This window comes from Triticum urartu, chromosome 4A, assembly GCF_056163025.1.
Source record: "Triticum urartu cultivar PI428250 chromosome 4A, HENAU_Tu73, whole genome shotgun sequence".
Lineage (NCBI taxonomy): Eukaryota > Viridiplantae > Streptophyta > Magnoliopsida > Poales > Poaceae > Triticum > Triticum urartu.
In genome coordinates, this window is record NC_141876.1 from 589,285,581 (window position 1) to 589,349,355 (window position 63,775).

General features: G+C 44.0%; 1 protein-coding gene, 2 non-coding genes and 1 pseudogene across 3 annotated transcripts; 3 read left to right on the forward strand and 1 right to left on the reverse strand.

Annotated features, from left to right (window-relative positions):
- The first annotated feature begins 33,720 nt into the window (after positions 1–33,720).
- LOC125552321 (cytochrome c oxidase subunit 2) lies at positions 33,721–36,642 on the forward strand. The gene is made up of 2 exons (XM_087519095.1): positions 33,721–34,644; positions 35,870–36,642. Exons 1-2 carry the CDS (start codon positions 34,257–34,259, stop codon positions 36,262–36,264), a joined length of 783 nt encoding a protein of 260 aa, XP_087375221.1. The 5' UTR covers positions 33,721–34,256; the 3' UTR covers positions 36,265–36,642.
- Positions 36,643–37,310: 668 nt separating this feature from the next.
- Positions 37,311–37,384, forward strand: TRNAD-GUC (transfer RNA aspartic acid (anticodon GUC)). The gene has a single exon. It is a non-coding gene; the product is annotated as a tRNA-Asp (tRNA).
- Positions 37,385–43,215: 5,831 nt separating this feature from the next.
- On the reverse strand, positions 43,216–46,716 carry LOC147976903 (small ribosomal subunit protein uS2m pseudogene; annotated as a pseudogene).
- A 1,787-nt stretch (positions 46,717–48,503) lies between these two features.
- On the forward strand, positions 48,504–48,586 carry TRNAY-GUA (transfer RNA tyrosine (anticodon GUA)). Its single transcript has one exon. It is a non-coding gene; the product is annotated as a tRNA-Tyr (tRNA).
- The last annotated feature ends 15,189 nt before the right edge of the window (positions 48,587–63,775 follow it).

Genomic DNA, 63,775 nt, shown 5'->3' on the forward strand with positions numbered 1-63,775 from the left:
CCTCACAGCCCTTTTAAAGACCAAACCATTTGCACCAAATTCTTGCAAATCCGCCAAAGCCTGACGGCGATATTCGACCCGATGATCCCATTCCACCCCTCCATGCACTGCTTCAGAAAGCGCGCTTATATTAGAGGAAAGGTCGGTTAGCCAATACGGATCGATATCGTCCACGATTTTATTAATCTCGACGCGTATCCTGGAAGCAAGGATTACCCCTGCATTCTGTGGATCGTTCGGATCGATAATAATCTCATCAAGGAGCTTGAGCATCCTATCCCTATGCGCTTCATTGGTGAGAGGATTGACTTTTATTTCGTTCTCAAGCCCTTCTAAGCGAAGAATAGCGGAGAGAAATGGTAACGTAATAAGGGAAAGGGAGCTAGCTGCTTCCATATCGCCCCCAAAAAAGAACCAAAAAGTTCCAGAGGCATCTTCCATTCATTTCGATTTAGGTCTTTCTGCACCATATTTAGATCTTCCCTTTCTACGATCCGGAATTCCCAGCAAATCCTTGACTCCTCGAATACGATGGGATTTCACACCTGGCGAATCTTTCACTCTACCTCCTCTGACTAAGACTATAGAATGTTCCTGCGAATTATGACCTTCGCCTGGAATGTGAGCAAATATATCATGTCGATTGCTCAACCGTACTTTTGCTATCTTACGTAGAGCTGAATTAGGTTTTTTCGGTGTTCTCGTCGAAACACGCAGGCATACTCCTTGCTTCTGGGGACATTGATCCGAAGCTCGAGTACGGTCCGTGCGCCGTTTTTCTTCTCTACCATGACGAATCAATTGATTTTTTGTAGGCATCCCTCTTTCCTATGTCCTTCCCCCCTTTGCCCTTTCAAAAGTGGTTACTCCCGATCCGAAGCACCCCTTTTCCATTCATAGAGAGATCCAATCGTCAAAATCAATAAAAAGGCCATCATGGACCAAGATCCAAACAGATCAATCTTGTTAGGAGGTACTGCCCAAGGAAAAGAAAAGGTGACTTCCGGATCAGGGATAATAAATAAAATAGGAACCGGATAAAATCGTATATCGAAACGACTTCTGGCATCACCGGAGGGATCGGAACCACATTCGTAGGCCGACAATTTTTCTGGATAGGTCGAACTATTGGAAGCAAATGGAAAAGGAACACCGAGTGGAATCAAAGAAACTAGCGGACTGATCACTAAATAGATACAAATAGGTGCAAATTCCGACATCACCAAAGCCCACTTCGTTCTCTCGCTCTCCTCGCGGCGCTCCTTGCTCGCGGAGCGGCATACCGAAAAAAAGACGCTCAGATGTGGATTCGAACCACTGAAGGATTTCAAGGGCAATGCCCCTTGCTCTTCCCACTGAAACAAGAAAAAAAGGATTTGCAGTCCAGCAAGAAAACGGATGCGCTAACGCGCAACGGCTTTCGCGCTAGTTGCTCAATCCGTTGCTTGTTTTGCTCTAACCAGCTGAGCTACCAGAACCACTTGCCTAAAGTCTCTTTTCTTCATCTATGAGCATCCTACCTGCAGTGGAGGAGCTTGCTCAAGAACCGAGAGCCGGCCAGGGACTGGACGGCCCTCGTTCGGGAAGGTCTTCTTCGCTATAGACGCCACCAAGAACAAGAAAGGGGCGCTCCGCTCCTAGTCACTAAGCAGCTATTCTGTCCGACGGCGGACTCCATCAATCTGAGGTTCTTTCTCTCACGTAATTTCGCCCGCCCGTTCTACTTCCGTGCCGGAGGAAATGGGATTCGAACCCATGATACAATCTTCTTGTATGTCGATTTAGCAAACCAATGCCTTAAGCCACTCAGCCATACCTCCAAGTTGTTGATCGGAATTGGATGTGCCGGGTTGGTTGCCCGAAGATCCACTGCGTAAGCCGTAGCGCGCGTACTCTTCTTTACTGAGCGAGAAAGACTCTATCCAGATCTATGGATCTCCCCAGCGTCCAAGCGAGACCCCATCCAAACCAAATCCGCCACTCGTTGGGCGAGGCCTTGCTTTCTATGAACACCTCACCACTGAATGAGAAACTTAGCCTCCGACCCGACCAAGAGAGAAGACAGGGTCAAGCCGACGCCGCCCTTCCTCACCTGCCTGAATGGAATGAATATCTCCTTCGTCTAGTCGAGAAGGGAAAAAGCCCGGCGGGGAACAGGACCGTGACTCTTCTAAACCATTACATGACGGAGAAGTCCATTCTCGTCATGATCGATCCACGTCCTACCATAGTGCCCGGAGAACCTGCTTCTAGAAGATTCTATAGTGATCCACTGGAATCGGCCTCGGGTGACGCCTCCCTAGTCGTCGAAAGATTTCATCCCTCGCTCGGTCGTTAAGGTGGGGTGAAAACTGCAATTAATGCTCTATCTCCGTCATAGAATATGGGATACTCACTTTCAATGGCCTCGCATCCCCAGAGCCTCAGACTGGCCTGCCCTTCCAATCGGGGTTATAACGGGTCCGGTATCAGCAACACCAGCCAATCGTGTTGGTACGGTGGGTTCCCCATACCCACTATTCGGAAAAAAAGCTTGCCATAGCAGCTCAAACCTCCGATCGGGAAATGGGAGTTCTAACCGGTCCTAACCCCAATTCCAAACAAATTGATTGGACCGAGGTTCGTGCAGGGAGAGAATAGAAACTAATAACGATGGAGCAAGAAAACGGATGCGCTAACGCGCAACGGCTTTCGCGCTAGTTGCTCAATCCGTTGCTTGTTTGGTTCGAGGTTGAGCTCACCCGCCGCCCTACGTCAGTAGTCTTCCTAACTTCTATTCCCTTTTTTTTGCTCTAAGGTAAGGTCCTTCAAGAACAGCATTGCGGTCGCAACGGGGCTCTGGGTGAATATTGTCCGCCCGTATGAGCCGGGCTGTGAATATTTATAGGTCGGGGTCTTTACTGAAAAACCACAATACTACACTACAACAATTTGAAGAAATCCGCAAGTGACTCTAATTTGAATTCACTAGTCGTGTTGAGTTTTTTTTTATTTCAATATAAAAAATCTGCCAATCCCGATATTCCCACATTTCATTCTGGTCCAGTGTCCATTCCTGAATGAAAGAAATGAGCTTTGCCCCTTCACTCACTTCTGAATGACTCCTTTAGCACTCTCTTTTTTATATCAAAAAATAGAAACAGTTTACCTTTACCATACCTTCCAAGCAAGAGTGTTTTATTGCAAGATTAAGTTATTACTGAACAAAGAGAAATTCTCATTATAAAGGATGAGAGAAATTCGGAAGCACTTTTTTCTTATTCTAGCAGACGGAATTGAATTGGTCTAATTTAGGACTTTCCAATCGATTTTTATCTTACCTAATTCTATCTACGCCCAGGGGGTAGGTACGTCGCAAGCTCTGGGCAGCTATCTTATTCCAAAGAATCTCGCTCCCTAAAAGGTTGCCGATACCATACCTCTATTGAACCCTACTGGATCCAATTGTTTAAGTGTTTAGTCGAGAGGAACCACATTGACACCATGCTTGTGCTAAGCCACAGCTCCATCAAACTAATCTGGATTTCTTCTTGTTTACGAATAATGGGGCATCTGCCTAACCCTATCAAACCTCTCTGCAACTACTTCTCTCTGTTCTCAGCAGCCCGAAGGATTTTTCGAGTCTCAAAGTCCTATTAGAACTCCCGCGCTTGCTCCTTTGGAGCCAAATGGATCCGAATTTCGGTAAGATAATACAAGAATCGTATTTGGTTGGGTTCTCACTCTGTTGTTCAGTCTGGCGCGGGTGTGATACCGGTGAAGAAGCGAGTAGTTGACAGTCAGGGAAGTAGATTCCTTTAAGGAGAGAAATTCATTGGTTTAGCCGTTAGGCGGAGCTTCTTTACACGCCGGTAGCGGAACAGCCCAGGCAGCTTAACGTGCTCTTGGCACAAAGGTAATAGAATGGGAGTCTGACGACACCCGGTACTCGGGATCTCCTGCTTGAAGAAGCAAGGAATTTCAATTACTCAGCCGTTGAATAAAATAAACTAGATACCCATGTTTCCAATATTTACTTCTCTTTACTTGCAGGACCTGGCCTAAGCATAAAGTAGATTTGCTGCACAAGCTCAAGTGGAGGAGGAAGCAGGGGTGGCGAACAAAATGTTGGTATGGAAGATCTCTTGCTCCCCCCCTGAAGGGTTCTTAGATTACCAAGTAAGGGAGGGAGGTAGGTACCATGGTTTCATTCTCCCATCGAGAGGTTATGATACTAGCAAGAGTCCTATTCTTCTCCTCTCGATCCTACCTTGGGTTATGTTTGACAGGGATGGTCAGTGAACTTCTATTGGTTTCAAAGGAGGATAGAGATCCATTGGGGAAGGCTCGAAAGGTTATTCGATATCAAAGGTTGACCCTCGACGCGCCGCAGCCACTATTTTGACTCCTTTTATGCAATTATGAACGAAACTTTCTCGATTCCAATGCAACTTATCCTTTTGGAGTTGACGTAACAAACTACGCGAGCCTCCCGATGAAGCCAACAGAAATCCTATCCGAATACTAAAAATAAAAGGCAATTTCATTATGGTGGTATACCAGCCGCCAGTTCTGGAACTTCCAGTTCCAATCGGAGCATATAGATCCGTAAATGGATTTGTATGTATAGCCACTTCAGTCGTGCTCCTCGTTTCTCGAATGGAAAAAAAGTATCTTCTTTCTGGGAACATGCTAAACCAGAAATTCTTATGTTCGTGATTCTTCATCCACCGATGCAGAAAATCTTCCAGTTTTCCATTCTCATATGAGGCAGGAAAGTTTATGGGCAACAGGTCGGCACGAAGTGATTCATCATGTTCAAACATGAACCTTTCGCTCGTTGGGGACGGTTTATAAATCATCAAATTCCCACAAATGGAATGAGAAGTGGGTCCATGTAAATGATCGAGACCTCGCAAACAACAACGTTCCTTCCCCATATGGAGTTCGGGACCCAAGGGCAATCGTTGAGTGAACTGTATCTTATTCGTATTAGTTGACCTAAGCCGCACCATTATTGCAGGGGTGGGGCTCGGCCTCCGAACCGTACGTGGGACGAGTTTCTGCCTCATACAGCTCGGGCCGAAGACCGGGGAAGTTGAGGAGAGATGGGGAGACCCAACTGCTGCCGGTCGGGACGGACAGGAAAGGGGGCGGGGATAAGCTTGTGAAGAAGCAAGCTTATTGCCCCACCCCCCAAAAACAAACCGACCCAGCAAGAAAACGTATGCGCAGGCGCAACAAAGCGCTCATCCCTTGCTTGCTGCTTCGCGTTCTTTCTATTCCATCCCAGTCCATTCCGGGATAGGCGGCTAATATAATATGTGCAGTAGTCGTCGTCTGACCAATCGGCTCGGACACCAGACCACTTGTGCCCGCCCATTCTGTCTCGCCCTAAATGGAATGGCTCTCTTAGTTACGCTGTGCCCCGACCCGAGTCCCCACGTCCGCTTTTATCCGCCCGCAACCCGGCCAACACAACATTAGGGCCGTCCCCCCCATTCTATGCTGACCCGGGCCGGGGCTCGCTTTTTGGGAAGCCCGTTCCCACCGCGCTCACGGCCCGGCTGGCCTGCCAGCGGTAGTGGGAATTCTCCCGTTCCCTGGTCAAAAAAGGGTTGGTTGGATGCGGGATCTACTCCACGAGGAGCGGTACGGACGTAGATGATATCATCACGACCTCTCTTTGCGTACCGCTAGGGATGCTTAACGCCACTTCGCCAACTGGCATTACCTGCGCTTTCGTGTCTCTCAGTGTGGTCAGCACTGGGTGTTTCCGAGCAGCGAGGCTTACACCCATTCGCATTAATTCATCCAAAGTTCCTTACCCTTATGCACGAATTTTGGAATAAGCCATCTTCCTATCAAGGTTAAGGAGTCAACTGAGCATCTCAGCGGCGGGATTGAATACCCGGATCGAATCAGAGTTCACGCCGCCCGCCCTGAACAAATAGAATAGGAGGCGTGGGCCACAGGTCGCACATAAGCCATCGGGTCGCACGACAGAAGAACACCCAACATAAAGATGCACACTCCTCCATGTGAAATAGAAAGATTCATCTTCACTTTTTTGTAGTAGTCGTGACCAACAGCCATCAGCAGTCGGCTCGTTGGTAAGGCGAGAGCTTCAAGCCCGCTTTCTGGTGGCACACCCCCCAAACAAGCACCACTCGACGAGGGGGGGGGGGCGGGGAAAGCTACAGGCCCAAAACCTTCGACCCTTCTTTCTATATGGGGGTGCCCGGGGCACCTCATCTTGTCATTTTGTTGCTCATTCCCCTTAGGCCGAAGTGTTTGGCCTTTACTTCGGAGCGCCCGCTCACGCTTCGCTGACCTATCGCGTGGTAAAGAGAAGAGAGTACGAAAGAATTGTAAACAGAGCAGACCGCAGAAAGATTCTAAATATGACAAGTCCCCCATGGATTCGATAATAAGGAAATGAAGAACGGGAACGAAACGAAATAAAGCATTTCTAGCGGATGAGCTTCTCTCCATTTTGTCTGGTAATAGAATAGGGCGGCTTGCTTTGACCAACACTCCACTTTTTGCTCTGTCCATGGAGCGTATGAATTTCCTTAAATGTAGATAGACCAAAAAAGGGAATAAAGGGATAGGAATAGGAATTATAGTACCATTGGAAGAAGAGGCACCAGTGGGAACATCTCTACTGACGAACCATTTCAATAGTACGGGTGCTGCCGTGCCACGGGGCACGACCATGGAAGTAATGAAAAAGAAGAAGTTCTGTAGTTGGACCATCTGCTCTATCCGTTCGATTTGAGCTTCTCCAGAGAAGATGAGACGCTAAAAATGAAAGTGTTCGCAACGCATACCGAAAAAGGGTACCTATGTTGCCGACCATTAATGACTAGTTCGAAGACCAGGAGCAGGGGCACGTGCCAAGAAAGATTTGTTACTTTCCCTATGGTTTTCGAACGTTTTCAATAAAACCTTCTCGTAGAAGTATTTTCACAAAGTTTTCGGTAATATTAGTAGATGCTATTCGAACCCTTCCTTTTATTAAGATTCGAATTCTTATTCTTATTATTATCTAATTATTCTTTTTTTTCATGTATATGCGTCAGACACAATCTACTAATTGATCTATATTCTGATACCCTACTATATCATAGTCTCTACTACTAGTATTTTTAATACCTCAGGAGCTCATGAGACTCTTTGAGTGAAATTCATAAGTCTCAATTCCCGAGCGATCGCACCAAAAACTCGAGTTCCTTTTGGATTTCCTTCTTGATCAATGACAACTGTCATCATATCGTATTATCATACCGTTGTCACGTTTGAGTTCTTTACATGTACGTACAATTACAGCTCGTCTTACTTCTGTCTGATCTTTCTAGAGGCATTTTGGGCACTGCTTCTTTGATTACAGCAACAATAACGTCACCAATATGAGCATATCAGTGATTACCAGCTCCTAAGATTCGAATACATATCAATTCGATAGCCCCACTCCGTTGTTATCCGCTACATTCAAAAGGGTCTGAGTGAGATGGATCTTGGAAGTCTGGTTTTTGATTGGATAGTGATCTCGGGCACGAGTGGTTGATCTTCGCGGGCCGTGAATGGCCATGGAAAGGAGTATTGATGTCAATATGTTCGATCGAGAAGATTGGACGATGAAAGACGGATCCTTTGTGGTTTGAATAATAGGCTGTGGTCTCGATATTGGGCTATGGGCTGATTGCTTTCTGTATGAGCCTCTTGTGATTGGGCTCTCGTGGGCGGATTACCCGATGTGTACTCATCTTCCAACAAAGAGGAGAAGACATAACCAGAAGAATTGTGAGAAATAAGTCAATTTATCAAGTTGAGGCATTTCGATTTGGATTTCCAATAAGAAAGACAGAAAAAGACTCCTGCGCCCTCGAGAGCATTCTCTTTCACTTGCATTTCTTCCTGAAGTTGGCTCGAAGACCTGTCCAGCCTTGATTTTCCCAGTTATTACTCGAGCGCGCTGAGGCAACTCTGAACTAAGCTCAGGGGAGGGGTAGTAGGTATGCTTCAAACCCTCCGGCACCTTGAAGAACGATGGCACTAGATCGGGAAAGATGAATGACCAATGAGGACAGGACAATGGGGGAAGTTGGTAATAGAGAATCCTCCCTTCTTCTTTGCTTTCTTGCCTGAAAAAATCCAAAACTAACCATTGGAACCTCATGGGCTACCGAGTTAGGAGATTCATTTTATTTATTACTTTTACTTTTTTTTTACTAAGTTATTCTAAAAGATAAGAGCTAACCGACCATCCTGATTGAATGTTTGAGTACTCGGAGTCTCTCGTAAGTATGGAAAGAAAGTCTCTTCTTTCCACAACTCCTAAATTTCCCATCAGCCTATCCAATCTAATTCCAGACAGAGTCAGTAGACCTTACTTTAGTGTAGGTAGTGTCAGATAATTAGGAAGTCTTGATAGTCTTTCGTATAATCTCTTCTTCAATCCTAGGAGCAAAAAAGGAATGTCCTTTAGGGACCTTTGGATACCAAGATTTCCGACCTCTTACTTTCGTAGTTATGAATTGCGGAATAGAATCAGTTATGAAATTCATAAGTATATATCCCTCATCCCTATTGGTATCGGTTTGGGCCACTACCCAGAACCCTGCCAGAGCCCTATTTTTAAGAAGAAATTGACAGTCTTTTTTAGAACTAGAACTATGGTAAAATCCAGTATCGACAGGCCTAGTTCTTTTCCTTTGCTTATGCAGGGCAAGAATTTGTCGAGTTCAATCAGTACAATAAGAAATCCTAAGTATTTTTTTGGTCAGGCGACACCCAGATTTGAACTGGGGATAAAGGATTTGCAGTCCCCTGCCTTACCGCTTGGCCATGCCGCCAAATCCGATCCAAAATCGAGCAAAATCTTATTCATCCACATTATTTTACTAATTTTTATTCGTAGGAGGGGATTATTAAACCCTTTTTGATTTTTTTTAGATCGTTGAATCCCTTTGTACTTATCCCTTTCCAATCCCTTTTAATAAATTCATTCCTGTTTTTTATTGGACCCAGTTTTATTCTCTTCGATTGATTGTATCTCAAAACACACATTGCTTAAATACCTTCTCTTTCTATTGAAAAGAGAAAGGATTTCCAGTCACAGACTGCCAAATTGAGGAAAAATTGGAACCATTAACTATATTATTAGTTATTATTTGTTATTTTGATATTTTCTATTTGTTAGTAGTGAACGGTTCTAAAATGGGTATTGTATCCCAAATAATGTTTCCTTAATGGCATAACAAAATCAAATTGATTTACGGCTAATCAGTATCAATTAAAAAAAAGAGAATTATGATATTGATATAGTGTGACCTGACCCCTGTTGCTCCAAGTGAAATTCTTTCTAGGGTTCTTAAAGATATTCTCCATTTTTTCCCTTTCCCTACAATAAAGTATAGTCTGAAGGCTAGCACGCACCATTCCTCGCTTATGATAATCTAAGGCCAAAAAGAAAGAAGGCTCACACCATAATAATACATACCCTTTTTCCTCGATCGTCAAGGTCGTGGATTTGGATCGATTTCGGTTTTACGGGCTTCATACATTGTTAAGAAAAGTACTCGGCATTGGAAAGCATCACGTTCTGGCCACACACAAAAGAAGTCGGTGGAAGGTATGGAATTTCTCGGCTGAAGGTCAGAAAGAAAGCAATCGCCAGTGCTCTCGGTTCCAGCAACGAGTCTTTTCTCTGAGAATTAAGGAAAACAAACTAACCTTGTCTGTCTATGTTCACCTTGACATGAAAGACTCTTTTCCTAACCTGACTGTTCTACCTGGCTAGTTCACTTCACTTTTCGAGGGATCCTGGATTGGAGTTCACTTGTCTATGAGTGTCCGAACAGCTTCAGATCCTTCCAAGGCGCAGGGGTTCTCTCTCCATTCACTTTGAGCTGGGTTTCTTGTGATCTTTTTAGTAGTTTTTCCGTCCAATTTTATGGTAAATTAAGTCTTACACAGCTGTCCCCAAGGATGTCCATTCCATTCGGCAGGGACTCCATCTCGCATTCGATCTCCCTCCTTTCCCTGAAAGAGTCGAGGTCTCTCTGGACTTCTCTTTTGCCTCTCTCCCAGATTCAGAAAAAGGGAGGAAGAGGGCCTCTCGACGGGAGTGATTCCCCGAAAAGAGATCGTTCCCAGCATCCTCGAGTTCGTAGTCAAACTCACCTTCATCCACCTTTCATGGACTGGCGCGGGAAAGCGCCGATGTCTGGAGCAGGAGATGGAAGCTTGGGTTGAGGAGGCTGTCAACGAGTCATCAAAGGCGATAGATTGGTTATATTCGGATTCGTTTGATTTTGATTTTCTTTTTTTTGGTTGTGAGAGGTCTGAGTCCACAGCTGGGGAAGAGTCGTCAGATGACAATTGAAGTAGGGGTCTGCCTCTTTCAAAGGGAAGCAAGAGTCTCATAGGGAAGGAGATCCTGCACAGACCAATCCCAATCAGGAAGAGAGTCTTGTTGTCAATGAAAGCAATTTTTCTATGTCACATATCTGCCTATCTCGTGTTGTGAGCTATAAAGTACCCACCAGGGGGGGTGGACCAAGTAAGAGGCAGGCGATTGGGTCCTTCCCATCCTCTGTGATGTCAGTCTCTTTGTCATTCTTTCACCCTTGCTGAGTAGCGAAGTGAGCATACTCAAGATCCAATTCATCAATCATTTGAGTTGGTACGAACATAGGAATCCAGACTCCGCTTGATTCGATCTTCAGTTTCGACCTTCATCAGTCAGGAAAAAGAAGAAGGACCCACTTATTCCACTCGGAGAGACCGAACCAGGCAACAAAAAAAAAAGAAAAACTGAAGGAAGTTCTCTTTCCATTCCAACTAAACTAAGTGAAAAAAGGGGGAGAGCAAAACAGAAACACAGGAACAAAGAAACTATGTCCAAACCAACGAGTCCTTTGGTCGACTCTAAAGAATGTATCGGGAGTTGGGAGTTAGCCGTCTCATAGGAGTGATAGCTGGGTTTTTCACGGAGTTTCTTCGTACGATTGAAAAAAAGAGTGCTCTAGGTCGGAGAAAACAAGAAGAAGATTGTTCACCAGTCTGTCTCCCAACCTCTTTAAAGCAGCTACCTACCGTGATCTGGTCTTGGGACAGCATTGGCACCCCCGTTTGCTGGATCTTCTAGGCACTCTAAAGCGCTTCCACGAGAGACAGATGGACTTTGAGTTATAGACGGAGAAGAGCCTTTAGAGGATCAAGAGTGATTCCTCAATAAAACAAATGGGATTTTGAGGGAGGGCTGAACGCGATGTACTGAAGGGTTCGCTTTCGCTGATCGGCGCCAGTCTTTCCTGCTGTGAATTTCCCAGGTCGGGAGGGGCCCTTTCCTTCTACCTTACTGAACCCATTCACCAATGATTGGATCACTCAAAGCTAAAGACCAATTCCTTCCTTTTAGGTGGTCTAGGTGGCTGGGATACTATGCCCTTCTTTTTAGAGGCTCAAAGACGAGTTCTTTGAAGGAAGCAAAAGAACCCATGTGTCTCGGATGAAGTCTACCCTCTTTTTGTGCCGGGAAGAAGAATGAGATCCAACTCAAAGTCAAGGAAAGCGGCCTAGACCACTGACTTTTGATGGAAGGCTTCTGAACATGGATTGGTCTGATAAAGCCAATTTTTCGGCGAATCAAATATTTTCTGAGAGCACTAGACCTTCTCTCTTTCAGGATTGATTCCCACTCACTGCCTGATAGCAGGCTTGGCCCATGAGACCTATTGTCTTATTGTACTGGCTCACTTCACTACTTTGGAGGATGGGTTTTTCCCCTTTTTGGTTCGCAAACGCTCTAACCCATCGAGAAGCTCCATCCAAATTGGAGTTGATGTGAGCACTTCCCCAGAGGCAGAGGCTTTTTCTACAAAAGGGTGGGAGCATAAAATGTAGGTGAGTCAATTGCGTGTGGCCTTCAAGTATTTCGTATTGTAACAATGTTCGATCGGCATCCAAACAAAGGTGCATGTACGGTTCCTAAGGGATACAATTTTGTCCTAATCATCGAGAAAGATGAAATAAGTTGATAGCGCGATCTCGTACTAACACATACTCTCTAAATATTGAAGAACTTGCATGCGGCCTTCAAGCCACAACCGCGGTATGAGTTCTGATCTCAGACTTTGGTTTGGGGGCTGCTGGCCCCTTCGCGTCGACAAGGAAACTGTGGACGACAATGGGTTTAGAATTCGAATAAAACGAAGACCCTATCGAACAAATAGAGGAAAGGGCGGAAAGGGGAAAAAGTAAAGTATAAGCGACATATGGCACGAAAAGGAAATCCAATTTCGGTAAGACTTGATCTGAATCGTAGTTCAGATCCAAGTCGGTTCAGTGAGGGCGACCGCGAAAGTCACCGAATGGGTTCGGTCCGTCTTTTCCTGATCTTTGTTTGTCCCCCCAAAAAAGGCGTGAGAGGACGTTGCAGATGTCCGGGACGGACACGACTTCTTCTAACGCTAGAAGACCACAGGAAGAAACCCGGGACCAGAGCATGTCGTGAAAGACGCACACGGGGCGGGCGTGCTTCGACCGTGTCTCCGGGGCACAGTTGAATGTAGATATCATGAACGCGAGGATAAGGATACCAGGCCGAGAAACCCGGGCAAGTACTCCCCTAATGTGCCGATCGCTAGCGCATCCAGGGCCCCGGCGCCCAGCTCTGCTGGAGAGGCCGTCACTGATCTGAAAAGTGCGTCTGCGGTTCGGATAGACTGATTCTGCGAACGCCTAGCCCCAGGAATCAATAAAAAAACAAGTGCTAAGTTTCATTTCAGATCAGTGAATAAACCAAAAAAGAGACCTTTCTCGCTCGACGCCACACTATGCTCCGCTTCAACAAATGAGAGTTTTCGGTGGAACCGGTGAACCACGCGAGCTGGTTAGATGCGTGGGGCAGAGGGCTCGTAGTACCTGATAGCGCAGCTATGCAGTGGAAGGGAAGGAGCCTAAATCGACCCCCTTCTTTCTTTTTTATTCAAAGACACAAAAGCAAGCACAGTACAAAGAGATTGGACTCTCGGATGAGACTAAGCAGCTACCGTTCCGACGCGCCCCTGACCCTATCTTGATTCAAACCGAAAACCCTCTCTAAGGTGGAGCCTAGTTGAAGCTGTCATTCAAAGAATAAATGGGAATCCAAATCCACTTTTAGGGATATAGATGAAGTCTCGCTCAGTAAAGAGAGTTGTAGATTCGTAGAAGAGGATCAGAGTACGCGCGCTACAAAAGGCAGCTAGCCAATGAAAGTAAGTGGAAAGAATATAGTACTTTTGTACTGACCCCTCCGGGGCCCCCGGTTGTTTTGGCGCGCCCTACCCCAACGTTAGACTATTGCCTTTTTAGCCTACGCTTGCTGCTTGCAGCATGGATTCGATAGATCTATCGAATCCATGCTTCCCCCGCCCCGAAGCGAGACTCTATCCAGATCTCAAAGAATAACGAGCTAGGCGGCCGGCGGGCAAAGAAAGGGGGCGGGGCGTTTACTTGAAAATGACAACCGCCTGTTCCAGCAGCGGGGGCCTTGCACGAAAGCAAACCTACGATTAAGTAGCAGTTGCTTTCGCTGATGGGCCCAGTGAGGGGGGCATTGTCCCTCAGTTCTTACCAACCTCAGGTGTGTACATCTAACTTATTATCTTCTTTTTTCATGCAAGCCTGACCTCAGCTGTCCATTTCTTATTCATTCAGGGCGCCCCTAGTGGACTTGGCGGTGCTCCTTTCTCAAACCAGAACAACTCTGAACGTTAGGGAAAATAAGGGAAGACCACCTGAGCGAACCGACCGAAGGGACTTTACTTATCCGAACCGAACGTTAGCGGCTTAAGCTAAGCCTATCACGAGCTGCGTTGCTGCTTGATCGGCGGGGAGGAAGATCTCAAAGTATGGGGCAAAGGATCAAGCGCTTTGACTTTGCTTTGTCCCCCGGGATCCACCACAGGTTGGGTTTGAGAGCCGTGTGATGGGTGACTATCTAGCACGGTTCAGAGAGCACGTGTATGTAGTCTGCGCTGGTGAATGGAAGCCCCCGCCGCAAAAAAGAAGCGGCTCTTCCCACGGCTCTGTCACCATTGACTCTATTTATTATTATGGTAAATCATTGTATCAAGATGTCAATCTTAGATCTTATTTTAGTTCGATACGTCCACCTACGAAACTCGCCCTTGGCTTTCGTCTCGGTAGGTGTATTATTCTACATTTTCCCAAAAGGACATTCATTCATTTCTTTCTTCCCGGGCGATCACCACGACTAAAACGAAAACAAGACAAGAAATCAAGACCCGTACTACAGGAAAAGGGCTGGTGGCCGACATTTGGGAAAGTCGGGCCGATCGGGTGTCTTCATTCAAGCGAGGGTACAGAGGAAGAACGAAACGAAGTGAGAGGCCAGGGGGCAGGGAAAAGAGTCGAGTCGATCGACCGGGAGAAGCAAAACGAAATCCGGATTTGGCCGAAAAAGATGCAACGTTATGGATACCATGACCGATCACCATCGAGAAAGAAGAATTTGGATAAATCACTTCGGGTGAGCGGGGCCTTCAAGCGGCCTCAATACGCCGGGGTTGTAAATGACATACCTTTCCTTATGGGAAATGCCGCCTCCTTACTAAAAAGGAATAGAATCCAGTTATTTTTACCAAAGAAGTCCCGCTCTGACGGCCCGACGAGTCATCTACTAAAAAGGACCCTCCCCGCTGTGCGCCCCTCCTTGAATTATTCGGTCATGCAATACTTTTTTAATACTAAGAATAAAATGCATTTCGACCCCGTCCTAGTTCTCAATCATTTCGTGGCACCGGGTGTGGCTGAACCATCTACGATGGGGGGAGCGAAGGGAGGAAGCTTAGATAAGAGAATACGCTCTCGCATCGCTTTTTTTTTACAAAGCTCTACCAGCGATAAAAAGTGTTTGGCCCGAGCCAAAAAGAGGTTGATCCACTTCATTCGCCAAGCGAATGATCTTCGCTTCGCGGGAACAACAAAAACCACCATATCGCTCTTTCCTTTCTTCGGTGCTACCTTCTTTTTTCCAAGGGATGGGGTTGGGGTGTATAATAACCCTTTTTTTGAGTATGCCCGGAAACAACTCCTAGCTCAATTTAGGATCAAATGTAGGAACCTCATGGGTAAGGATAAGGTAATGGAATTGATAGAGAAATTCATAGACCTAGGTAGGATAGGAAAATTGATAAAGGGAATAGAGATGATGATAGAGATCATACTGAGAAAGAGGATAATTCCGTACGGGTACAACTCTGATTTGAACGAAGTGCTAAAAATGCGATCTTTTTTGTCTAATAGAACAAACACTAATACCTTAATTGAGTCGGTAAAGATCAAATCTGTTTATCAAAGTGCTTCTCTGATTGCTCAAGACATCTCTTTTCAACTGAGGAACAATCCAATCTCATTTCGTTCCATTTTTAGTAAAATAGTGAAGGATATTCCATTAATAATGCCAAAAGGGGTGGAGGGGATACGTATTTGTTGTTCTGGTCGATTAGGGGGTGCGGAAATAGCTAGAACTGAATGCGGAAAGTATGGAAAAACATCTTGTAATGTATTTAACCAGAAAATCGATTATGCTCCTGCGGAAGTATCTACTCGTAACGGAATTTCAGGTGTCAAAGTGCGGATCTCATATAGTCAAAATAAGAAGGGACGTGCTATATCCGAAACGTACGAAATATAGTAAATATTTTAAATGCAGATGTAGTAGGGGTCGCGAACCGGATGGTACACAACTTGGTTTTGGAAGATATGGCACCAAAAGTTGTAGAGCTGGTCGTCTTTCATATCGAGCCATTGAAGCAGCGCGTCGGGCTACAATCGGACAATTCCATCGTGCTATGAGCGGACAATTCCGAAGAAATTGTAAGATATGGGTAAGAGTTCTCGCAGATCTTCCTATTACGGGGAAACCCGCAGAAGTTCGAATGGGAAGAGGAAAAGGAAATCCGACGGGTTGGATTGCTCGTGTGTCCACGGGACAAATCCCATTTGAAATGGATGGTGTGAGTTTGTCAAATGCTCGACAAGCCGCTAGATTAGCGGCGCATAAACCATGTTCGTCAACCAAGTTTGTTCAGTGGTCGTAACGTAATTGGTTAGTGGGGAAAAACCGGGCCGGGACTCAAAAGAATTTGGCGAAGTGTTTGTTCCTGAACGAGGGAAGTGGAAAGACAAAGAGGGATAGGGAGCTCGCCTCCTTCTTTTTTGTAATCGCCGAAATTGTACGACGACCCTTCTTGTTCCAGGCATACGACCCTGAGACGTGACGGTGTCACTTTTCCGGCCCGGTAAAGTGACAGTTATATAAATAAGAATAAGAAAGAGAAGCGTGATGTTGTCGTGTTGTCAGCAATCAAATTCTCGTAAATAGATAGTACGGTTGCGTTGTTTCAATTTCTGTTCGTACTCTGATTGCTGTGGCTGCAGCTCGATCTTGGCAAATCTCTCAAATGGATGTAAAAAATGCTTTCCTTCATGGTGATCTACATGAGTTTTTTCTATATGCAGCCACCTCTGGGTATTGAAGTTCCTGATGGTCATGTTTGTCGCCTTCGAAAGGCCCTCTATGGGAAAAAAGCAACCACCTCGTGCTTGGTTTGAGCGGTTCAGCTCTGTGGTTCAAGCTGCTGGTTTCTCTTCTAGTGAGCATGACCCTGCACTTTTCACTCATACATCTGACCGCGGTCGTACCTTGCTTCTTCTCTATGTTGATGATATGTTGATCACTGGAGATGATCAGAAGTACATTGCTTTTGTGAAGAAAAAGTTGAGTGAGCAATTCAAGATGTCAGATTGATTTTCTCTCAGTTATTTTCTGGGAATTGAGGTTGATCAAACTAATGATGGTTACTATCTCTCTCAGCATCGCTATACTCAGGATTTGATCTCACGCTCAGGTCTTACTGATACACACACTGCCGCTACACCCATGGAGCTCCATCTCCAATTGCGCCCTAGTGATGGTACTCCTCTTGAGGGATACCACTCGCTATCGTCATCTTGTAGGCAGCCTTGTGTACCTCACTGTGACCCGGCCTGACATTGCTCATGCAGTCCACATTGTCAGTCAGTTTGTCAGTGGTTACTTGAGGGAGATGCAAATACTTCATTCTTCCATAGTGCTGCCAATGGAAGACACATAAAATGTAATATTGCTTCTTTGGAACATGAAGGAAATGTTATACAAGATGAGAAAGAGTTGCAAGAACACATTTCTAGTTACTATAAGAGACTATTTGGTTCAGAGGACAGGGGGGACATATCTCTTGGTGGAAGCCCCTTGGTCAACAGAGCACATGCTATCAGAACTAGACAATGAAGAGTTGACTAAGCCTTTCACTATGGAGGAAATAGAGTTAGTAGTTAAAGAGATGAAAACCAATACAGCTCCTGGCCCAGATGGCTTACCAGTAATCTTTTAGAAACATTTTTGGGAGATGGTTAAAGAGATGGTCAAAAGAATGCTTGATAGCCCGCATGCTGAGGAGTTGCAACTTAGAAGACTTAATTATGGGGTGGTTACTCTGATTCCTAAAACGAAAGATGCTGCAACTATCAAGCAATATCGGCCAATATGTTTATATTATGTTTGTTAGAAAATTGTGACTAAAGTACTGACAAATAGGCTTGAGAGAGTTGCAGATAAGGTGGTGAGTAAGAGTCAGACGGCATTTATGAAAAACGGAAATATTTTAGATGGGGTGGTCACTATCCATGAGGTGTTTCATGAGCTTAGGAGGACTAAACAAGAGGGGGTCATACTAAAGCTAGACTTTGAAAAAGCATATGACAGGGTGAATTGGGATTTTCTACAAGAGGTTTTGCTTAAAAAGGGTTTTCTTTAGTGAGAAGTGGAGAGGTTGGATTAAACAAGTGGTAGAAGAGGTGCAGTGAGTATCAATATTAATGGAGAGGTTGGCCCATATTTTAAGAGCTACAAAGGATTTTTTCAGGGTGATCTCACCTCTTCTTTTGAATTTGGTGGTGGTCACAGAAAAGGGGGTCACTCAAGTGTACGGCATTCTTTGTCCGTCCAGATCGCGGTACATGTTCGGACTGCTCTGGATTGTAGAGGAACGAATTTCAGGCTACTTTAGATGGGGTGGGCTGCACCCATTCTCGGTACGTACAAGGTGGGCACCCATTCTCGGTTAAGATGGGAAATCCTATAGGGGTAGAAATGCTACATGAAAAAAATCCGCTCTTGCTGTATTAGGAATTGAAAGTAAGTCAACTCCTTCCTCTTAGAGCAACTTGTCGCAGCTGTGACTACTCTTTCTATTTGAATTGAATGTCAGCGAATCACTTGTTTCACTAATGTGACTAGTCTTGACTGCAGGTTTTTTCTTTCTATAGAGAAGTGACTGCGCTAGAGATGCTTATTAAAGGTTTGCTTGGTGGCTTCCTTGCTTGACAGGCTTTCCTTGTTGATTGGCTTGGTCTGCTAGTTCCCGGAAATCACTTCCTCTAAGTCTTAAATAGCAGAACCTACTCTTTCTTCAAAGAATGTAGCATACCTAAGAAATGATTTCTCTAACGAGTCAAATCCGTTGTGAAATAAGGAAATGCGCGGATCGCTTCTTCTACCCTTCTCTTATTCGCATTTCCTGCTTACTATTGAAAGAAAAGCTGTTACTGCTGCATATCCCCTTTTTCCTCTAATTCGAGCGAGTAAAGGCGCAGCTTCCTCATCTTTGCTTTATAGTTTGATATAATATAGAATTGGATTTTGCTTTCCTTTAAGGAGCTCTAGCTATCTTGCTGATCCACCAGTTCATACTATTAATGAAAGCTCTTTCACCCTGCCCGCGGGTAATCCCTTACTGAGCCTACTCAAGCAATCTCCCATTAGCCGCTCTTTACTTTATAGTCAAGCGATTGTAAACTCCTTATTTAGGCTAGCTACTTTGCTGATTAACAAGATTATCGCATTGGAGCTGTGACAGTTATGTAAACTACTTCTCTAGCAAGTAATGAATCTGAGGTCAAAGCCAATGAGTACGCCGGATGTTGCATTTTCGCAGTGAGGGAAGGTTGGCTTGACAGGCTTCGTTCTGGATGTTGTAATCTCTTCTCATGGTCTTTGTTCGCTTTATTATCCCGTTGTGAGAATGGCTAGGACTGTGGATCCACACGCCCCCCCTCTAGTCAGTACTTTCCGAGTAGCGCAAGGCTTCTTCGTTGGCAAATAAACGAATTAATGAACTAATTTCCTAATATGACGTGAACTTGAACTAGCATTGATCAAGTCCATGAGCTCATAAGAAGGAGTTCTTCACGTGAGAAAGTCCACGGCTTAGCTTAATTCAATAAAAAAGAAAGTATCCAATCGACTTTAGGAGCGCCATATGTTTCTATCTGAAACGGTAAAGCGAGGCTCGCTATAAGGGTCATAGCTAGTTCAGGATTGGTAGGAAAGTAATACAAATGATTGTAATATGACAACCCCCAGGGGAGCTAGCCTTTGTGTTAAGATTAAAAAGAAGAGCCCTCTTTTCATACGACTCGGTGATTCCATTGCTCTATCCGGCCGCAAGATTCGATCGCGTACAGCACGAGCACGAGATGGGTTGGGGACTTAGAAATGAGCTATGCTCCAAGAATTGACCCCTGAACTACCTTTGCCCGCCTTTTCTTGTAGAATCCATTCCCCCTCTTTTATATATTTAGAATGCTTTTAGGGCTAGTGGAATGAGGCTGGAACCCATCAATATCGCTAAACCGGGAGAGTTGCTTGTGTTGGGTTCAAAGTTTCGCTCTACCAAGGCAAGATATAATAGAATATAATCTAATCTAATATGCATCCAGCTTTAGCTGAATATCGTGAGTGTTCAGCGAAGTATGCTAGCCATTGGCCTTACGTTCAGGATACTCCTTTCTGTCTTTGCGATGTTTGGTTATAAGAGAATGTTGCTCTTCAGAAAACGCGTATAGCGGCCTTCGTCGATGGGACAAACGCTCCAGTGTATGCGTTACGAGGCAACTAGCATTTTGTCATGGAAGTTCGTGAAACAATGTCATGTCGCGACTCGACATGTTAGAAGGAGCTAAATCAATAGGTGCCGGTGCTGCTACAATCGCTTTAGCCGGAGCTTAGCAGAAAGGTGTGATTCGTGATCTCGATCATTTAAATGATCCTATCCTTAAGATTGGTTTTGGAAGATATGTCAAACATTCGAGAATGGCGCTGTTGATCTAGTTAGGTTTCTAATTGTTGAGTGTGAAGTTCCGTTCTAAAAATATTCGTTTCGTTGGAAAAACCAACGCCGACGTCAAGATCAGTCTCCTTTCCTTTCTCTTTTCGGGAGCAGAGCTGAAAAAGATGGACAGTAACGATCGCGTAATATCAATTTATCGGCCTCGTCATCGAAAGCGGCTTCCAATTGCTCGGAAATTCTCAGCTATATGGGGGACTTTGATGGTGAGCAAAAAGAATTGATCAAGAAATTGGTAAACTTTCGCATGATCGATGGTAAAAGAACGAGAGTTCGTGCTATTGTTTATAAAACTTTTCACCGCCTAGCTCGAACTGAACGCGATGTAATAAAACTTATGGTTGACGCCGTAGATAATATAAAGCCAATATGCGAAGTGGTCAAAGTAGGAGTCGCAGGTACTATTTATGATGTTCCTGGGATTGTAGCCAGGGATCGTCAACAAACCTTAGCTATTCGTTGGATCCTTGGAGCAGCTTTCAAACGACGTATAAGCTACAGGATAAGCTTAGAGAAATGTTCATTTGTTGAGATACTGGATGCTTACCGAAAGAGGGGAATTTCACGTAAGAGAAGGGAGAATCTTCATGGACTGGCTTCCACCAATCGGAGTTTCGCGCATTTCAGATGGTGGTAAAGTGATACCACATAAGGAGCTCTTCCTCATTCAGTCATACTCAACAAAAGTAAGAAATGTTTGACCCGGATCCTTTTTTCATCTTCATATAGAAAGAAAATCGGCCTTCCTCATACTCCCCCCTTCATTCATAGAGTTGGAGGAATCCACAAGAGGCCTGCCCGTTCATAATTGCATAAAAGAACCATTCTTTTTATGAAAACTCTTGTTCCAACCTCACCTCAGGTCGAATGAATACGAAAGGGGGATCAATCAAATCAATAAGCCATGAATGAAGAAGTAGTGGGCCTTTCGCCTTATTTCGTTTGACTCGTGGAGCTGAGAAATCTACTTCAAAGAGAGGGAAAGAGTGCTAGTCCGAAAGAACAAGCAAGGGATGAGCGCACGGGAGCGAAATCCGTTGCGCCCACGCGCATACGTTTTCTTGCTGGGTAATTTCTCAGAAAGTTTTTGTGTTGTTGATTCCTATTCCTAGGTGTTGTGCTTTTTCCCCTATGCCGCCTATTGGTACTAGTGGAGTAGGATTGGCCTGTAATACAGAACCTATAGGTGGTGTAACCTTTCGCTCAATACTCAAATCTACAATTGAAGCATCTGAGGCTGCATCAATCGAGGATACACGACATAAGGAATTGTTAGATCTCCAAACTGAACTTCGCCTTCACCAAGCGTGGGTTTTCACTGGTCCTAACTAACGGTTGGCAAGCGATCCCCTATTCTGCATCCCGAAGATCAGACGGCCCAGAGCCGGAGCGATCATTCAAGCAAGTTACTCAGCTTGAGTTTTTTCAGTCAATCAATAGATTGTGCAGTTTCTTAGTCTTTTGGTCCACGTCTTCATGACTTATAGAAAGGGTTTCTTTCTTTTACAAGATCATGGAAGCTTCAGAAACCATCCGAGATCTTCTGGAAACAAGAAATGTTGCATCAAAGGGTTCAGTGGTCATATCATAGTGAAATCGAGTTTCTTGATTTAGTCGATATCAAATTCCCAACTTAGAAATTCGAAAGGACTAAGATTCTACTTCTTCCTCAAATACTGGGAATGTGGATTCAAGTATGATATCACTATTCCACAGATCTCAAGAAAACGAATTGAACAAGTTTGATGGCTGGAAAAGAAGATAGGAATGGGGCACCAAGGAAGGATTGTAGGTAGGGATGCCCTTAGATCCGTTCTCAATAGCTCGTGATAAGGCAAGAAAGCGAGTAGATACCCTGCCCTCGCATTAAAGCATCGATCTAGTCCTCTATTAGATATGAATTTCCTGTTGGAAATCGAGGTACATACTCCAAAAATCCCTGGTTTTTGCCTTCGGTTAGCAACTCGTCTAAGTTTAAGATCGTATTCCATCTTCGTAAGGACATAGAAAGGGGTTTCGGTAGTGACTGTCCTATCAATAGACCGAATGGTCATCAGTTGCCCTCACGGCCTAACGCCGTTTTTGAGCTCCATCACATGCTTAAGAAGGACTTGCCGCGGAGCCAAGGCCTATTTATGAGCCAGACCTAGAAGATCACTGCTTTCGTGCTGGTCATTCTAATCACAATGAGAACTTCTCCCAAAGAGGGTTCTTATTTCATTTCAGTAAGTAGTCGATTGAATCGGTTTCTAACCTAAGGAATGTGTTATTATAACCAAATATATCATCCAAGAGCCGATCTCTTTTTCATTAAGTATCATTAACAGACCGCTTGCTTACGAGCTTGGTAGCCGCCTTGGAGCCGAGGCAGACGGAGGAACCTCTCGAACCTGGAATCCACTTTCCACTTGTCCTCCATATGCTCGGGTCTGCTGTTTGACCAGTATCTAATGCTATTTCTTACTTCGACCAGACGGGCACTTTCGCATTACGCAGTGAGATCGCCTACTCCTCTCGAGGTTGGCATTTTCGAGTTCATATTTCATAGGTCACCATAAAAATTCCTACCTTTCAAATTAGCATATTTTTAGGAACATATCGAACTTTCATCCCGCATTATCTGTGCAAAATTTTATCATTGTTTAACTACTTCCTCAAACCATTCAATGCGCTATCTCCATCCTCTCATTCATCTCTATACCAGAACAATTAATTAGGCCCAGCCCTTCTATCATCGGCCTTGTTGAACTAATTACTTTCGTCTTTGTGCCACCTCAAAGAAGACATTTGATCATGGGCTTTTTTTTGTGATGAGGCTAGTTTGAACTATGCTTTTTCTCCTTTCTACACCCCTCTTGACACAAGTTTCGCACATCCAGTTCTCTTATTAGAAACTCCCTATAGATATACTTCTTACTGACTGATTATGGCTTCCCTGACTAGAGAAGGAAATGTCGGGAGGAAATAGAGATGATAGGACCACCTGAATGCTGGAGATGAGTGCTCGTCGTATTCCCTCGAGCAAAGCGGAGAAGAGAAGGGGGAAGAAAAAAGGTTCCTAACTCATTGGATAGCTTAATCTATTGGTCAGGGATCCCATCTTTACTTTATTTAGGTGCCTAGACTTTTCGGGGCATAGGGTAGATTTCACAGTCCTTTAAGTGAATACGCCTTCTCTTTATGTATAGAGCTCTTAAAGAATGGATCAGCTCCTAGCGAAAAAGTCCAAGGTCTGAATACCAAGAGCGGTCAAACACAGTGATCGGTCCCGGTCAATGGGTAGAAAAGCCCGCCCTATAATCTGAAGTAGTCTTCGACTAGGTATATAAAATGGATAAAAAGAAAGAAGGGGAGGAGAGGATATAGATGCATTTCACTAGGCGTATATGATATTGGAAAGAATGGAATCGAGTAAGCTTAGGCCAACCGATAAGTCATCTTTGTGTAACTTCCCATATGCCTACTTCTAAGCTAAAGTAAGGAAATAGGGTGAGATAAGCAAGAATGAGCCGAACGAAGACGTAAGGTTTGTTTAGATGTAGTCTTTGTGCTTTTCAAGTTGCTTCTTGCGAAATCAACTAAGTTCGAAAAAGCCATGCCCAGGTTTCCGGGAGTTTAGATAAGATATGTCAGCTGTTGGAGGATCAATATTATCCGGGGGATCCATATATTATGAGGGAGTATAGAGAGGGGGTCTAGAGATAGTACAGTCTGTAGTGAACCTATTCATTAAATGGACTTTTCCCTTACCTCTCATCAGCTTCCCTTTCCCTCGCCGGTGCAGTGCCATCTGGATACCTCATAAATAAATCAAGCAGGCCGGCTAGTAAGCGATCCCGAGGGGCTATCTTCTCTCCCATGCTGGTGCCTTGCTTAACTCAAGTATAAAGTGGAAATTAAAGCCAAAATCCGGGGTGATAAAATTCCATTTGAATCTTGAGATCCAAGAAGAAGGATAGCTTCATGAGTTCGTTCTGACTCCTAGCTTAGCTGGAAAGCTTTTGCTTGTATCTGGCAGTGGGTGTAACATCCATCATACTCAAACAGAAGAAGGTTTGCTTATCTAGCTCCAAGGCAGTTATAATCATTTACAGAACCAGGGTTTGCACCTACTGAGGAGGAGAAAGGGCCGACGACCCATACTAGAACTCCAAGATAAGATCTTTCAGTCGATCAGACGGCCGAGGCCTTTAATAAGGTCCGGTTGTGCCAACGAGTTCTTCTAGTTATGAATCGCCGTAGGGAGGTAGCATTACATTTTTATTAGCAAAATAGAGCTCCTCATAGAAAAGAATGGCGAAGAAAGTGTTAGAGTACTTTCTTTCTGTTCAGTCCTGGAACTTATTCTTTTCCGATCGACCTATCAACAGTAGCGATCATACCCCGTCGAGCGAGTTAGGAGCTGCTCACAAAGAAGGCCGAAACCAGCTCACCTTGGAGGGTCTTCTCCCATCCAGTCAGAAGTGGAACTAAAGATTAGGATCGCGGGAAATAAACTGAAAGGCAAGAGTGGAGGTTAGCGGGTCTAAGATCTAGTGGGAACATTAGAGGTATCTTCATCATGAAATATGATTGAGATCACACGTAGTACTGACCGCAAGCAGCAGATCACACTACTGCTTGTTGATTCAATCTATCACGCTTACCACAAAACCGGCCACAAAATTAGAAGGATAAGGTGATACCATGAATGACTTATTCCAGAGACGAAGTCTTAGATTCCGGTACTATTGTACTAGTATTCTGAATATTGATACTGGGGCTATCACTGAACTCAGCGAACGTTTCGATCTGACGTCATGGAAATATTATACAGTCAAAGGTATGATTGCAATAGCTAGCGTAGAGTATAAACCTGTTTATCCATTGGTTAATCATTGGGTTGCACATACAGTTGCATGTTATATACTATTACAGAAATATATCTATCCAAGAATCCCAATCCCGAAGGAGGGCGATCTTACGACAGCTTCCATCGTGCCAGTGCTATACTTGGAAAAAGGCTCCTGTCCAGAAATTGATGATACCCTTCCTACATCAACGAGCATCTGGCTCTATGATGAATCGGATCCTTCTCAAATCCTCCCGATTGATTATATAATCAATATAGTGTATAGAGAGATGATCCAAGTTGCTGAGAAGTATCATCAGAAACCTGTTTATAAAGTGGGTCTTAGATTTTTAGCGCCCCATTCGAAAAGAGAGGAGATTAGTGAGTGCTTATCTTCATCAGATCTTTATAAGATGCTTTATGACTCGTTGGAGATATCAGAAAGACTACAAACCCTAGTCTCTAGTATACCGAGAAGGCCAAAGAAAACGAATACAACCGATACTCGGAAAAACCCCTACATCACTAAGCTACAGGATAAGTATCAACTGAAGCTTCCAGCTGAAGAGACTCTGACGATTCAGAACTCTAATCTAAAACTTTCTAATCGGATGAGGGTTCCTAGTATTTGGAGCGGATATCCAGACACGCGCAACACAATTCCCTCTATTCGGTCGATTTATAATCAAATAGTCGCGGAGAGGAATGAGAATGACTTCTCTCCTTGTAAAATTCACTATAATCGAAAAGTGAAGAAGGTTAAGCAGGTTCCGGACGTTCCAACTCTCAAACCAGTCATTGTTGTTAATATGCTTACACTTTTATATAGAGATAGATATCAGCAGTTTAAGATACCACATTCAGGTGCGTTCGTTATGGTTAGAGCTAATCAACCTCTAGCTTTGAAGGATAATCATATGTTTTCCACTGACTACTCAACTGTTATGAAGGTTAGAGGTAATCAAGTATCTGTTTTGAAGGATAGTCATATGTTTTGTTCCGCTAATGACTCAACTCTTCTCGCTAAGTGTCTAACCGAGGGAGGTAGACGGTTAGTATATAGTTTGTTGACCGGTTTAACTAGGAGAGTGAAAAATGAAAGAAGGAGTATTCACGTTTATTTAACGAATTTCGATAGAGATGATAGTTATCGTATACTAAGGAATTGTTTGATACATCGTAAACATGAGTTCAAATGTTCAACGCTTACGAGATATAATAATATCTCCAATATGAGGGTGTATTCAGCAGTTAATAACCGATTACTTTTCAAAGTGCGGGACTTTAATGATCTTTTATGTTATATCCAGGAAGATGAGTTGCTTGATATGTTTTGCCGACAACACAGTTCTAAAGCTTGTAACACCGAGACGATGTCAATACACAATCTAGTAGAGAAAAAACAGGAATATGTGAACTATATGATGCATGATATTATGCTGTACGCAGCTATAATGCAAAAAGCGCAAGAACGCTATTGGATGAATTTCCAGATGGACCTCTTTTATAAGGAAAACTTTGCAGAAATGAAAACACCTAATTTCACGGTTAGCAACATCCTGAAAACTTATTCTTGTTCGTGTCAAGAAGTTGAAGGGGGGGAGGTCGAAGTAGCGAATCCGTCAATCGAGTCAAATACGTCTGATTGATAGTAGGATCGCTAACTAAACAACCGTAATTGATTTTTAGTGTATTGCTAGTTATGTCTTTGGTACGCTGACTCTCTGCATGAAGGTGATAGGAGCGCAGTCCTTGTAAACCACATTATTATTATGAATGCACAGCTCTGTACAGGGTCTATATGTAGGTTCTAACCTAATCCTACATGCGTTTCTCTCATCCTTTATCGTTTCCCTCACATCATCACCCCTTTTTCTTTTTCGTATTAAGAAGGGATTTATTGAGAGGTTTTTAATGTGTCTTTGATCGTCGAGCAGGATAAATGATAAATCGGTAGGTTTTAGAGTAGCCCTATTAGGTTGAAATCAATAATGCCCTCGCCCGTAAGAGTTATCCGGTAAAGATATATAATAACATTGTGAATGGTGATGTCAACATGTAACCGTAAAGATCAGAAGGGGCGATCTATACCTTTCTCAACAAGGCCGTACACTAGGCGTGCTAACAAGCCCTCCAACCTCCCGTCATCTATACACTCCATCTGACATAGGAAGGTTATCCCTTCCATTTATCGGGTACTCGAGTTATGGTGTAAAACGGGGGCCCGGTTTTATACACTCCCAGGTAAGTCGGTTTGTGCTTATGTCCTCATAGGGTTCGTTTTGCCCTTGACCTAGGAATAGAGTCATGACAAAGGATGAGGCACGCGATCGTTTTTGCTTCCTACGAGCGAGCGCTGCCAAATCGACAACACTTGTTTGACGTTATGCCGATTGCTGCAGGATGTTGACGGGAAGGCATCGTCGACTCTCTCTTCCATGTTTAGGTACTGTCTGAATAGGGTGAGTAAATCATTGTATTTTATCCTCTAGAAGAGTGAAATATGACGAAGAGCGGTTCGAATGTATATAGATGGGGAAATTCCTACGGCTTCTATTTACCACTATCAGATAGAGGGCATAAATCTCTTGATAGCCTGTTCACTCAACTACCACGCTTAGCTAGTCTGTCTGTGGGGGTAGGAATAGGGTAGTCTCCCCTTCTTCGTAAGTAGCCGAACTCGGATCTTCGCAACTATCAAAACTCGAACTCAATAAAGCTTCTGAAAGTGGTTCCGTGTTAAGCGACTCACTCTCGTTGAAGGAGTATCGCCCGATGCAGATAACAGCGTTGAAGTGGAACTAGCTTTTTCTTTTTCCACTAGATTCGAGGTTACAGGACACGGAGTAGACATCAATCTCTTGGAAATGTGGTTCGTCTCAAATCTTCCCATTCTTTCTTCTATTTACGAAGTGGTATACCACCCTCTGTGCATGTGGAGCCATCTTTTAGATCTATGCCGTGGATCTAACAACAGCAAAAACACGTGCGACATTGCTATTTACCCCTATGGCATAGCTAGGATTGTAACGAAGCCTTCTATCACAGATAATCCTCGCTGTTCTCCACTTCAATACACCCATCCGCTAAAACGATGACTTTTCTTTCATGTGGGGTACAAACCAGACAAGGGGTTGTACTATTCTCCTCATCGAGATAGTCGATTTTCCCAGGAATACCTACATCTTCTAACAACGATTCCAGATCGATATATGTTTCATCCTTGATTACTATAATCACTTCGCTACCCAACCGTGAGTAACTAACTCCTGGATATGCCTTCCATATCTTCGAGTCAAATTGCGCCCTCAAGTAAACGTGAAATAGCACCCGAGAGATTTCTCCTATCTCTGGGACATACTCCCATGACGCATCCCACCCTTTATCCTGATAGTAAAAGGGGTTGTTTAACAACATTCCGATCAGCGCTTCTTCCATGCTACTCAACCCATCTACATAGCTTAACACAACTTTCTGAAGAGTATACTTCTTCACATTCCATAATGAGAAGTCGATCTTGTACACTCTTCTTACATTCGTTGACATCTTACTAATATAAGAATAGTGAGCTTCCTCAAGATCTTCCAACTCGTAAACGTTGTGCGGGTGACCTATCAATTCCAATAGACGTTTTGATAGTGCCATCAATACTAGTAAATCTACGCCGCACCCCGCTCTCCAAACATTAGTAGTTTGGGTTTCCGCATCATAATATTGGTGTGAATACCCTCGTCTATATTCACCGTGGAGGAGAGCCTCGAAGGCGTGAGGAATTTTTGTTAGAGAACAACACTCTATGTTTGATAACACATAACGATTAGCTAAAATTGCTTTAACGGCGCGCTCCATACGGAAACGGAGGACTCCCCGACTCTCCCATCCCTTTGGGTCGCTATTATACATTGTCTCTACTGTTGACGCTAACCGATATGCGGGTCTACTATTCAGGTATATAAAATAGCTCCTTCTACCATTCCTATTTATGCTATATAAGATATCAGAAACTCTAGAATTGCTTCCATCCATTCCCATACTAATTATTCCTGAAATACCTATCTTAATTGATTGAATTTGAAACTGCATCCTCATCTGTTTTTGCCTCATAATCATTTTATTATTCGTTCCCTCCTTTCAATATGTTGCTGAGAATTTCTGAGAGATTTAGGTCTGGAGGAACTACACCAGTCCCAATGCATACTCCACCAATTATTAGACCAAATCCGATGAGAATACTCCCCCAACCCACATTATTACTATTGCTATCGGGCACGGGACCCTCACCCCCACCATCTGCTGCTGGAGGGAGAGGTATGCCGCCCTCCCCATCTTCGATCCCGCCATCAAAGGGGCCGTCGTTGATGTTTTTGTCGTATATGATATGAGGGATGTCATCCCCTACAGTGGGAGGATCCATAAGATCTGAATGCATATTCTCCCACGAAATTAATAACGATCCACCCGTCGCCCACCCTAGAAATGGTTCAGAATTTCTCATAATTTCCATGAAATTACCCATCCCTGATATGAGTTCCAGAATCGCAGCATCACCTTGTGTGATACTCAACAATGTCATAGTCCCACAACAGCCTAACTGGACACTTGCGAGTAGATTCCCATACACGTATCTGTAACCCACAGACGTATTATCCATTATGACAAGGGCTTTAGTCTTCATCGCTAGAGCATTGATACCCCTATGCGTCCGGAACCAGTGCAATTGGTGTGATAGTTCGTTATGCAAGTGTTGTATCGCTGTGTTATATTCAGGAATACGACGATCAAAGACTCCTTTATCCCAAAATATTTCCTTCATCGTTCTTAAACACATGAGATGATTCAAATATGCCATATGCCATATAAATGTTGGGTTCCGCCCGAATTCCTGCCAAGACTTTCTCTCATTAAAATTGATTTCCCTCACGACATCAGGATTTCCTAGATGAGGATTTGCCCTTTCAGTGTAATCGAAACAGCTAGTCTTATAAATGAAATCGTGATTACGCTCCTTCATAAACCTAATGAATTTTCGTTCATAACCACTATACCCACTCAAAGATAACGAGTGTGACGCACTAGAAATCTCCACGCCGCAGCACTTCGGTTTAGCCGTGCTTAGTTTCTTCAGCCAACCGTTGAAATCATTAAATGCCCCCATTTCTTGTATCATCTCATACGGTTCATAAACTCTCCTATTATCAATAAGTAGATTTCTGAAATACCTGGCATAACTACCAGAAGCAGAAAGAGGTGTTTTCTTATATAGTGGTGGTTGAGTATTCGTCGTAGGTATACGGGTCTCATAAACAGAGTGGGGAGACAGTTTTTGAGTCATTTCGCTTTCGTTTCCTTCATTTTATCCCCTTTTTAGCGGTGGATATTCAAGTTATTAATCGCTTACGATGTGAATAATATAGATTCAATATCTAATGATGAGGTATATATTATTGATAGTAATCATTCAGCGTCTAATAAGCGAGATGACATAGAAGAAGTAGAGATGGAGATCAAATCGACTTCTAGTGAAAAGGGTAAAGGTTTTGCTATAATTAGTAAAGAGGATTTGATTGCTATAGGAATCGTCCTTGGATCGGGGGCAGACGGTGGTGATGACGGTTCAACTGGGTCAGATACTTCCGCTACTTCATTAGGGAAGATGAATAATATCTTCGGTCGTTGTTCAAAGATCAACAGTTTAATCCACAGAATTAGCTGTCAATGTATATCTGCTCTGAAACATTATCAAATCGTCGATATTAGTGCGACATGGGCTTCGTTAATCGATTTATTGTGTGCTCTCGGAGGTGCTATACAAGGTTGGGCTGCTCTATATGAAACTGAAATCGTGATAGCTTATATAATCTATCTGTATTTAGGGGAGTATTTTACTAAATACCGGTTTGATATCAGTCATCGCGTAGCTGGAAGTGCTTTTGATTACACTGTTTTTGATAGACCGAATACTCGCATAGTAAAGGCGCCTAAGAAATCGTTATTGTTTGACAAAACCCTGCCCTTTTTTGCAAATTGGCCTGCATCTTCGACCATTCCGTGGTCTACCATTAGAAATAGGTATTATTCGGTTAATAATTTGAATAGAATAATGAATTCTTTAGGTTTAGTGAGTATAAACAAGTTAACTCTGTCGTGGAATGAGATCCATAACACATATTATGGTTCTGGGGTGAAATCCCTATTTGCTGAAGGGTACACAAGACTATTAGTTCAAGTTACAACAAGGGCATATGCACATAAATTCGAGGGGGGTAGTTTCTGCACTTTCCATATCCTCGTTTTATTAGGGATCGGGGTAGTTGTTTGGTACAAATTTAGTGCACAAGATCCACTTACTCTACCACTAGAGGATACGAAGCTCCACTTGTTCGAGCCATTCAAACATTATAGTTCCGTAGTAGAGGGTTATAATAAAATCACATACTGGATGACTGAAGATGTCGTGGAGATAGTTTATAACAATTATAAACCTTCTTGTGAACCTTTTTGCCGAATAGTTGAGGTTAATCAATATGATATGGAGCATCTGGCTCAAAAAGAACGTATGGCTTCGATTGGACTAGCAATCATGATTGCAACCTTTATCACTACAAACGTGATTATACCTGTAACACTACCCCTTATACAATACTGAAAGAGGGCATATTATAAAACTATGTTTTACCTAATGAATTTACGAGCTATTTTACACCTGGAATTTATAAGCAAGAGATTTATACTCTTAAAGGGTGCCACATAATTCGTTGAGGGGGAATTCGGACATATAGTTCGAGGCGTAATTTGTCGAGAATTCTGTATTCTGTGAAACCAAGCCCTCTCACTAAACTATCCTCTGAAGAAATAATCAAGAGAACGTTCATAATAAGGGGGGAATTCGTTTATTCATGAAGGATGGAAGGATTGTATGAGGTTGATTGGTTGAAGCCAAGGTCTCGAGCTAGTCCATCTTCCTATATGATATTCTTAATAATGCGCAGCACCAAGCCTGAAATTGGGGAATGAATTGAATCGATTGCCTTCCTTTCCTGGACTGGACTGAAACTAATAGGCTGCTTCCTCGTCTGTACTTCAACTAGGAGGTTGTTGATATCACTCTAGATTCTCGAAAGGATATTGGATTGATTTCAAATCAAGGAAACTATTGAAATCGGGTAGCGAACCTATTGTTCCTTATTCTTTTGTCCTCCTCGGCTCTAGTTGAACAATGCACACACCCCGCTTTAGCTGCACATAATAAGGTGATCCGTGAGGCGGCTAGCTATTAGTTAGTGCGATGTGCAGTGAAGTGAGAGATCTCTCTACTCTAGTAGACCAGATGAAATAGCTGCAATGACTAATGTTTGATTGGGAAGACAGAATACATACGTTGACGTGCCCAGTCGAGCTACCGTAAGGTAGTCTAGTTAAGGAAAGGAAACCGGCTATTCCCCTCACGCTAAGGGTGCGATTCCTTACTCTCCCACAAGATCACACTAAATACAATAGGTGCGTGATCTACTAGATTCTTATAGAATCAATTTATAACCTTAGTTGATAGACAGGAACCACCATCCCATAACAAAAAAGGGGGGCGAAGGTTATTTTGTACCAATGAAGACGGATTTCTCTCTCGAGCTGCTCAAAGATCTTTAAGTGGCTTACGAGGTAGACTTGATCATGATCCATATCCAACCTTCTCCCATCTGCTTCTGTCTCTAAAGATTAGAGTCATCGACGCGATTCAAGTCCAGTGCTGATAAAATCCTGCTGTCCAGTTCGGGAAAGCAAGTGATTGATTAGTTCCATTGGTCTATTGGCTTCAGCTTCCAGTCTACCTCATTTCTATCAAAATGATCTGGTGTCTATGTCCATGCCTGAGGTTGGTAAACCCTATATCTATTGCGGGGTGGTTTGAGGAAGGGACAGCTTGTAACCCACGACTTACTACTACGAAGATTCTGGCGGAGAGCTTTTCACATATAGATAGGTCGGGATGAGGAAGCTCCGTAGTCAACTAATAGATAGAAAATCCACCTTGTGAACCGTGTTTGTCTTAAAGTACTGTCTGAGAAGGAATATACCTGTTCCAATCCCTCTAGTGGCTATACTGATTGACATAGGTAGCTTTCGTAGTCAAAGCTCACAGGGCCAAATGCTCTATTGGAGTGGGCACGAACACACACAATCAAGGTTCGAAGAACTTCTACTTCACGCCTTGAGGATTCTATGACGCTCACTCAATGGTGTTGTGGCGATTGCAAGCAATCAATAAACGAGGAAGCCAAATTATGGATCCAGGAAGGCTGCATCAGAAGGAAGAGTAGGTGTTGCTATGCCGTTGGCTGGGACTGAGACAGAGAGAGGGGAGCATAGCCCCTATGATCCCGGTAAAGAGTTCCAACTAAGCTCTTCTCAGGTTCTTTCTTTCTCTTCCATTCTTATGTTTATATATTAAAGTGTAGTTTTCTTACTATAATATAATAATATTAATCTAATATGCCCATTGGTGTTCCAAAAGTACCTTACCGGATTCCCGGAGATGAAGAAGCGACTTGGGTTGACTTATACAATGTTATGTATCGAGAAAGGACACTTTTTTTTTAGTTCACTGCCCTATACATAGAAAGAAGTGCTTTTCCACCGGTATCAACATTCTATCTGGAATCAGTAGCGATAATTGTTGTATTGTGAGCCAGCCCCGTAAGACACTACGCACCTCCAAATTCTATATGATTTTTCCAATCATTTCATTTATACGACCTGCAAATAAGATAAGATCTTGGCTCGCCCTACAAAAAAACAACTATATGCCCTATAAACTTGCTTGCTTCTTCGAATCTCGAAATAACATATAGAAAGTGTTTCTGTGATGAGACCATTCTCGATCGATAAATGCGATAGGAGCCTATGTGTTTCACGGGCAGCCGGCCAATAGGGGAAGGTTGTGAATCCGGCGAACCGACCGCTTTAAGAACGTGATTGTCTTCTCTCACTCAGTTATCAATTGACAAAGATGACCCATTCTTTTTCGCCCTAAAAACGACAATGGTATGGTACTTTTTCTTCCAATCGAGATTGTGTGGGTGTCCGCTCATGTTCACGTTACATGCTAAATAAGGCTTTCGTTGGAAAAACCAACGCCGACGTCAAGATCAGTCTCCTTTCCTTTCTCTTTTCGGGAGCAGAGCTGAAAAAGATGGGAAATTCCAATGATTCTTCGTTCATTATCATGTCGATTCCTCACAATCGCTCTTTGTGATGCTGCGGAACCATGGCAATTAGGATCTCAAGACGCAGCAACACCTATGATGCAAGGAATCATTGACTTACATCACGATATCTTTTTCTTCCTCATTCTTATTTTGGTTTTCGTATCACGGATGTTGGTTCGCGCTTTATGGCATTTCAACGAGCAAACTAATCCAATCCCACAAAGGATTGTTCATGGAACTACTATCGAAATTATTCGGACCATATTTCCAAGTGTCATTCTTTTGTTCATTGCTATACCATCGTTTGCTCTGTTATACTCAATGGACGGGGTATTAGTAGATCCAGCCATTACTATCAAAGCTATTGGACATCAATGGTATCGGAGTGCGCCTCTTAACGAGGGTGATTTAAGTGCAATGAAATGTACCGGTGGTTCGCGAAGCATCTGGCTTACCGGTCATCTCCCATTCCCGTCGTCGAGAGACTAAAAGAACTATAGCATGCCAGAAACGGGGAGTTGAGGTGGTTAGACCTATACCCCGAAATGCTCCCAGCATAGGAGCCTATGGTTCCATTCTTGTTATTGCTGGAGGTACACATACCTCTTCTCGGTGTGGTGGAGCGATATACGAAAAATAGATGCTAAGCCTGCAATGTCCGATAACGGGGCTTCAGTAGTGAATCTATCGGCACCACAGCAGTGGCATACAACTTTGGACCTAAGGGCAGGTCCCGTTACCTTTCGGAATGGGGGATCCCCGTTGGCAACAACCACGGTAGTAGTTGCGGAACTACTGGGCCAAGAGAGGACAACCTGTTGTTCCTGCTCCTCCTTCTTCGCTTCGGGGACGGAGGTCCTACGGTAGGTAAGAGCACGCACAAGCACTTGACCGAAGGGGACCAGCGCTTCTACTCCTCCACCGAGGAGCCGTTCTTGCGAGAAGCAAGGGATGTCGTGAACGGTGGGAGGTCAAAGAAAGAGAATTGACCTCTGAATACAGTGATCCTATGATCTAGATAGACTCCGTCCTTTTTTTTTAGATAAGGGTGACTCAAGAAATTGGGGGTGGGACCTGCTGGCATAATGCAGGCTGGAACGTGGGAATTCGAGGTCTCATGAACGAGTTTTTTTTCGTGGACAAACATACTTTCCGGTCTTTTTTATGGATCCTTTTAGATCTACGGGCCGGCCGTTCACATGAGCATAGGGAATCTATACTCGAGCCTTCGACTTGGCCCCTGGCAGGATAGGTGAGGAATCACTCTTGAGATCTGATCTATTGGGGCCTACAACTTCGCCAAAGCCGACTAGCATCCCTTTCCGTGGTGAACTGGCCGTCCCATACCTTCATTTTGTCTCATGTGTGTTGAACATTGTCTTCCTCGGTTCCAGCTTCACTGATGTAGGTAGGGCTGGGCGAGAAAGGGTCCCCTCTTGCCTATTAGTAAGCGGGCCTTCGATTCCACCGGGGTCTTACGGTCTCATAGAGGGGGGAGAACTACCTAACTAAAGAAGAATAGTGCTCTTTATAAATAAGAGTAGGCGTGGAGAGCTTTTTGCGGGGAAACTTGCAAGTCAAGTTTGGGGGGAGGCGGGCGTCGACCCAACCTTATGAGTATTCGGACTATAACAGTTCCGATGAACAGTCACTCACTTTTGACAGTTATACGATTCCAGAAGATGATCCAGAATTGGGTCAATCACGTTTATTAGAAGTTGACAATAGAGTGGTTGTACCAGCCAAAACTCATCTACGTATGATTGTAACACCCGCTGATGTACCTCATAGTTGGGCTGTACCTTCCTCAGGTGTCAAATGTGATGCTGTACCTGGTCGTTCAAATCTTACCTCCATCTCGGTACAACGAGAAGGAGTTTACTATGGTCAGTGCAGTGAGATTCGTGGAACTAATCATGCCTTTACGCCTATCGTCGTAGAAGCAGTGACTTTGAAAGATTATGCGGATTGGGTATCCAATCAATTAATCCTCCAAACCAACTAAACCGGGGAAGCTGAAGCGGAAATGCAATTCTCGGGTGAGGGAAGGGGGAAGCTCCAGGAAGGCTTCGCTCGCTCGCTCAAAAAGCTCTAACGCTCGTTTACGAGTGGAGTGCATAAGCCCTTATTGAAGTAGGGTGAGGCCTTACTACACGAGCTCGTAAGTCAAGCACGGAACGAGCCTTGTCTACGAAGCTTCGCTTCATCATCTTGCTTGCTTCTGGCGAAGCTTAACGCACTATAACATAGGCATGCATGATGGTATGGTAGGAAGACTCCTTTTAAGGCCGACCACTACATAGGAGCGATAGGAAGCCAAGCCGTCAAAAGGAAAGGCGAGCAGCCCTTATTGCAATAGCAAACGGCCTACTTATAGCCCTATTTATACCCTTTCTCGGGGACTTCAACGGGCCTTACAAGCTCAATAAATTGCAATTCTTCACCTTTTCCTCAGACAGTGGGAATGCATTTTCTTACTTGATTGACATTGACAGATATGTGTACCACACCGAACAAGCAATATGTCATATGCTTGATGTACCAGCCAAGCCAGCTCTTTTTTTCTCAGTTCCCTTATCCTTAGCGCAAAAGTAAAAAGAAAATGAAAGAGAGTTTGTATTTGCAAATGAAAATGAATATGGATCTAAATAAATTAGATAATCAATAAATAAGAATTGGAATAATAGAAAAAATCTCCTTCGCCCCTTATCTCTTCATCATCGTCGGTTCCGTCACTTGTGGTATTCGTTTAGAATCTTGTTGACCCTACTCGCTTACTCCTATTTTCCTTATTTCTTTTTCTACATAATTAATTAGAACTTTCTTGAAAGAATGGGGTTCTCTCTGGGGGGGCGCACCCTCTCTTCCTTTTTGAGAAAGATGGGCTTGTTTTTTTTTTCAATAAGTTCTATTGCTTTGACACATTTAGTATATAACATAATATATATAAGAAAAGTACTAAAGGCGAAGGGCATTCTGTTGTACAGCTACTTTGGTATAGTTACAAAGGTAACCGGTAGGTGACTGTTGAATCGACAATAGTTACGAAAGGGGGAAATAGCTCAGTTGGTTAGAGTGCTGGTCTGTCACGCCAGAAGTCGCGGGTTCGAACCCCGTTTTCCCCGCCCGATCTTTCTTTCTTCCCGAGGTCATACCTCTGCCACTTTACCCTGAGTTTCACTAAGGCATATAACCCCATTCGGGTAAGAGGAGCAAGCAGTGGGGAACATCTATTTATATGCGTGTTAGCATCAACAGCATCTTTTTGAAAGTAAATTACATCGATCCTCGGTGCTAGGTACTCAGGTAAGTAAATCCTGAGGATAGAACTAGAGCAAGTAAGCTCATCGCACTATCAAGTCAGTCAGGAACTAGTCTGCCAAGCTTAAGAAGAAGTGAAAAGTAAGCAAGTTGTCATCTAGTGAGGGCTAAAAGACACGGAGAACATCCCCCCTCTATTTGCCAATAGCTTCCGCCTTCCTCTCTTTCATTTCATGTCGGTTCAGCCGAGCCAATAGATTCCATAGGCGGGTCAGTTATAGCTGTAGTAGCCTTTGATTAGGTCCTTTCAATAGACTTTCCGTAGCTATAATTCGATAGACTTTCCGTAGCTCAGTACTGCTGATCGTTGACGCCCGCAACTGTACTTACGGCTGTACTTGTGAAAAGAGATAGAGCCGTCTCGCTATGACTCAAAGATGGTCAAAAAGCTAATAGATGGGCCACAAAAGGTAGAGGAGAGGGGGTAAGAAGAGTAGACTTACTACTGGATACAAGATAGGGTATACAGCTAAAAGGGTGAGATAGAGGAATGAAATGAGCCAGTGAAACGGTCCACGACCACAAGTATTGAGCTATAACCATAAAACTTGGGGAGTGCCTCAAGAAAATCCATTGAAATAGAAGACCCAGGTTGTAATGGAACAGACAAAGGTTGAAGAAGACCAGCAGGAAGGGTGTGCTCACTCTTGTTGAGTTGACACACATTACAGTGAAGAACAAACTTGGAGGGAGAAAAAGAAACCAGAAGGGACCCATTGTTTCTGTGCAAGTCGAACAATGATGGAAAAGCATCCAGTATGTAGCCGACATATGCCAACAACCCAAATGCACATATGCTAGTTAAGTTGAAACTCCTAAATTAAAGCGCAAGCAACAAAACTACTTTTTTGAAGGCGCGGAGCGTTGAAGAAGAGCATAGCTCGATTAACACAACTAGGGGCAATATGGTTCATTTTCCTAGAACACCACAACAAATGTCCCTACCAGCTGTTGCCAGTGAAGCTGAAACCATGGCTACCCCTCAACAAGCCTCTAGCTCTTATCCTAGGCCTGAACCGCCTGAACCTCCAATTACCGTACCATTGGTACTGAATACGACCACCACTCACACCTATTCCAGACCTTTAAACCCCTGACCACCTAGACCTCTAGTAGCAAAGCAACTAAAAGACCCAATCACAAAAATAACCCTCTCTATCCCCCTCAAAACCTTGGCACGAACACTTGTTTCCAGCCACCTATGGCCTTCCTCACAGCTCAAAACATGATAATATTAGACCTAATCCTGCACCTCCACCACCACAACCAAGACCCAATTCAATACCAAATATCCCATTTTCCCAACCAATACTTTTGCCCTATGCTGGAAATTCCATGAAACCAGAAGTGCCAATATATACTTACCTTAACCAACCGCTTCCAACTCAACAGCATGACCCGTACCAATACCTGCAAGAACAAAGGCCGCAAAATCAATATCAATATGGGCAGCAGATACATCAACCTCCTAGAGTTTCTTTTCCAATATTTGAAGGGGCCAGGTCTTGGATACAAAAGTGTGAACATTACTTTTCGGTGTACCAAGTTACGGATTGGTACAAGGTAGAACTTTCGGCTATGCACCTTAGGGGGAGAGCTGAAAGCTGGTACAACAGTTTCTTAGTGAATAGGGGACAAGTATCTTGGCAAGAGTGAATTCAAGAGATTGTAGAGAGGTTTGAGGTAAGAAATGTGGTTGGTGTAGTTGATGAGTTTAATCACTTGAGGCAAAGAGGAAGCCTAGAAGAGTACAAGTCACACACAATTGGCAGAATTGAGGGCTGCCATGTTGAGGTGCAATCCCTATTACGATGACAACCTTTTTCGACAAAGTTTTCTTGGGGGTAAGGGTATTGTAAATAGAGATAGATGTTTCGTCCGGCTCTGAGAAACAATTCGGCAACCCCGCTCTTCCCTTTGCCTCTTCCACATCTATTTTTGAAACTTGATTCGGTTGAGTTTGAAGCAAGGATCTAATCAGATAACGCTTTGTTCTCCAATGAATGGAGGTGGAATAATTTCTTGAGATAGAGAAAGCTACATCTCGACTTTATTTAAACGAAAGAAAAAGGTTAGTCCTGCTCCTAGACTTCCAATTCCAAGTAGTAGTAACGGAAAGGAACAGGTTTAGGAGAACTTTTTTTATGTCTTTCTTATAGCGATCGCTGAAAGTCAGTCAATGCCCTGGCTTCAATGAATGAAGACCGATGGGCTACGAAGTGGAGATGATGTCGTCGTGTCATTGCTCGTGATGTCTTCACCAGGATTTGACTTACCAATGTGAAAGGTACCGTGCCAGTGGTTCTATCATTTAGATAGAGAGTGATCTTTCCTTCTTGTCGAAGAAAGATATGACGTTGGGAAGGGAAAGGGAGTAGAAACGTTTTCGTAGCCTTGGGGCGAAGGGCTGAGAGTTCCGTGATCCAGTTCTTTGAGCATACATAGGTTGAGGATGGAACTCCTATAGCAATCGATGTGGAAAAAGGCAACAGCCGAGAATACAAAGCAGAAAAAGCGAGTGAGATCTTGACTTTCTATTATCATACAACATAGAAGTATTTAATCAAATCAGAAAGAGCCCTGGGATTTGACCAAAACGGCATAATTGAAAGCTCTCGTCTCAGTCGCTCGCCTAAGAAAAGGTACCGGGTTGCTCCGTGATGACGAATAAGCAACCCAGCCCAATCCTTGCTTTCATAGAAAAAGGTGAATTTACTCGAATATTCGTTCAATGACTCAATATTTAGTAATCAAATCATGCGTTTGTTAGATCATTTAGTGAGAAATAAAACGAGAATAAAGAGAGAGTCCTCACCTCAATATCGACAACAATGACCTGGCAAGTGAAGTAAAGTAAAAGCAAAGTAGAGCCCGGTTGATGTCAAACGTTTTCAAATCTTACCCACCATATCCATTCATGCACGTTACTAGATGAAAAGTAAAAAATAAAGCAATGATGGTTTTTATCAGAGCCACTTTACAACCGGTTTAGCAACTTCTTCATGCCCCTACGAACGAAATATTTGGAGTTTGACAACTGGTTGACGCCGGTTGATACTCGAATGAATATATCGCCGGTAGATACTTGCTTTTCTAATGAGGTAGACACTTTTGCATGTTAAGGTTTCCACTTCAAACCATCCAGATTTACACTTCAATTTCTCGTTGTTGACACGGTTTACACTTGACTTCATTCAAACTGACACTTATGTATCTATCTAGGCGGGCGGGCACTTAACCAAACTCAGGTTGACACAAACTATACAAAAGTCTTAATTAGGGTGTTTTTTTCCGATCAACCCGAAACTCCGAACAGAACCGACCCTGACTAGACCTTTTCCCAAGCAACTCCGAATACTGGAAAATCTGAATGAAATTCAATAAGAGAAATCAGAGCATGTTTCTAAATTTGTGATAACTACTTATTTATGAGTGAGAAATGCTTCATGCGAGCACCCTTGGCGGCCTGCTTTTGAGACAGGGAGGCCATGCTCGTATCTATGCTTTTCATCATTGGTCTGGTCTACTCGTACCCCGCCCCACAAGGTACATCTTCGACTACCGTGCTTCTTATCTTGACGCTATACATTCAGTTCAGTCAGTCCCAGAGACTTATCCTTCAGAAAAAGGTAATCCACCCATATTGGACTTTTCTTCACCTGGCCTCGCGGATTCAATACCGAATTCTCTTCGCATACCGGCCTGCTAATTCCGGGATTAGCTGTTCTCAATGACTGGTGGATGCCTCTTTTCTACCTTAGAAATCGTTTTTTTTTATGTACCTTCTCCCTCTCTACACCTTTTTTCCGCCTCGCCGCCCAGAAAGACCTATAGAAGAAGGAAGAATTCAATCCGTATACTCCAAGCGCCGTAACTATCGCACTTTCCAAGCAACCCTCCAATGAAGAAAGTGCAATTGAAACAATCAAGAACGGAAAAATAATTAGACTCCCTCGTCAATTGTTTGGATTGGAATTAGGCTCCTCTTCTCTAGTCGTCCTCTTCTATTTCGGGCAGTAGCTCAGCCCATTCCGGGCCTTCCTTTACTGAATCTATTAGTAGTTGCACTTTTCGACATATGCCTTTATTTAGGCATTGGTTGTAGGCATCCCCTTCTCTTCAAGGAATTTCTGCGCCCGGTTCCTGATCAAGTGTTGGAAAAACCGGAATATGATGCTTTCTACTTCAGCAGTAGGGTTGGCCTGAAGCCAGCCCATAGAATAGATACGGGCGTGTTCTACACAGGAGTTCTTGTAGAACATGTTCCAATCAAACCTCTTTCCCTTCGTCTCCGGTTTTCAATACGAACAAGTGTCATCCTCTTCTCCCATCGTTTGGATGGAATACCCACGTGGAGCTGACCTTCACTTTTCAGAGACAGGGGCAAGCCGATAATTTGTAGCCTCCCTGGTTGTTTTCTGGAAATTTCAGTAGAAGTGAAGCCCTGTAGGAGCTCCCTAAGGACTCTAGCTAAGACCTTTTTGAGACCCTGGGTGACTCGCGTGGACTTATCCCCTCTCGGTAAGCCGAAGACCATATCGTCTGCGTAGCGTGCGTAATAGAAGACTACGGCCCCATCCTCTCGGACCATTACCCTTTCAAGCTTGGCATCCAATATATGGAGATAGCAGTGAATGAGGACAGGTTCAATCGGGCTTCCGAGCGGTATTCCTCGCTTCTGGCACGTGTAACTCTTACCTTTTCTATCTACGTGTGGTTTTCATGAAAACCTATTTTATCAACCTATGGACTCCTTTCAATGACAGAGTCTTTGGAGCAAATTGGTTCAGGATTCTAAGGTTAGAAAAGAGTTACCACTCAAGGGAGGAACAGGATATGTGGAAGGCTATCCTGGTGGCTCAAGACTGACCGGTATACCTGGACCAGTCTATATTGAGCCATATTCATCAATTCGTCAGGCAATTTGGCCTCACACAATGTATCCCTGTTCCACCAGACGCTTAATCAACCCTGGAACACAAGAGAACCCTTCTTATCGAAGAGAATTGCGTATTAAACAGATGAGAGAAATAGCCCTAAATATGTGCATCGAGTAAGTCATTACCTTCTATTCGATCTCCAGTATCGCTCATCAAGTACTTGATCAGATTCCTCTTTTTTCTTGCAATTGCAAAGTGGTGGAAAAAATTTGTATTTCGGTCACCATGTCATAGCCAATTGGCTCTGCCCCGCTGGAGCCATGCTACTTCTTCTTGTTCAAACAGGTTCTCGAGCAGCAGTCAAATTGACTTCCCCTGCTTGAGCGTAATGCCCGCCCCTGGTGTGGTGGAAAAAGCCTCGTTTTCTATTCCTTTTAAAGCTGCTGATGCGAGCTACCGAACAAACAAGATTAGTACAAAAAGCCACAACTAGCACTAGCTTTCGTGATTGCTTCTTTCTACCTTTCTCACTCCGGTAATTGCTCCTTCTCCAAAATATCACTACGGACAAGATGAGCTAATAGAAAAAGTTAGGGCAACAGATGATAGCGACTCGCCAGACTCGAACTGGCATAGGCGGATCGGATCAAACGAAATTAGCCTTTCTTCCATCAACAGGAATCGCTTTGATTTCGCAGTTCAAGAGGATGGTGGGGGGAACCTCTCTACATCTGCGGGCCGGTAGGCCAGCCAACTAACTCTTCAAATGAAGAACTGATTACTCCACATCTATGAACCTATCATTCCCCGCCCTTGCCCATTATTTCTTTTTGTATCACGCTAGGACTTTGCCTCTTTTTTTGAGGAAAAATATGGAAGTAGAATCTCCTCTCTTTTAGAGGCGTCTTCCAAATCCAATTTAAGATCAATGAGGTCTTTCAGAGAGCCGCTGCTCTTTCCATTAAATTCTAGGATCTCTTCGATCCTATGCGCAAAAGCAAGGTGTGAGCCCGCGACCCCTCGATCGCTCTCAGAGTCAATCGGCCCAAACCGGGTTATGAGCTCAACGAAAAAAAAAGTATTTTTAGAAATTGCCTGCAAAACCGCCTTGCGAGCGTTAGCGTCAGCGTCAGCGCCATCTCCCGATGGATATTTTTTGCGCATCTCCAATAGCGCCTTGGCCCTATTTTCTTCTTCGTCTATTGGGGAAGAAGAAGAGGTGGAGTAGCAGGCGGATCTCATCCCTCCTGCGGACTTCCCCGTACTCAAAGTGACTCTGAGAGATTGCGCTTCTCTACTAATCGCATTCTGTTCAAGAATCACTGTTTTCATGATCGAATGACGAAATAGATATACGAACTGTATAGGATCATTCGCTGGGATGGGATAAGTGATTCTTTTATAGGATTCCCATGGGATCGTAGAATCAACTAAGGATGGAATAGGTATTTGTGATCGATCAGCTTCCAGTATGACCGAAGACTTTCTATCTGCATTCAGAATAACCACACAATCAGGTTGTTGGTTCAACCCAAAATTGATCTTCTTCTTTCTTGAACGGAATTTTTTTTTATTTGCAAAAGATTTGGTCAAAAACGCCCCGATCTTCCATTGAGAATCATCGAAACAATGAGAATTCACATTTCTTAAATAGCTTCTTAAATAGCTCGCCATTTCTTCCGTTATCTCATAAATAAATAAATGATTGGTCTTTAAAAAGAAGGAACGGCCTTTTTGACGACTGGGAGATCCTATAAAATGAAGAGCGTTTCGTAAACAAATCAGTGTCTTGTCTGAATCGAGAATAGCAATTCCATTTCTTGAACCACGGATATAGACTTTGAAATGGTGATCAGCTACCCGACGGCCGAGATGTGCATTCGTACAAAGTAATTTAGTACAGACTATCGAAAGCATTGTCATTTTGCGATTTGAGTTCCGGAGATACAGGTGGTAAGTTATGGGTAATGCGAGGGAACTTTAAGACGAGATAGAATACCTAATATGGGAGTGGTTTAAGTGAGAGAATAGCTCCCTTACCAAACCAACTGAGCTATTTGCCATGTTTTTGACAAATGACCTAACTTTGATGTGATGTGCCCGGCTAGCCCGGATCATTCTTAGAGCAGTCGAGGTTACCGGAATTACGGCCTTCCATACAAGAACTGGCACTATTGTAACTCGCTATGGGCCTCCTGCCTTCTCGAAAGAAACTGGCTTTTGAAGAAATTACTCTATTTTACGCATTTAGTTGAAGCGGATTCAAAGAGCTCTATCGAGCAAGGAAGGAGTATACTATACTGTAGCTGGATAAGCTAGATACCAAAACTTTGATAAAGATTGAGGCAACCCATTTGAGGAAGAACCGGACGGACCCCTGTGGAGATGGCATAAACAATCCTTTGACGAACTTTCTGGTTAACATAGAATCTATGAGTTTTTTCTTCTAATTACTACTACTAACATTATTCAATCTGGTATCCAAGAATTTATTAAGCTCATCCCGCAAGCACATGTACACATCTTGGATTTTACCGTCTTAAGATGGAAGAAGATTCGTTCTCCTACCCATTTCTAAGTTAAGCAAGAGATAACTCATAATTTGATATGCACTCGCACTCGCATCTTGGGTCACTGGAACCTGATGATAATTACTCACTCCTTCATCCTGAGAAAGGATCTTGGCTATGAAAAAAAATGGATCACTAGCTTGCGCAGCAAATTGAATGAAACTTTCGTCCGAAGTAAACATTTCAGTCTGGTGTTCGTTATACCATTTAAGGGCATCATCTAAGTTCGAGAACTTTGGATACTTAAAGGCTGCAGCACATGCTAAGTGTTGACTGAGATTCTTTTTTTCCGACAGGTGGTTTTGTGCTGGAGGTTGAGGATGATCGGCAGAAAAGAGTAATAAACTTTTTGACAAATCACGCTCATGAAAATGCAATACACCTGAACGGTAGATTCTACCACGGAAGTCCATGAATGCTGGCAAATAGAATTGATAACCTTCGTATGCTGACGCAAGTCTTATTAAAAAATCTTCATAACTAGCCTGCTGCACCTGTTTTAATAATTTATTTAACAGTATGTTATAGCTACAAGCATTATTAATACCTTTGACGTTATTGAAGTAGCACTCCCTCAATATGTCTGAGGCTTCTGTCGGATTCACGCGAGCCAGAGCATTTGGTAAAAGAAGCCCACACTCAACTAAACATTGACGATTCTTTTCCAGAAATCTCAAGAGCCTTTTGTTTATTTCAAACGCTTGAGACTGAAGCCCATTCAAAATATCACACATCTGCTTGTATTCTTTTTTATGTAACTTTATATAGAAGTGGTTTAAGTCATGGGAAGTTAATAGCCGAAAGTGATTCTAGATATCCCCCGTGGGTTTGCATAAGTAACCTCCTATCAGATCCGATAATGTATCAGGATCAGACCCCCTCTCTGCTGGTTGCCAATCCAAGGGTTTGCAAAGCATCGGAAGATTGAGTTTGATAGGGAGCAGATTTATGTTCAAATTGCACATAACATAACAAGAATTCTCTATATACCCTTGACCTTTCTTAAGAACCAGCACTGGATCTTCTTTTGTTACTCCCCTATCTGTTGATATATGTAGAACATTTCTTTCAATCATGAATTGGAGCAAGTATTTCCCGATATCATAATGACACTGAATTTTTTTCTTTTTCTCTTTTTTGCTAGCACCTTTGGGCTGAACAACATCCTTAACTGATTCTACCTTACTAGTGAGTACTGCTTCCACCTTACCACTACCTGGTGCTTTGTATTGTAGAAACCTTGCTTGTTCTCGTACAGTTGAATTAAGTTGATCTATAAATCTAGCTGCCTTAACTGCGGATGATTCCTGAAGAGTGTTGAATACCAAGCCTAGTACATGAATCATGATAGCCTCAAGCGTATAGATACCAAACATCTTAAGCATAGGTAAGCTACTTGGTAGGCAACCCTTTAGATATTGCTTAGCGTTAGGCTGATCTTTATTAATCAAGAACTTTACTATGTTAGGAGTTACTTTAAATAGATTATCCTCATCGAACTTCATTGTGCAATTTGCAATTTGATTCTGTAAATCTATTAATTCAGTATCGGAAAACACACCATTTTGATTCTTCTTTTCATTAATCAACAACTTTCTAACATCATCCTGATACATATCAACATTAGAAGTCTTTTTCGTTTTGTCAATATCCAACAGCTTAGCGTAGTAATCGTTCCAGAACTCCTTAATAATACGTGCATTTTGCAAAGATTTCTCATTCTCAATGCTATCATCATATGTCTCGGAACAATAAAATAGAACCTGCATACTTTTATTTGTTACCCTTACTAAACCGCAGTAAGGATACGAATACGACTGAAATAAACTACTAGAATCTAAATATAAGGAAAGGATCAGAATAAGTACTAATGCTCTGTATAATACTTTTCCCCGAGCGATGGTTTAGCGGATTCGGAATTGTAACCAAGCATCCTGGGTTCTATACCCGATTCAACACTAGAGCATGCAGCCGATCCTGGATACATAACTATATAAAGTGTGCAGTTTTGGATCTTTATTGGTAGCCAGTCTTTCACTTCTGCCTCTCCACTCCCATGCCTTTCTTGGTCGGACCAACCCAACCGGCGATTTCTGACAAGTCTTTCTGCTTAGAGCAAGAAGCGGAACCAAAATAAAGCTTTCTTTATTTTCATTTATGGATAACCAATCCATTTTCCAATATAGTTGGGAGATTTTACCCAAGAAATGGGTACATAAAATGAAAAGATCGGAACATGGGAATAGATCTTATACCAATACTGACTACCCATTTCCATTGTTGTGCTTTCTAAAATGGCATACCTATACAAGGGTTCAAGTTTCGATCGATATTTGCGGAGTGGATCATCCCTCTCGAAAACGAAGATTTGAAGTTGTCCATAATTTACTGAGTACTCGGTATAACTCACGCATTCGTGTACAAACAAGTGCAGACGAAGTAACACGAATATCTCCGGTAGTCAGTCTATTTCCATCAGCCGGCCGGTGGGAGCGAGAAGTATGGGATATGTCTGGTGTTTCTTCCATCAATCATCCGGATTTACGCCGTATATCAACAGATTATGGTTTCGAGGGTCATCCATTACGAAAAGACTTTCCTCTGAGTGGATATGTGGAAGTACGCTATGATGATCCAGAGAAACGTGTGGTTTCTGAACCCATTGAGATGACCCAAGAATTTCGCTATTTCGATTTTGCTAGTCCTTGGGAACAGCGTAGCGACGGATAATTCCGAATCTACATAGGTCTAGTCCAGGGGACAAATCAATAGGAAATGCTATTTGCTTCTTAAGAAGAAGAACTTTTTTGAAATGAAAGAGTTTCCACGGGCGTCGGATATCATTTCTTCAAATAAGGAAGAAGTGTTATCGAAGGATTTCCTTCCATTCTTCCTAGTATGGAAGAAGTAAAGAAAAAGTACTGCGTCTCGATCTATACGAAAGGGCACTGGTTTTTTCTTTCGGTTTCATTGATAGCAGAAGAGTACGCTAGCTAGCGGAGCCTGAAAACGCTTGCTTGCGCCCCACCCCTACGGAAACTATTGCCTATGCTTGCTGCTCGCTCAGTGTCAGTAGAAGGGAAGAAAAGATGGTCACTCCTTTTAGGAACATGGCGAGCCTTACTTACGACTGTTGCACTTCACTCGCTGCTCGTTCATTCACTTGCTCATGAACTCGCTGCTTCGCCAGAAGCGACTAGTCGCCTCCTTTCCTCCGCCGAAAGATGCTTAGCCAGAAGCGACGAAGGAGGGGAGCTGGGGAAGGCCGACGATGGCAATGAGGGGGAAGCTGTCGTAGAAGCTTTGCCCCTTGCTTTACATAAATTGTTATGAACTTACTAAATGACCTTATTTATTCTCCCGGAACGCTAGCAAATCTAATAGTTCCATCTGCTCTTCTTAACTTAAGAACGAAGGCCGCCATCCTTCTTATTCAGGAACCCTTTGTTTGAGGAGGGCGTATCCCCGGGAAGGGGAGAGTGGCCGAGCGGTCAAAAGCGACAGACTGTAAATCTGTTGAAGGTTTTCTACGTAGGTTCGAATCCTGCCTCTCCCACTTGTTGTAGACTTAAGAGAAGAGAAAGTAGGCGGAAGCCTAGGAGGGCCAACCGAGCGAAGCTCTTTTTTTTTGCCGTGCCGTGAAGTGCAATTTTCTCGTATGCGTTTTAGAGAGGTTGTCGAAAAAAGACGATCTATAGAGATTCCCCATCTATATCCAATCGAGAATAGAAGCGAGTCGCTTCCGGCGTCGGCTTGTAGTCTCTGCAGTCGGCACACGCACGCGCCCGCCATCATGCCTCCTTGGTTCGGGACGAAGCCAAGCGAGACATACGATAGACGAAGGAAGCGCCCACCCAGCAGGAGGGCTAAAACCTGTAGTTTTGAAGTTGCAAACTCCAGCTTCGAAGCTGGAGTGCTTTAGCCCTTTTTTAAGCAAGAATCACCGTCTTGAGCGCCTTGCGCGCTCAAGAACAAGCAAGGGATGAGCGCTTTGTTGCTAAAGCGGATACGTTTTCTTGCTGGGGAAGGCTAGTTTGATCGAGGATTGGAGAGGAGGGAGAGGTGGAATAAAAAGCTCGGGATGGATTTTGGAGTCTTTGTGCGAGCCGTATGCGGTGAGAGTCGCACGTACGGTAAGGAGGGGGGTTCGCGTCTATACGTGTAGTGTGGTGGTTGGGCCTACCCACCCTATTTGTTCCATGATCTATGGGTCTACTGGAGCTACCCACTTCGATCAATTAGCCAAGATTTTGACCGGATACGAAATCACTGGTGCTCGATCTAGTGGTATTTTTATGGGGATTCTTTTTATCGCTGTAGGATTCCTATTCAAGATTACTGCAGTTCCTTTTCGGGCGGCTGTAGGACGGACGGCCCCCTATAGGTAGTAGGGTAGGGTGGGTGGTACCGCTCAGATAGCGGCCAATCCTCCTAACTGCGCGCGGGCCGGGCTTAGAGCGCGTGAAACTCATCACTACCTCGTAAGGGCGTTGAGACCATAGCATGTTACACAAAAGCGCCGCTTTCTCAGGAGTGTTGTCACACAGCTGCCCGACTAGAAGAGCTACTCGCTCTGTAGTGTTGTCACACAAGATAAGCACGCCGCCCGCCTGCTGGCCGGGCGAATCGAAGTTATCTTCCGGTCAACTGTCCACCCAGTCAAGTGCAAAAAACACAGTGGAATCACGCAACGCACGCTGCTGGTGTGCTTCCTGCCCACGAGGAAAGAAGAGCGACAAGGTTCAGATTTGACTGTTTGCAGCATGGGAGCTGATTACCCAAAAAATCCCTGGGAAAAAAGAAAAGATATCTCGGTAACGAAAACCATAGGAGGCTGTATTGGCGAGATCCAAGGGTTCACAGCAGCCCAAAAGAAAAACCGCCTGGAAGTCCGAGGACCTTTAGTACCGTACCGAACCAGCAGCCTTCGCGCCAAGCGACGACCGCCCTTGTCCCTTTCCTTTTTCCATTCAGCCTACTTCTTAGCTTTGTTCCGTCAGTCTAAGGCAAAGCTTAAGTGGTTTGCCTACCTTACCCACTTGATGAAAGGGAACGAACTTCGTTTCCTTGGCGGCTTTATGGATGGATTCAGTCAGAAAAAACTCCTTCCTTTTGAAAAAAGTGACGCTTTGCGTCTTCGCTTCCGAGGGTTAGGGTATAGGCCGTTTCGAGCAAGCTTTCGCTTTTTCTCCCGGCTTTCTACAACTTTCGCTTTAGCTTCCAAAGGCGACCCAATGACCTTTCCGGAATTGGAAGTATTCGTCGCCCTACCCTAAGAAAGAAGTCACTATAAAACTGCTTGCCCTCCAGAAGTACCAAAGGTGCGCGGAGCCCGGTGAAAATGAATATGTTTGCTACTGAAAGAAGCCTGCCTATTGACTAATATTCGTCTTTAGAATGAAAGTAGCTATGAAGCCCAATCTACTGTCGATTCAAAAGGGGGCATAGTCATATGGGTGGGGTGTTTGTGGGGAGCTGCCTTGGATATGAGGAATTCCTCCAATCTAAAAAAAAAAGAACAAAGAAAAAGTCCGTGACGAAGATCTTTCTTTTCTATCAATAGATAGGAATGAGTGTTCGTTATAGGGGATAGGATCCATCTGCTCTCTCTCTCTCTCTATTTTCTTTGATGCAATTTAGAGAGAAAGAGCAGTGCGAATTAGAAAAAAAAGAGAATCGGGAGATGATTCCAAAATAGATACATAGACATCTAAAGTAAAGGGATGTATATATTATTCCTATATATATCATCTATCTATGAAAAAAGTAAACAGAGTTCGTTTTTGGGTTCCCCGAAGCCCCGAATGGATTGGATCGTTTCTGCTTCTGCCAACGAAATGAAGGCCTCGCCCCTTCCGAATGCTTCTCCGATCCTGAAGTTCTTGCGAAGAGAATAAGATGCAGCTCCCCCTCCCTCTGTCTTTTTCCGCTTTGCTAATCTTCCCCTCTAACGCGGGCCGGGCTTAGGCGGGCGCGGGAGGAAGAAAGAAAGTCGAAGAGCGTCTTCTCCTTTGTCCTTTTTTCAGTGCAACACAGGAAAGCACCCTCTTTTTGTAATCCCTGCAGCTTCCCAGAGGCTTGCTTTTTTTTTATTGAACGCATGGCGTAGCTAGGACCCCTCCAATCATGTTTGAGCCTATGTTCACCCGGGGCCAAAAAAGGAGAATTCCGGAATGCCTGCCGACGTTCAGATAAGGTGCATATCCCTTACCACTAAAGGAAAGGCTCGACGAAGGGGGGGATATTAGCTGGGTAAGGAAAACGCTTTCGGAGATTGAGATGTCGATTTGTTTTTCATCGAAAAGGAAGAAGGCCGAGGGGATAGCAGCCTTCCTTCGGGCTTTGCCTGCCGACGTTCTAATAAAGAATTCCGGCTCGGCCCGGGAAAGCGCTGGCAACAACATAAAGAAAGGGGTCCATGTAGCTGCTGCGCCCGCCCACTGAGCAGCAGGTTCGGCATCTACTACAAAAGAGAGAATCCACTTCAGATAACCACGTCTCTGCTAGGCAGCGTGTGGAATGGCCGAGAGCGGACCAAATGGATATATAATCCAAGCCGAGAGTGGAGTTACGTGAACAGCCGTCTGATGGAAAACAACTTTCACGTTCGGTTCAGAGAGCACTTTTTTCGTTGAGAATAAGTCCTTCCCTTTTGTGTGAATTCCCCAGCGGCGAATTAACAACTTGTGGGGCCCTATCTATTCAATCTCTCGAGCCCCAAGAAAACCCCCCTCTCCCTCGGACTCAATCTCTCTTTTGACTCTATATATGTGGGCACCTGATATCTATGAGGGTTCACCCACCCCGGTGACAGCATTCCTTTCTATTGCGCCTAAAATCTCTATTTCTGCAAATATGTCACGTGTTTCTATTGTTGCTTCCTATGGGGGTACATTACAACAAATCTTCTTTTTCTGCAGCATTGCTTCTATGATCTTAGGAGCACTGGCCGCCATGGCCCAAACGAAAGTCAAAAGACCTCTAGCTCATAGTTCGATTGGACATGTAGGTTATATTCGTACTGGTTTCTCATGTGGAACCATAGAAGGAATTCAATCACTACTAATTGGTATATTTATTTATGCATCAATGACGATAGATGCATTCGCCATAGTTCCAGCATTACGGCAAACCCGTGTCAAATATATAGCGGATTTGGGCGCTCTAGCCAAAACGAATCCTATTTCGGCTATGACCTTCTCCATTACAATGTTCTCATACGCAGGAATACCCCCGTTAGCCGGCTTTTGTAGCAAATTCTATTTGTTCTTCGCCGCTTTGGGTTGTGGGGCTTACTTCCTAGCCCCAGTGGGAGTAGTGACTAGCGTTATAGGTCGTTGGGCGGCCGGAAGGTTGCCATGAGTAAGGTTGGGAGACCGAAGGCAGTTTTCCGTGCACCGGACACGTAGCTTACCGAATCAGTTGCAACACAGATGGGAATGCATGCTACGAAAGACAGGGTCGAGTCTGATACATCAACCGTCGACTCCATATCCTTGTACGAGTCCACAATCACTACACGAGATGAACCTGGGTTTGGTGAATGGAAGTTGGCCTTAGGTGTAATAGGACTCCCAGTTACTGCGCGCGATCGTATACTGAGGTGCTCCCCGTCGGTTGTTGGAACGACGCGAGCCGGGCCGGGCCTCGATTCCTTTCAAAAAGATGAAGGGACAGAGGTGACTAATTCCCCATCTCATTTGGGGCGGAAAACGAATCGACATCTCGATGTGATACAGCCCTTTCCATTTTCGTTGGGAAAGAACGGCGAAGTCCATCCGAACCCTCCAATGAAGAAATAAGAGGAGAGCAAAGCGCCAATGGCGCGCGAAGCGCATGCGGAAGGGGCACGGAGAAATAAAGAAGTGTGGGGGAGAAGCAGCCGAGCTCATTCCCTTCGCTTCCTGGGCCCAAAGCAGTGCTTTGTTTCCTGGCCAAATCAAGGATTTGGGGCTGATTGCAAAAGATATCTGAATAGAAAGATAGATCCATCCATCTATCCAGATATCTAAAAAAGAATCGATTTCGATTTCATGAAACCTTTGATTCAAAGAACTGCGCTTAGCCCCCCCGCTCATGAAACGGCTCTGCTGCAATGGATGGCAGAGGGTCCGTAGTACCCGAAGCACTGGAGTGATCCAGTAGCCGGGAAGGGGCCTAGAAGTGCCTACTACTACACCACACTACACTTGGCTCTACACATTTACAGAGCTTACCCCTGTCCAGTGTCTGGCAGAACGTTGGGGGCTTCAATCGTCGACTCGTTATCCCCATCTCAGCCCAGGCTAACGGAGCCTGACTTATTCAGGGGAGAGAGTGGAGCCTATCGAAGCACTCTTGAGAGTAAGATCCTTGGCTCCTCTTCATTCTCTACAGGGGTCTCTGCCCACATGGAAGCGGGGCAGAGATGGATAAGATCAAACACGGGAATAAGAAGCATTTGAAATGCCTTTTTGATCATTTTGATAGAGGGGGATGGATAAAGTGGGCAAAACAGACTCACATTTTTCAATCGAAAAGATGGGTTCCTTTTTCGTCTCGACAAAGAAAGAATCATCTTGAAAACGCTCCTAACCCCTTCGTAGGGCCGTGTATAGTAAGTGATCCGAACCTGCCCGGAGCGAGCCCCCCTTAGAGGCAAGTGAAGTTGGTGAGCCGTATGATGGGCAACTATCTCCTGCGGTTCGGAGAGGACTCAGCTGTTAGTTAGTACCCCCTTGGTTTCGGGGTGGACCCTTTCACTCTATTTTATTATATACGCTTAGCGAAAAGAATGTTTTTTGATAGACCTAGGACATGGATTCTATATGAACCAATGGATCGTGACAAGTCGTTACTACTAGCAATGACTTCCTCTTTCATTACTTCATCCTTTCCATATCCCTCTCCCTTGTTCGATCTTACTCATCAAATGGCACTCAGTTCATATCTGTAAGTTCGTTCGATCATTGACAAGGTTCAAAGAAAGGGTGGGCCATTCACCATGAAGGCTAAAAGCGAGATAGGCTTTACTGGACATTTTCGCTTACAAAGGCGAAGACAATTCCGCGTTTTTTCAGCCGATTCTCCGAAATTTAAGACAATTATCCTCACTCAAACTTCAAAAAGTCCTTTTTTTTCTGATGTAAATTCTGTCTGTCTCCTTTGTCCTTCCTAACGCTAGTCTAGTCTCCGATTAAAGGATTGATACGGGCGTGCTTCCTTGCAGAGGGTTGTTTTAGACACCTACCCACCAGAAACTTCGCTTTGCCACCCAGGTATAACCAAAGCCTTCCACAAAGGAATATTTACTACTGGGTCCATCACGTGTCCAGATACCGGTGCATCCCTTGCCGTTTCCCCATCGGCTGAAGTTGGATCAAAGTCCCCGGACGCGAATGCTCATTATAGAAAGAACTAGGCCTACTTAGGTAAACAGGCACCCCATCACTACCGTAGTAGTTGAAATCTCTAACTTAGGTGCGTTTGCCCATTACTTCTACCCATCTACGCGATTCTGAGATCCAGCCATTGGAACTGAGAGATCCCCGCTGTTTGACCTACTCAAGTAGGCTTTCTATTGAATATCCACCCGTGGTAATTGCTTGACTGGTAGAAGCACCAAGCTTTGGTACTATAGTCGTACTCGAGACCCTATTGAGCTGCTTAGTCTTCTCCTTTCTTTGGCTGGTGAAGGGACGGTGGACTTGTTGTTTCATTGCTCTCGCGCTCTGATCTTGATATTGATTGCCAACTCGGATAGAGGAAGTAAGCTGTTCTGTTTGGGCCATCGTTCTCTGTTCTATTGGATTTGACACTTTTTCTGATCTCCCTCTGCCTGTTTTTGAGCTCAATAAAAGAGAAAGTTTCATGCCAGTATGGGCGAAAACCATCAATTTTCACATTCCCCTAATAAATGGGTGTTTTTGAGGTCCTTTTTCCGATCAGTTTCATGCCAGTATGGGGTCAAAGTATACAAAAATCACATTCTCCCCGTAGAACGCTGTTTTTAGAGCTCTCCTTTTTTGGAAACTTTCATTGCGCATAGTACGAAAACCAACAGAAATCCCACTGGCAAGGGTGTTGTGCCGGTTGCCGACCAGGCGATCGACCAGCTTCCGACCAGAAGCGTTGGTCCAGTGAGGTGAGCCACGACCAGAACAGAGCTGTTACAAAGGAAGCCCACTCCCTTATGTTCTGATGGGAAATAGGACTAGGATCTGTAATAGTTGTATCTGCTTTCCTTTGGTTTGCATGGGCACGTGATACATTCCTAGCATGACGTTGGAACAAGCAAGGACCCAGCGTGATCCAGAGGGCAAGCCCATCCCGGGTAACTTTGTATCCTGACCCAAGCCGGAAGTTTGTCGAACTTGTAGTCTAGGACATTGGTAGGGATCCGCATGGGCACGCTGAACAATCCGATGGCCACCCACAACACGAAACATCAGCCCCGCTCGTAGCGCTTGCCGATCATCCCTATCTCTACCGGGCCCGTATTCCCCGCCTCGCTGATACTTATTCATTTCTTTGAATCGATAACGATGGGTATCCATGCCTCTTAGTTCCGGGGAGATACTGGTTATGCCAGTGTGGACAAGTTCAAATGGAGCAAACCCGCAAGAGCATGGAGCATAGGATTTGAATTAGCCCAATGCGGATGGCAGCGATCGAGCAACTAAACGAGCGAACTCCAAATAGAAATCTTTTGCGCTTTCCTAATGTGTTCTAACAGGTGTTACAAGCTTCGATAATCTAGCGTGAACTAACCCGAACTATGGTTTCGCTTCCCTAAACTATGTGGTATAATCACTTTAAGTGAAGCATGTCCCGATGATTCCCCGGATAGGAGAAGGCCAGCTGGGTCATTTGTTTGTATAATTACGAGTCAATTCACTCCTGCGGTTTTTGCCCGAGTCAAAAGACAAGCAAGTCCTTTGAGTACACAGCGAACGAAGTGCCAGAATGTGAGCCTAGGGTGAACAGTGGTGCTTCCATGGCAGTTGGATAGTAGATCAGAGAGGCAGGCCAGTAGAATATGGAGTTGTTTTCGTTCTCTTGTTATTCTTTTCTGGCTATAAGTATTTCTGTCTTGGATTCGTTTGGCCATTAGGTTTGAATTGCCTTCTCTTTCTGTCTTCCATTTGAATTCCGTGATTTATCCTGCTATTTGGAGAGTAGTTGATATGGTCTTTCTTGGGTTTGGCTTTCGAAGTGCAGTTCGAAAAGAGTGAGTTGCTGTCAATGGCTGGAATGGAATATATAAATAAGATGGAAAATATGGCTTTCTTTCCATCTACCTATTTGAAGTAGTAAGCTTATCTTTTAGGTGGGAATAGTTTACAATCGAGTTTGAAAGCATTAATGAAGTGAGCCTATTACATCAAGTTCTTTTTTGACCTTTTCATTTGAAAGTAGCCATAGGCAAGGAAGGCTACCTATTGATACGGAAAGAAAGCCATCTCTGGCTATTCTTTTTTAGGGTGGAAAAGAGTGCTCCATATCCATATATGTGCTTGGAGGGAAGGCCACATCTTTAATTGTATTCTTTTTCGAGGTCATCCTCTTCAGCCTGTGTTAGTAGTGCTAGTTTTTCGTTTTTAGTACCTTACGGGTCTATAGAAAGGCTTAGAGGATCCTAAAGTGTCAGTTTATGTTGGAATTGCTTTGCTCTTTTTCAAGCAAATAAGCTTGAAAGAAAGTGCTTTTATTTGAGTGGAAATGAAAGAAGAAATCGTCTATCTAGACAGAGTATGTGTATTATTCGGTCCATGCTTGCCCTTCTAGGCCCTTTAGATCTATATCTATCTTACTATCGAAAAGGGTTTTAGGAGGAGCAGAGCAAGTCGCGTTTACAGCCAGCAGTTCTTATGGGCGTAACTCCCTCTAGTATTCCAATAATCTCCTTTCCTCCAATATGTCACTAGTATTCAAGTATGCGGCTCGTATTAGTATGCCAGGCGTTCGAGAGACCAGAATTCTTTTCATAGCCTTCCCTTCAATATGCCATCTTGTCTTGCGGCGCTCTATCCTTCCAAGCGAGCCTGTGCTCGGGGAGCACTCCTTCTATCATTCATAAAATATGCTTATCTCTCCTTGGTCGTAAAGCTTCGCTTTGCTTTCATTTACCGAAAATGCCATTGGAGTTTCCAGCCGGGAGGCGCAGTCTCGTACAAGCAACTTCTCTTCCTCTTTCGAAAAGTAGCAAAGCGGTGTCAGGTTGGAAGCCTGCGGGCCAGTCTGTTCTAGCGCCTCATTCTTTACATCCTTGCATTACTCTCTTCCTTTCCTCCTTGCCCTAACTTGAACTGGCTGAAACTAAAATGGCCGGACTTTCTAATGATGGCACTGGCTTGGCTGGATCGACATGAACTTCTATTAGGACAGCAACTGTTTTGCCCCTTGTCGAACTTTGACTGAGACATAGCCTTGCTGCTGCGGGGCAGCCGACTTATAATTCTAGTTACTGTCCTTCTTGTTCATGTAGTGCCTGCCTCTCTCCAAAACTCCTTCCCGCACTTGATTGAGCAAAAGATGCAGCTTCACTAATTGAGTTAGGCACCTGCACTTCCACTGCAGCTCTGAGTTCATTCTTCAGACCCAAAAGAAATTGTGTCACCAGCAGCAGTCCTCCTACATTCAGATCATACAATTTAACCTAGCGGAGCGGATTCAACTACTTAAGATATTCTTCCTCAGAGCCAGTCTGCTCTCTATCATCATCTATCGTCTAAATAAGTAAATAATGACACCGATATAGATCTTGTTGAGGACCCCCATCCAAGCCATAGGAAAGAAAGCCGCTGGAGTGCGACGCTCAAAGCAAAAGTAAGTAATAGGGAAACAAGGTTCTATTAGGCTTGCAGGGCTGCTGCTCTTTGAAAGACGAGGTCTAGTGGAAGAGGCGGGTCGGGCAAGTTGAGTACTCAGATTCGGCGCTTGCTTGACATCTCTCTTTGAATCTGAAACCTGACATGACCATTGATTCCGCCTCCATTGCCGGAAAGGATAACGATGGATCTTTAGCTAGCTCATAGGCAGAGGAAAGGTATACGTTAACAGATAAGGAAAAGTGGATCCGCTACCAAATACGTTGTGGAGCCGTGTTCTCCAGGGAGGTTTGAGGGTTCTTGGGATGGGTTCTATGTTGCTGCCCATTCATTTCCTATTAATAAGGAGATATGTAAAGCCAGTCATTCTATTAAAGAGAACTTCCAGTGGCAGATTTTAGATGGTAATTCGGTGCGATTGTTATAAGACCCTTGGCTCGGTGGGACTGCATTGAATAGAAGGCCTATTCCTATGAACATGTCAGAGCTGTTGGAAGGTTTGTCTCTCTCCCACTATCTCATTCCTAATAGGGATTGGCATCTTAGTTTATTAGCTTTTTTTCTCCCTGATGAGGTGGTGCGAGAAATTTCAGCTGTACCAATTCCTAGAAGCATCTGTTCTGATACTTTGACATGGGGGTCTTCTGTTCACTCTGACGATTAGGATGAAGGAAGTATACAGGGAGGTCTGCCAGCCATTTAATGAGGAAGGTGGTCTTCATTTCTCTTGCGTATGGAAGCTTAAGGTCATTCCCTGCATTCCGTTTTTTTGGTGGAAAGCTTATTGGAATAGACTTCCGTGCAGAGAACGAACTTCTTGTCTCAAGGAATTTGCTCCCATTGTCTCAGTGTTTTTTTTATGTTTGTGAAGGGGTAGTGGAGGACATAGACCATGTTCTGGTGAAGTGCACAGTAGCTAATCAAGTGTGGATGGTTGGTCTTCCTGAACTCTTTGAGCTGGAGCTTTGGACTCTACGAGGTATTGGGTGCTTGCCCTATTGAGAGTATCTTACATTCTCTCTTCACCAGACAGATAGACAAATAGGCAATCCGATAGAAAGATTATGGCTTCCTTACTATCAGCAAGCTCCCACAGGCGATGAACTGCTTCTGACTTCTTCATTCGGTTTGTAGCCATACCGTATAGAGTGAAAAATGCCTTTTTTTGGAAGTAGCTAGATTCAAGCAAGCATCCTAGCAAAACGATCTTTTGACAATGGGCTCTGCCCAACACTGGGACTGACTGACTTTATACAGAGATAGAAAAGGCTGCAATCCAAGTTTGATAAGGCGGTTAAAGACATTCATTGTGGTTGGTCACGTTGGTGAATTAGATGAACAATCGATATTACCATCTTGGACTGTGAAGTCATCCATCCAGACATACTTCTTAGGTTAAATAGCCAAACATCTGAGTGAGTCAGTCTACCAATGCCTTGTGACTCATGACAGTAGTCCACCAGATCCCTAGTTGCTGTTTTTGTCCTTTTGGATACCACCTATTTTCATATTGAAAAGATTCCAGTACCTTCACCACAAACACAAGGCCTGCTGCTCCCTAAGTTGTAAAGTCGCCCGTTTGGTAATCGGAGTGAATCTATACTTACTCAACTACTAACTCTGAATGTTCTCGCTATCGAAGGATTTCTTTCTTTGCGTATGATGATTGAGGCTCAATTCCTTCCCGAAAGAATAGTAGACTGACAAACGTATCTTACTCGTTCCCTCAACTGCTCGACTGAAAGAACTCTTAGTTCTCATTCTGTTCTTTCTTGTTTTTTCAGGATCCAGGAAAGACTTTCTTTAAAAAGAGGAATCCAGATGGATAGATTGTGAAATAGAGTATCTCCTTCGATTGAAACATCAAGGATGAAATAGAGGACTTCTAACCGAATGATTGATGGAATTCAGGTGCGATTCCTAGTATTCAAATAAAAGAATATTAGATTACATATAAGTTATTCGTGTTCCTACTCCATTCTATTCTCTATTTCAATCTCATATGAGGTAGCTGGTCAAAGATAGGCTATGTCGACCCTTTCAAACTGTTTTCCATAAAAAAAAGCATAAATCCGCTTATGGCATTCACCCAAGCATACAGAGACAGAGGAGAGCTTGCCTGCGGTAAAGGAAGGTTTTTACTACGAAGCATACGAGTCTGCTTTAACCAACAGGGGAGTGGGAAATACACTCCCCTGTTTGTTACAACTGATGCCCCGCCTATAAGCAGGTAGCTTGTGAGCTATCGATCAATTGTGAATGTTCTCATAGAATTGGATCTTATCTTATTCACATAAGTCTTTCATTTCGTACATGTTTCCAAGAAAGAAATTAGGACAACCAATTAAGCATTGGATGAGTCAAAGGCTTCTTCGAGCATTTCCAGATCAACTAGGACAAGACTCAATAAAGTCACCAATGTTGCTGCTTGCTTGACTTTGCTTTTTTGAATCTACTTCTTTGCTTGTCTCGCCAATGAAGATACTGCATCATCTCTATACTTGCTAGATAACCAACACTTTGCTTCCCATTTCTTTTGCAATTAGATCGATCTCCCAATGCTTATATATGTGGTGCCCCATAGTGATGAATGGAGCAAAAGCTAGGAAGAATTAGGAAGCATCAGCCCGGAATGACCCCAAGACTTATTTGCAGGAATCATAGCCAGCCAATAGAATTACTCTTTTAATATAGCAGCGGTGACGCCATGGATCAAGGAAGAAGGTTTTGTCTTATCCCAGCAGCAATGAGAGCCTCTTTCTTCTCCTGATGTGAATACACAAACCCCTATAGCGTCCGACACCACTCACATACCCTAGAAATTCTTGTTGTGGGGCAAGTGAAAGTACTTTGATATGCCCCAGAGGTCTTCGAACCTTGGTATTTCGAATCAGATTGATAGCTTTTTGAATGGCTGCGGTTCCGGGACTCAAGTCTTTAGTTTACAGGTTCTACATTAGGTTCACGAAACGGATACCTATCTACACAGCAAGCTTCTTCAACAGGTCATTGGACATCACCCTCACTTCTTCTAGCAGGAAAGCGCGTTAAGAGGTAAGATCGTACCTCAAGTCAAAGGGCCTCGTTATAGTTGGAGGCAACACAACACACGCTGAACAAACCTCAACTTGCCTATTTTGTGTAACTGGTTGAAACTACTAATTTCCAGTTCATCTTACGATGGTATACGGTGACGGGCCAACCTTCTATACTAGTGCATTCATAGGAGGACGAAGCAGGAATTAGGAAGCCCTACACTTCAACCGGAGCGAACTTCACACTCGAACTTGGATATAGCAAATAGATCAAATAGGCTCAGAGAGATACGGGGCATAATCAAAAAAAAAGAACCGTTGGAGTGGCAATACAGCTAGATAGATAGATAGAAGGTCTGATTCTAAACGAAGTCTGATCTGTCACACCCAGCCATAAACAACCATTCCAGATTCCCAAGATGAAGTGGAAAGAAAAAGGATGCATTCAGGATCTCATACTTCGGCGAATCTAGGGGCTCAGAAGAGTGTCACCAACGACGGTAAATCGGTGGGCCAAACCAAAGAAAGACTGTCTCTTTGACGACGTGGTCACGGGGATACGATCCGACAAGAGAGATGCTGAAGAATATGCCCTCCTCAAGGGGTCAAGCACTCGATCAGAACTAAATCATCCTGCGGCACTCGCAGCATGAGCACATAGGGCAAGATGAAGAGAAGGATAAACGCTAAAGAGATCGTCAACTTCACCTTGGCATGCTTCCATCAGTGCCTCAAAACATTTGCTATTCTTATCTCTAGAAGGGTGCTTCTATTGTTGTAGTGTTTATAGCGAAAGAGGACAAAAGTCCAGCCGGACACCGTATAACTCCGGTATCGCGTCGCGGGTGAAAAGGGCCTGAATATTTCCTACCAGCAAGCACCCCCACTAACTCACACGTCATTCTTGCATCTCACTGACACTGGGCCCGAGAAACGGCAGAAAGCAAAAGGTGTGAACCTTGTAATCTTTTCTATACAGAAAAACAGACCCTCTTCGAAGCTGAACGTTGTGGGGCACTGCTGTCAGCAGAACATTTCCTAGTGTGTAAGCGAATTTTAAGGTGATAAAAAGGCAGCGAAGTGTTCCAGCGGCCAGCCACGACGCTCGCCCCACCGTCCAGACAGAGAAACCCCTCACCAAGCAGCGGAGCTCAGCATTTCCACCACACCGACGCCTCCGGTCTCCCCCGCGGTTCCCTTTCCCGAGAAGCAGCTGATCTTGGCCGTTGGATCGACGTATAAATAGCCACGGGCACGCAAGGCCGGACCTCTATTTCTTCACCTGCCTCCCCTCCCACCTGGGCATGGCGACCTTCTCCATGGAGGTGTTCGACAACGAGGTCGTCCCGTCCACGCTCAGCAGCATCGCGCCCATCCTGCGCGTCGCCGCCGAGATCGAGCCCGAGCGCCCCCGAGTCGCTTACCTCTGTACGTGCATTCGTTTTCGCGGGGATACGTATGGTGCATTTCGCATGCTGTTTTGATGCGTTTGGGTTTGGATTTTGTGGCAGAGCGAGCGCTCCTGGTTCATTTTTTTGGCGTCGGATCAATGCCGCGTAGGCTGTGTGTACTTGGAAAAGTTTTGTGTTCCCACGTTCAAAAATGTTTGTTCTTATATTTTTTTTGGGGGCACATGCGCGCCTCGATTCGTGGTTTTCGAGGATGTTTTGCTTTTGATTCATAATCATACGAGTCTATGCAGAAAAACAGTTAGTGTGATTTCCTGGAGAACTTTTCTGGCTTTGCCATTTTTCCTTGCTTTGGAGAGCTAATTTTGGAGTATGTTCGTAAGCGTCCGCATTAGATTTTGCTTTCGGCGATCATCCATACGTATTACTTGTTCATTTCGGAGCACCTTTGTGTTTCACACTTGAGGGAGCAGATTAGATGTACTAGATAGTGGTATTTCCGATACTTTCTTCGTTTTGTTGAAATCATGTTGCAATCGGATAGTTATGGTCAATTGGTTTGGCTAGAATAGTTTCACGTATCTCGAATGGGGACTCGGGTAATTGGTTTCTAGTTTCTACTACATCCTGCAAAGTAAATGGAAGTTTCTAGCGTTTTGCTCGCTTTATTTTTCTATTTTTTTTTTGGAGAGGCAAATTGGGTTAGCCTTATTTTCTGGACGTCCTTTTGAAATGATTCAATTTTACTAGTTTGGAAATGAAGCGGGGAAATAGACACGGTGAGAAAGATTGAAAGAAAATAAGATTGAATCTAACCTAAAAGCCAGAGCAAAATAGGGTCTAGGAGCAGGAAGATTGGGGGATTTTTTTATCGGATTTTGCATAACTACCCTCTCGAATCCAAAGATGCCACTACATAATTTTATGTTTTTGCTCTTATGCAACACCACAGGATAATAGCCCCAGTCTCGCGAAGCGCGTGAAGAAGAGCGATGCCCGTGAAATTGAGAGTTTTTATCAGCAGTACTACGAGAACTACGTCCGTGCACTTGACAAAGGGGAACAAGCTGACCGGTAATTCTGAAGCTCCAAACCAGAGCTCTATCTCGTTATAAATCTAATCCTAGCCATGACACACCCTGTCCCATGCCAATGTCGCCTTCAGGGCCCAACTTGGGAAGGCCTACCAGACCGCCGGAGTCCTCTTCGAGGTGCTCCGCGCCGTCAACAAGAATGAGAAGGTTGAAGAAGTCAACCCAGAGGTTTCGAGAGTGCCCAACTTCACCACCCGCTCTTAGATTCCAGAATTCGTGGCCTGAGCTTCATTCATTGATTTATTCGGGTGCATTCCTTTCGCACCCCGGTTATGAAATTCCGTACTCATTAAGTGCTGGCCCCCTTCATCGTCAGATTTAGGTTCACCGCTAGCATAGCATTCTCAAATGCAGATTGCTCCCCGCTTGAGCTACCATACTTTGTTGGATTTACGACA

Bases quoted from the DNA above. Each gene is read 5' to 3' on its own strand.
- LOC125552321 (XM_087519095.1), top strand. From the start codon at position 34,257: ATGATTCTTCGTTCATTATCATGTCGATTCCTCACAATCGCTCTTTGT. The intron at 34,645-35,869 runs GTGCGCCTCTTA...CGTCGACCCAAC, and splicing joins TGGACATCAATGGTATCGGA to CTTATGAGTATTCGGACTAT.